We start from the raw sequence: 59172 nt of genomic DNA, 5'->3' as shown, positions 1-59172 counted from the left end.
CAGACACAGGGAGAACACACCACACTCCTCACAGACAGTCACCCGGAGGAAACCCACGCAGACACAGAGAGAACACACCACACTCCTCACAGACAGTCACCCGGAGGAAACCCACGCAGACACAGGGAGAACACACCACACTCCTCACAGACAGTCACCCGGAGGAAACCCACGCAGACACAGAGAGAACACATCACACTCCTCACAGACAGTCACCCGGAGGAAACCCACGCAGACACAGGGAGAACACACCTCACACCCGAACAGGAACCTGGAGCTGTGACAGAGAAACTACCTGCTGCTCCACAGCACCGCCCTAATGTAATTATTATTATTATTTTCTGAATGTATATCTTTGGTGTTTGATTGGTGACCTGTGTTCAGTTCCCACTCGTTCCTGTGTGGTGTAAGACATGTGCAGCCACAGATATCAGTACTGACCTCGGCAGCAAGTTCACTCTCTGTCGTCCATTTGGTCATAAACAGACTGCTTTATTAATAAATATTGGTTACATTACTTCTGGGTTTTTATTTATAATATTAGATTAAAGGCTGAATATTTATTTGTAATTATGAGGTTGATTTATCCGACTGCTGTTAACTTTTTACTGTGCCGTCTGCAGCAGAGAACGCCTCCCGAAGTAAAGGTACTATGTTTATGTTCCTATTTGGTGTTTAAAAAAAAACCCACCAATTGAACAGTTTGAATTTTGAAAATTGAACACCACAGCTTTCTTCTTGTTTTTACCAGACGCTGTGCCATGAGCAGTGATCTCCTTTATTGCTCAGTGTAGCTCGTCGCGTAAAGCAGGATTCAAATCGATCCCTCACAGACCTCTTATATAACAATATATTTTTCTTTAAACACTGAAACGATACACTCTTTTACACCGAGAGATTTAAAGGATTCTTCACGCCACGCTCCAAAAACACATGTTGGTAGGTGGACTGAAGACTCAAAAGTGTCCGTAGGTGTGAGTGTGTGAGTGAATGTGTGAGTGTGTGTCACCCTTCACTTTTTGCCAGTAACTAACTAAATAAAGCAGAATAGTTCACTGTTTAAAGAACAGAGAGAGAGAGAGAGAGAGAGAGAGAGAGACAGACAGACAGACAGAAAGAGTGTGTGAGTGTGTGAGTGAATGTGTGAGTGTGTGTCACCCTTCACTTTTTGCCAGTAACTAACTAAATAAAGCAGAATAGTTCACTGTTTAAAGAACAGAGAGAGAGAGAGAGAGAGAGAGAGAGACAGACAGACAGACAGACAGAAAGAGAAAACAAGAGAACAGAGGGGGAGAGATAGAAGAGAGAGAGAGAAAGAGAGACACTCATCTCAGAGTCTGTTGTCTTTTATTACGCAGCTCAACTGCCCTCTAACGGCCAAAACTAAAACCTCGACTGCAGCTGCAAACCTTTATGTTTTTACCAGATCTCTCTTTCTCTTTCTGTTCTATCTCTCTCTCTTTGTTCTCTCGCTTTCTCTGCTTTTATCTCTCTCTCTCTCTCTCTCTCTCTCTCTCTCTCTCTCTCTCTCATTTTCTATCTCTGTTCTCTCTCCCTCTCTGTTCTCTTGCTTTCTCTCTCTTTCTCTATTCTATCTCTCTCTTCTCTCACTTTCTCTCTCTTTCTTTCTGCTCTCTCTGTTCTCTCTGTTCTATCTCTCTCTCTTTGTTCTCACTCTCTGCTCTCTCTCTCTCTCTCTCTCTCTCTTCTCTCACTTTCTCTCTCTTTCTCTTCTCTCTCTCTTTCTCTCTCAGCTCTCTCCCTCTCTCTGTTCTCTCACTCTCTGTGTTCTCTCGCTTTCTCTCTCTCTTCTCTCACTTTCTCTTTCTCTCTCAGCTCTCTCTCTCTCACTCTGTGTTCTCTCTCTCTCTCTCTCTCTCTCTCTCTCTCTCTCTCTCTCTCTCTCTCTCTCTCTCTCTCTCTCTCTCTTTCATCGCTGAGATGTAGAGGAGAAGTAGGTCCAGCGGAAAGGGAGACTGTGGTGTGATTCGGTCCACTCTGATTTAAGCCGGAGCTCTTTAACGAGCTGCAGATAGAGTCCACAGCCAGATGTTTCTGCTTCCAGATGTTCAACATTAATGAACACCTCAGCAACATCTGCAGCTCGTCCCTTGTTTACAGCGCTTTCAGAATTCACTCTCACTCCAAGAACGCGGGGAATAACGTGAAGTTTTAAAGCAGTGTTCTCCACCGACAGACCCTCCATCTTCAGAGCTGCACAGGGGGGATTCTCTCCAATGGTGGTGAACCACCACCATGGCCACCACCACCCCCGGTTTCCTGCCACGCTCCAAAAACACATGTTGGTAGGTGGACTGAAGACTCAAAAGTGTCCGTAGGTGTGAGTGTGTGAGTGAATGTGTGAGTGTGTGTCACCCTGTGAAGGACTGGTGCCCCCTCCAGGGTGTGTTCCCGCTTTGCTCCCAGTGATTCCGGGTAGGCTCCGGACCCACTGCCGCCCTGAACTGGATAAGGGTCACTGACAAAGAATGAATGAATTTTATATTTAATTGTAATTAAATGCGTAGTTCACCATTGTAATCATAAAACAATTATATAAAATGAATAAATTTGTATAAAAATATGACTTATTTTTGCTGTTACAGTTACATTACTTAAGGTGGAACTGACTCTAAATTCAGGAGAGCGCTAACTGCATGAAAATAAACACAGAGCGAAAGTACTACAAAAGCTGAGTTTCTGTGAGAATTCAAACAGTGAATAAACACTTACACAGACACAGACAATTTACACTTAAGACACCAACAAGTTACAGTCACTTCTTACTCACACACACCGCTCCACCTTAAAAGATACAGTCGCTGCTTACTCATACACACCGCTCCACCTTAAAGGATACAGTTGCTTCTTACTCACACACACCGCTCCACCTTAGAAGATACAGTCGATTCTTACTCACACACATCGCTCCACCTTAAAAGATACAGTCGCTTCTTACTCACACACACCGCTCCACATTAAAAGATACAGTCGCTTCTTACTCACACACACCGCTCCACCTTAAAAGATACAGTCTCTTCTTACTCACACACACCGCTCCACCTTAAAAGATACAGTCGCTGCTTACTCATACACACCGCTCCACCTTAAAGGATACAGTTGCTTCTTACTCACACACACCGCTCCACCTTAGAAGATACAGTCGATTCTTACTCACACACATCGCTCCACCTTAAAAGATACAGTCGCTTCTTACTCACACACACCGCTCCACATTAAAAGATACAGTCGCTTCTTACTCACACACACCGCTCCACCTTAAAAGATACAGTCGATTCTTACTCACACACATCGCTCCACATTAAAAGATACAGTCGCTTCTTACTCACACACACCGCTCCACATTAAAAGATACAGTCGCTTCTTACTCACACACACCGCTCCACCTTAAAGGATACAGTCTCTTCTTACTCACACACACCGCTCCACCTTAAAAGATACAGTCGCTGCTTACTCATACACACCGCTCCACCTTAAAGGATACAGTTGCTTCTTACTCACACACACCGCTCCACATTAAAAGATACAGTCGCTTCTTACTCACACACACCGCTCCACCTTAAAAGATACAGTCGATTCTTACTCACACGCACCGCTCCACATTAAAAGATACAGTCGCTTCTTACTCACACGCACCGCTCCACCTTAAAAGATACAGTCGCTTCTTACTCACACACACCGCTCCACATTAAAAGATACAGTCGCTTCTTACTCACACACACCGCTCCACCTTAAAAGATACAGTCGATTCTTACTCACACGCACCGCTCCACATTAAAAGATACAGTCGCTTCTTACTCACACGCACCGCTCCACCTTAAAAGATACAGTCGCTTCTTACTCACACACACCGCTCCACATTAAAAGATACAGTCGCTTCTTACTCATACACACCGCTCCACCTTAAAAGATACAGTTGCTTCTTACTCACACACACCGCTCCACCTTAAAAGATACAGTCGCTTCTTACTCATACACACCGCTCCACCTTAAAAGATACAGTTGCTTCTTACTCACACACACCGCTCCACCTTAAAAGATACAGTCGCTTCTTACTCACACACACCACTCCACCTTAAAGGATACAGTTGCTTCTTACTCACACACACCGCTCCACCTTAGAAGATACAGTCGATTCTTACTCACACACATCGCTCCACCTTAAAAGATACAGTCGCTTCTTACTCACACACACCGCTCCTCCTTAAAAGATACAGTCGCTTCTTACTCACACACACCGCTCCACCTTAAAAGATAAAGTCGCTTCTTACTCACACACACCGCTCCACCTTAAAAGATACAGCCGCTTCTTACTCACACACACCGCTCCACCTTAAAAGATACAGTCGCTTCTTACTCACACACACCGCTCCATCTTAAAAGATGCTGAGATTCTGAATGTAAACAAACCAGAGAGAACTGCACTCATAGTCATTCCCTTTAAGTCTCTTGTTATTTAATGCATCATAAAATATATTTTAAATTAAAATATATAAAATAATGGTTTCCCTCGAAAAAATCAACACATGTCCCAAATGTTTGGGAAATCCTTTAGAGATGTCCCCGTATAAGTCACAGATGTCTCAATCTTGAATGATAATTCTGACTCGTCACAACGCAGCACATTAACCTGCTGTAATTATTCAAATACACACTCGTTACTGACAGAGGAAATTCAAACGTTCTTGAGAAGTCCTCAGTTTAATGAAGCCCCAGTTCCCTGCGTTTCTCACACTGTTCGGTTCCTTCAGGTTTGTGGTAGTTTCTGATTATTTTACAGAAAGAGAACAACAACTGCCACCCAGTGGCCAATTATAGCCAGTGTCTGTAGTCCAGATCTATGCAAGTCATTTTCACTAATAATAGTGTAATCAAACAATAGATAATTATAAGCATACCACAGGGAGTTTTGATACTGCATTGTGATTGGTTGAAAGACTCCAAACTCCGCCCCCCAGTTCCTCACCTAATACTGCAGGACAATGGCCCTTTGACCAAATCTCTTCTTGTATTGCCCCGCAAAATACACACAACCTAGCAACAGTGTCAGTGATTCAGGACAGCAGGGGGCGCCAACCAGCGTGAAATCGGTTTAGTTTCTGTTTCTGTTTTGTTGAGTAAAGTGTTACAGTGCAGTGGAAGGTTCTCCAGTCTCTGATTCATAAACTTAAGAAAATCACAAAGAAATAAAAACAAGAAAATGCTGCGTCTCTGTGGTGGAGGACTTCTGGCTCCAGTCACCTCCACTGTCCACTGTTTCCCACCGTCTACTGTCCTCACTTTCTGTGAGGTGCTTTTAGAGGAGGACGTCTATTTCCATTCACACAAAACTGTATACCCATCAAGGAAGCCAACAGTAAACTAGCAGCATTCTAGCAACCAAAAATTACATCAGAGCAACAAATTATTAATTTTAAAAAATTAAGTTCTCTGGAGTGATGGGGTTCCTCTGGTGTGTGGAACAGTGGAACAGTGTTCTCTGGAGTGACGGTGTTCCTCTGGTGTGTGGAACAGTGGAACTGTGTTCTCTGGAGTGATGGTGTTCCTCTGGTGTGTGGAACAGTGGAACAGTGTTCTCTGGACTGACGGTGTTCCTCTGGTGTGTGGAACAGTGGAACTGTGTTCTCTGGAGTGAGGGTGTTCCTCTGGTGTGTGGAAGAGTGGAACTGTTTTCTCTGGAGTGATGGTGTTCCTCTGGTGTGTGGAACAGTGGAACTGTGTTCTCTGGTGTGATGGGGTTCCTCTGGTGTGTGGAACAGTGTTCTCTGGAGTGATGGAGTTCCTCTGGTGTGTGGAACAGTGGAACTGTGTTCTCTGGAGTGATGGGGTTCCTCTGGTGTGTGGAACAGTGTTCTCTGGAGTGATGGGGTTCCTCTGGTGTGTAGAACTGTGGAACTGTGTTCCCTGGAGTGATAGGGTTCCTCTGGTGTGTGGAATAGTGGAACTGTGTTCTCTGGAGTGATGGTGTTACTCTGGTGTGTGGAACAGTGTTCTCTGGAGTGATGGTGTTCTTCTGGTGTGTGGAACAGTGGAACTTTGTTCTCTGGAGTGATGGGGTTCCTCTGGTGTGTGGAACAGTGGAACTGTGTTCTCTGGAGTGACGGTGTTCCTCTGGTGTGTGGAACAGTGGAACTGTGTTCTCTGGAGTGATGGGGTTCCTCTGGTGTGTGGAACAGTGGAACTGTGTTCTCTGGAGTGATGGTGTCCCTCTGGTGTGTGGAAGAGTGGAACTGTTTTCTCTGGAGTGATGGTGTTCCTCTGGTGTGTGGAACAGTGGAACTGTGTTCTCTGGAGTGATGGGGTTCCTCTGGTGTGTGGAACAGTGTTCTCTGGAGTGATGGAGTTCCTCTGGTGTGTGGAACAGTGGAACTGTGTTCTCTGGAGTGATGGTGTTCCTCTGGTGTGTGGAACAGTGTTCTCTGGAGTGATGGGGTTCCTCTGGTGTGTAGAACTGTGGAACTGTGTTCTCTGGAGTGATAGGGTTCCTCTGGTGTGTGGAATAGTGGAACTGTGTTCTCTGGAGTGATGGTGTTACTCTGGTGTGTGGAACTGTGTTCTCTGGAGTGATGGTGTTCTTCTGGTGTGTGGAACAGTGGAACTTTGTTCTCTGGAGTGATGGGGTTCCTCTGGTGTGTGGAACAGTGCAACTGTGTTCTCTGGAGTGACGGTGTTCCTCTGGTGTGTGGAACAGTGGAACTGTGTTCTCTGGAGTGATGGGGTTCCTCTGGTGTGTGGAACAGTGGAACTGTGTTCTCTGGAGTGATGGTGTTCCTCTGGTGTGTGGAAGAGTGGAACTGTTTTCTCTGGAGTGATGGTGTTCCTCTGGTGTGTGGAACAGTGGAACTGTGTTCTCTGGAGTGATGGGGTTCCTCTGGTGTGTGGAACAGTGTTCTCTGGAGTGATGGAGTTCCTCTGGTGTGTGGAACAGTGGAATTGTGTTCTCTGGAGTGATGGTGTTCCTCTGGTGTGTGGAACAGTGTTCTCTGGAGTGATGGGGTTCCTCTGGTGTGTAGAACTGTGGAACTGTGTTCTCTGGAGTGATAGGGTTCCTCTGGTGTGTGGAATAGTGGAACTGTGTTCTCTGGAGTGATGGTGTTACTCTGGTGTGTGGAACTGTGTTCTCTGGAGTGATGGTGTTACTCTGGTGTGTGGAACTGTGTTCTCTGGAGTGATGGTGTTCTTCTGGTGTGTGGAACAGTGGAATTTTGTTCTCTGGAGTGATGGGGTTCCTCTGGTGTGTGGAACAGTGGAACTGTGTTCTCTGGTGTGATGGGGTTCCTCTGGTGTGTGGAACAGTGGAACTGTGTTCTCTGGAGTGATGGTGTTCCTCTGGTGTGTGGAACAGTGGAACTGTGTTCTCTGGAGTGATGGGGTTCCTTTGGTGTGTGGAACACTGGAACTGTGTTCTCTGGAGTGATGGGATTCCTCTGGTGTGTGGAACAGTGGAACTGTGTTCTCTGGAGTGATGGGGTTCATCTGGTGCTTGGAACTGTGTTCTCTGGAGTGATGGTGTTCCTCTGGTGTGTGGAACAGTGGAACTGTGTTCTCTGGAGTGATGGGGTTCGTCTGGTGTGTGGAACTGTGGAACTGTGGTCTCTGGAGTGATAGGGTTCCTCTGGTGTGTGGAACAGTGGAACTGTGTTCTCTGGAGTGATGGGGTTCCTCTGGTGTGTGGAACAGTGGAACTGTGTTCTCTGGAGTGATGGGGTTCCTCTGGTGTGTGGAACAGTGGAACTGTGTTCTCTGGAGTGATGGTGTTCCTCTGGTGTGTGGAAGAGTGGAACTGTTTTCTCTGGAGTGATGGTGTTCCTCTGGTGTGTGGAACAGTGGAACTGTGTTCTCTGGTGTGATGGGGTTCCTCTGGTGTGTGGAACAGTGTTCTCTGGAGTGATGGAGTTCCTCTGGTGTGTGGAACAGTGGAACTGTGTTCTCTGGAGTGATGGGGTTCCTCTGGTGTGTGGAACAGTGTTCTCTGGAGTGATGGGGTTCCTCTGGTGTGTAGAACTGTGGAACTGTGTTCCCTGGAGTGATAGGGTTCCTCTGGTGTGTGGAATAGTGGAACTGTGTTCTCTGGAGTGATGGTGTTACTCTGGTGTGTGGAACAGTGTTCTCTGGAGTGATGGTGTTCTTCTGGTGTGTGGAACAGTGGAACTTTGTTCTCTGGAGTGATGGGGTTCCTCTGGTGTGTGGAACAGTGGAACTGTGTTCTCTGGAGTGACGGTGTTCCTCTGGTGTGTGGAACAGTGGAACTGTGTTCTCTGGAGTGATGGGGTTCCTCTGGTGTGTGGAACAGTGGAACTGTGTTCTCTGGAGTGATGGTGTTCCTCTGGTGTGTGGAAGAGTGGAACTGTTTTCTCTGGAGTGATGGTGTTCCTCTGGTGTGTGGAACAGTGGAACTGTGTTCTCTGGAGTGATGGGGTTCCTCTGGTGTGTGGAACAGTGTTCTCTGGAGTGATGGAGTTCCTCTGGTGTGTGGAACAGTGGAACTGTGTTCTCTGGAGTGATGGTGTTCCTCTGGTGTGTGGAACAGTGTTCTCTGGAGTGATGGGGTTCCTCTGGTGTGTAGAACTGTGGAACTGTGTTCTCTGGAGTGATAGGGTTCCTCTGGTGTGTGGAATAGTGGAACTGTGTTCTCTGGAGTGATGGTGTTACTCTGGTGTGTGGAACTGTGTTCTCTGGAGTGATGGTGTTCTTCTGGTGTGTGGAACAGTGGAACTTTGTTCTCTGTAGTGATGGGGTTCCTCTGGTAAGTGGAACAGTGGAACTGTGTTCTCTGGAGTGACGGTGTTCCTCTGGTGTGTGGAACAGTGGAACTGTGTTCTCTGGAGTGATGGGGTTCCTCTGGTGTGTGGAACAATGGAACTGTGTTCTCTGGAGTGATGGTGTTCCTCTGGTGTGTGGAAGAGTGGAACTGTTTTCTCTGGAGTGATGGTGTTCCTCTGGTGTGTGGAACAGTGGAACTGTGTTCTCTGGAGTGATGGGGTTCCTCTGGTGTGTGGAACAGTGTTCTCTGGAGTGATGGAGTTCCTCTGGTGTGTGGAACAGTGGAACTGTGTTCTCTGGAGTGATGGCGTTCCTCTGGTGTGTGGAACAGTGTTCTCTGGAGTGATGGGGTTCCTCTGGTGTGTAGAACTGTGGAACTGTGTTCTCTGGAGTGATAGGGTTCCTCTGGTGTGTGGAATAGTGGAACTGTGTTCTCTGGAGTGATGGTGTTCTTCTGGTGTGTGGAACAGTGGAACTTTGTTCTCTGGAGTGATGGGGTTCCTCTGGTGTGTGGAACAGTGGAACTGTGTTCTCTGGTGTGATGGGGTTCCTCTGGTGTGTGGAACAGTGGAACTGTGTTCTCTGGAGTGATGGTGTTCCTCTGGTGTGTGGAACAGTGGAACTGTGTTCTCTGGAGTGATGGTGTTCCTCTGGTGTGTGGAACAGTGGAACTGTGTTCTCTGGAGTGATGGGGTTCCTTTGGTGTGTGGAACACTGGAACTGTGTTCTCTGGAGTGATGGGGTTCCTCTGGTGTGTGGAACAGTGGAACTGTGTTCTCTGGAGTGATGGGGTTCATCTGGTGCTTGGAACTGTGTTCTCTGGAGTGATGGTGTTCCTCTGGTGTGTGGAACAGTGGAACTGTGTTCTCTGGAGTGATGGGGTTCGTCTGGTGTGTGGAACTGTGGAACTGTGGTCTCTGGAGTGATAGGGTTCCTCTGGTGTGTGGAACAGTGGAACTGTGTTCTCTGGAGTGATGGGGTTCCTCTGGTGTGTGGAACAGTGGAACTGTGTTCTCTGGAGTGATGGTGTTCCTCTGGTGTGTGGAACAGTGTTCTATGGAGTGATGGTGTTCCTCTGGTGTGTGGAACAGTGGAACTGTGTTTTCTGGAGTGATGGGGTTCCTCTGGTGTGCGGAACAATGGAACTGTGTTCTCTGGAGTGATGGTGTTCCTTTGGTGTGTGGAACAGTGGAACTGTGTTCTCTGGAGTGATGGGGTTCCTCTGGTGTGTGGAACAGTGGAACTGTGCTCTCTGGAGTGATGGGGTTCCTCTGGTGTGTGGAACAGTGGAACTGTGTTCTCTGGAGTGATGGGGTTCCTCTGGTGTGTGGAACTGTGTTCTCTGGAGTGATGGGGTTCCTCTGGTGTGTGGAACAGTGGAACTGTGCTCTCTGGAGTGATGGGGTTCCTCTGGTGTGTGGAACAGTGGAACTGTGTTCTCTGGAGTGATGGGGTTCCTCTGGTGTGTGGAACAGTGGAACAGTGTTCTCTGGAGTGACGGTGTTCCTCTGGTGTGTGGAACAGTGGATCTGTGTTCTCTGGAGTGATGGGGTTCCTCTGGTGTGTGGAACAGTGGAACTGTGTTCTCTGGAGTGATGGGGTTCCTCTGGTGTGTGGAACAGTGGAACTGTGTTCTCTGGAGTGAAGGGGATCCTCTGGTGTGTGGAACTGTGGAATTGTGTTCTCTGGAGTGATAGGGTTCCTCTGGTGTGTGGAACAGTGGAACTGTGTTCTCTGGAGTGACGGTGTTTCTCTGGTGTGTGGAACAGTGTTCTCTGGAGCGATGGGGTTCCTCTGGTGTGTGGAACAGTGGAACTGTGTTCTCTGGAGTTATGGTGTTCCTCTGGTGTGTGGAACAGTGTTCTCTGGAGTGATGGGGTTCCTCTGGTGTGTGGAACAGTGGAACTGTGTTCTCTGGAGTGATGGGGTTCCTCTGGTGTGTGGAACAGTGGAACTGTGTTCTCTGGAGTGATGGTGTTCCTCTGGTGTGTGGAACAGTGGAACTGTGTTCTCTGGAGTGATGGGGTTCCTCTGGTGTGTGGAACAGTGGAACTGTGTTCTCTGGAGTGATGGGGTTCCTCTGGTGTGTGGAACAGTGGAACTGTGTTCTCTGGAGCGATGGGGTTCCTCTGGTGTGTGGAACAGTGGAACTGTGTTCTCTGGAGTGATGGTGTTCCTCTGGTGTGTGGAACTGTGTTCTATGGAGTGATGGTTTTCCTCTGGTGTGTGGAACAGTGGAACTGTGTTCTATGGAGTGATGGGGTTCCTCTGGTGTTTAGAACAGTGGAACTGTCTTCTCTGGAGTGATGGGGTTCCTCTGGTGTGTGGAACAGTGGAACTGTGTTCTCTGGAGTGATGGGGTTCCTCTGGTGTGTGGAACAGTGGAACTGTGTTCTCTGGAGCGATGGGGTTCCTCTGGTGTGTGGAACAGTGGAACTGTGTTCTCTGGAGTGATGGTGTTCCTCTGGTGTGTGGAACTGTGTTCTATGGAGTGATGGTTTTCCTCTGGTGTGTGGAACAGTGGAACTGTGTTCTATGGAGTGATGGGGTTCCTCTGGTGTTTAGAACAGTGGAACTGTGTTCTCTGGAGTGACGGAGTTCCTCTGGTGTTTGGAACAGTGGAACTGTGTTCTCTGGAGTGATGGAGTTCCTCTGGTGTGTGGAACAGTGGAACTGTGTTCTCTGGTGTGATGGTGTTCCTCTGGTGTGTGGAACAGTGGAACTGTGTTCTCTGGAGTGACGGGATTCCTCTGGTGTGTGGAAATGTGTTCTCTGGAGTGATGGTGTTCCTCTGGTGTGTGGAACAGTGGAACTGTGTTCTCTGGAGTGATGGGGTTCCTCTGGTGTGTGGAACAGTGGAACTGTGTTCTCTGGAGCGATGGGGTTCCTCTGGTGTGTGGAACAGTGGAACTGTGTTCTCTGGAGTGATGGTGTTCCTCTGGTGTGTGGAATTGTGTTCTCTGGAGTGATGGGGTTCCTCTGGTGCGTGAAACAGTGGAACTGTGTTCTCTGGAGTGATGGGGTTCCTCTGGTGTGTGGAACAGTGGAACTGTGTTCTCTGGAGTGATGGTGTTCCTCTGGTGTGTGGAACTGTGTTCTCTGTAGTGATGGTGTTCCTCTGGTGTGTGGAACAGTGGAACTGTGTTCTCTGGAGTGATGGGGTTCCTCTGGTGTGTGGAACAGTGGAACTGTGTTCTCTGGAGTGATGGTGTTCCTCTGGTGTGTGGAACTGTGTTCTCTGTAGTGATGGTGTTCCTCTGGTGTGTGGAACAGTGGAACTGTGTTCTCTGGAGTGATGGGGTTCCTCTGGTGTGTGGAACAGTGGAACTGTGTTCTCTGGAGTGATGGTGTTCCTCTGGTGTGTGGAACTGTGTTCTCTGTAGTGATGGTGTTCCTCTGGTGTGTGGAACAGTGGAACTGTGTTCTCTGGAGTGATGGGGTTCCTCTGGTGTGTGGAACTGTGGAACTGTGTTCTCTGGAGTGATGGGGTTCCTCTGGTGTGTGGAACAGTGGAACTGTGTTCTCTGGAGTGATGGGGTTCCTCTGGTGTGTGGAACAGTGGAACTGTGTTCTCTGGAGTGATGGTGTTCCTCTGGTGTGTGGAACACTGGAACTGTGTTCTCTGGAGTGATGGTGTTCCTCTGGTGTGTGGAACACTGGAACTGTGTTCTCTGGAGTGATGGGGTTCCTCTGGTGTGTGGAACAGTGGAACTGTGTTCTCTGGAGCGATGGGGTTCCTCTGGTGTGTGGAACAGTGGAACTGTGTTCTCTGGAGCGATGGTGTTCCTCTGGTGTGTGGAACAGTGGAACTGTCTTCTCTGGAGTGATGGTGTTCCTCTGGTGTGTGGAACAGTGGAACTGTGTTCTATGGAGTGATGGTGTTCCTCTGGTGTTTGGAACAGTGGAACTGTGTTCTCTGGAGTAATGGAGTTCCTCTGGTGTGTGGAACAGTGGAACTGTGTTCTCTGGAGTGATGGTGTTCCTCTGGTGTGTGGAACAGTGGAACTGTGTTCTCTGGAGTGACGGGATTCCTCTGGTGTGTGGAACTGTGTTCTCTGGAGTGATGGTGTTCCTCTGGTGTGTGGAACAGTGGAACAGTGTTCTCTGGAGTGATGGGGTTCCTCTGGTGTGTGGAACAGTGGAACTGTGTTCTCTGGAGTGATGGTGTTCCTCTGGTGTGTGGAACAGTGGAACTGTGTTCTCTGGAGTGATGGGGTTCCTCTGGTGTGTGGAACAGTGGAACTGTATTCTCTGGAGTGATGGTGTTCCTCTGGTGTGTGGAACAGTGGAACTGTGTTCTCTGGAGTGATGGTGTTCCTCTGGTGTGTGGAACACTGGAACTGTGTTCTCTGGAGTGATGGGGTTCCTCTGGTGTGTGGAACAGTGGAACTGTATTCTCTGGAGTGATGGTGTTCCTCTGGTGTGTGGAACAGTGGAACTGTGTTCTCTGGAGTGATGGTGTTCCTCTGGTGTGTGGAACTGTGTTCTATGGAGTGATGGTTTTCCTCTGGTGTGTGGAACAGTGGAACTGTGTTCTATGGAGTGATGGGGTTCCTCTGGTGTTTAGAACAGTGGAACTGTGTTCTCTGGAGTGACGGAGTTCCTCTGGTGTTTGGAACAGTGGAACTGTGTTCTCTGGAGTGATGGAGTTCCTCTGGTGTGTGGAACAGTGGAACTGTGTTCTCTGGTGTGATGGTGTTCCTCTGGTGTGTGGAACAGTGGAACTGTGTTCTCTGGAGTGACGGGATTCCTCTGGTGTGTGGAAATGTGTTCTCTGGAGTGATGGTGTTCCTCTGGTGTGTGGAACAGTGGAACTGTGTTCTCTGGAGTGATGGGGTTCCTCTGGTGTGTGGAACAGTGGAACTGTGTTCTCTGGAGCGATGGGGTTCCTCTGGTGTGTGGAACAGTGGAACTGTGTTCTCTGGAGTGATGGTGTTCCTCTGGTGTGTGGAATTGTGTTCTCTGGAGTGATGGGGTTCCTCTGGTGCGTGAAACAGTGGAACTGTGTTCTCTGGAGTGATGGGGTTCCTCTGGTGTGTGGAACAGTGGAACTGTGTTCTCTGGAGTGATGGTGTTCCTCTGGTGTGTGGAACTGTGTTCTCTGTAGTGATGGTGTTCCTCTGGTGTGTGGAACAGTGGAACTGTGTTCTCTGGAGTGATGGGGTTCCTCTGGTGTGTGGAACAGTGGAACTGTGTTCTCTGGAGTGATGGTGTTCCTCTGGTGTGTGGAACTGTGTTCTCTGTAGTGATGGTGTTCCTCTGGTGTGTGGAACAGTGGAACTGTGTTCTCTGGAGTGATGGGGTTCCTCTGGTGTGTGGAACAGTGGAACTGTGTTCTCTGGAGTGATGGTGTTCCTCTGGTGTGTGGAACTGTGTTCTCTGTAGTGATGGTGTTCCTCTGGTGTGTGGAACAGTGGAACTGTGTTCTCTGGAGTGATGGGGTTCCTCTGGTGTGTGGAACTGTGGAACTGTGTTCTCTGGAGTGATGGGGTTCCTCTGGTGTGTGGAACAGTGGAACTGTGTTCTCTGGAGTGATGGGGTTCCTCTGGTGTGTGGAACAGTGGAACTGTGTTCTCTGGAGTGATGGTGTTCCTCTGGTGTGTGGAACACTGGAACTGTGTTCTCTGGAGTGATGGTGTTCCTCTGGTGTGTGGAACACTGGAACTGTGTTCTCTGGAGTGATGGGGTTCCTCTGGTGTGTGGAACAGTGGAACTGTGTTCTCTGGAGCGATGGGGTTCCTCTGGTGTGTGGAACAGTGGAACTGTGTTCTCTGGAGCGATGGTGTTCCTCTGGTGTGTGGAACAGTGGAACTGTCTTCTCTGGAGTGATGGTGTTCCTCTGGTGTGTGGAACAGTGGAACTGTGTTCTATGGAGTGATGGTGTTCCTCTGGTGTTTGGAACAGTGGAACTGTGTTCTCTGGAGTAATGGAGTTCCTCTGGTGTGTGGAACAGTGGAACTGTGTTCTCTGGAGTGATGGTGTTCCTCTGGTGTGTGGAACAGTGGAACTGTGTTCTCTGGAGTGACGGGATTCCTCTGGTGTGTGGAACTGTGTTCTCTGGAGTGATGGTGTTCCTCTGGTGTGTGGAACAGTGGAACAGTGTTCTCTGGAGTGATGGGGTTCCTCTGGTGTGTGGAACAGTGGAACTGTGTTCTCTGGAGTGATGGTGTTCCTCTGGTGTGTGGAACAGTGGAACTGTGTTCTCTGGAGTGATGGGGTTCCTCTGGTGTGTGGAACAGTGGAACTGTATTCTCTGGAGTGATGGTGTTCCTCTGGTGTGTGGAACAGTGGAACTGTGTTCTCTGGAGTGATGGTGTTCCTCTGGTGTGTGGAACACTGGAACTGTGTTCTCTGGAGTGATGGGGTTCCTCTGGTGTGTGGAACAGTGGAACTGTATTCTCTGGAGTGATGGTGTTCCTCTGGTGTGTGGAACAGTGGAACTGTGTTCTCTGGAGTGATGGAGTTCCTCTGGTGTGTGGAACAGTGGAACTGTGTTCTCTGGAGTGATGGGGTTCTTCTGGTGTGTGGAACAGTGGAACTGTGTTCTCTGGAGTGATGGGGTTCTTCTAGTGTGTGGAACAGTGGAACTGTGTTCTCTGGAGTGATGGGGTTCTTCTGGTGTGTGGAATTACCCGACGGTAGGAACTGTTTTTTCGGTTTGTGTTTCTGCACGGACGCTGCGGCGCGTGGTGCCAGGACGATAATGTGAGGATTTTATTCAGAAACTCGAGATAAATGTCTTTAATCCGGAATAAAGTCTGAATTTAAACCTATTAAAGGGTTCTCTGTGCTTACACTGACACAGGAAACCGCCGAAAACAAACCAAAGGAAACATTTCTGCTTTTAAAGCGCAGTAACAGAGTTTAAAATTGAATTAAAACACATTTATCATCAAACACAGGCTTTACTCCGTGCTCCGGACCCGCTTTACCATCTACTCTGTGTTTACTGTGAGTTTACTGCTTGTTTACGTGATTATTTATGTGTTTATTGGGTGTGTACCACGTCTTTTCGCCCGGTTTACAATGTTTTTATTTGTGTATTGTGCTTACTCTATTTTTACTCTTCGTTTACTTTGTGATTATTTGTTTATTTAGTGTTGACCATGTCTTTACTCGTTCTTTACGTTGTTCTTATTTGTTTACACTGTTTACTGCGAGTCTACTGTGTTATGTGTTTATTCACTGTTTACTCTCTGTTTACTTAGTGTTTATTTTGTGTTTACCATGTCTTCACTGTCTGTGTGTGTTTTATAGTTGGATTATTGTGTTAACTCTGTGTTTACTGTTATTTTACAGTGTTTATTCTGTGTTTACTGTTATTTTACAGTGTTTTTACAGTGTTTTTTACTGTGTGTTTACCCGAGAAAGCAGGGACTAAATAAGAACCCGGTTCCAGATACCAGATTTAACTAATTGTCGAGACGAGACGAGACCGTGCAGTGCTGTCCGTTACTCCTGTCACAGACGCTCCTGAGAACCGAGATTATTCCGAGAGGTAATTCCAGACTGTAACTGAGATTTAACCCCTTGTCGTCCACAGAAATTCCTCTGGTGGGTGGAGGAGCCGGAGCGGACGATGCTGTCGGACGTCCCTCGGGACGCTCTGCTGCGTCCTCTGTCCCGGAGCGAAGTGCTGGGGCTGCTGGTGCGGCTCACCGTGTTCGGAGCTGCTACGTATTACAGCATAAAGTGGGTGGTGGAGGCTCTGGACCCGACTCAGAAGCAGAAGTCCCAGGCCAAGAAGAGGGTGAGTGGCGGTGCGGTCAGACACCTACACCTCTGTCTTTAACTCCAGCCCTTCTCCCACGCTTCTACTCGTCTCTCAGAGCTTCCCAGTCATTCGTTACAATTCTCTTAGTTACTTTGTCCTTTGTCTTTATTTTAACTATTAGTTATTTTTATATTTGTTTATCATTTGTTTTTTGGGATTTGTTTGTTTTGCTTTTACTTTTTAACCTTGTTCTTCGACTGTAAGAGCACTTTGAGATGCTCTTTACATGAAAAGTGCCTTATAAATAAATGTTCTTGTTTTTACAGTTCACAGACTGGGCTTTACTCAGAATAAACAGGCTGTAGCGCAGTGGGTTTGTCGTTTGTCGTCAGTGACTCTCTCTCTCTCTCTCTCTCTCTCTCTCTCTCTCTCTCTCTCTCTCTCTCTCTCTCTCTCTCTCACAGGGACCTTCCTTAAACCTGATCGCGTTTATTCACAAAGCCTCTCACCCAACACTCGCTTTGGTTTTAGATTTTATAACGTTGTCTGAGGCGCGATATTCAGTTTTGGATTCAGGGTTTTATTCAAAATGCATTCATCATTCACAAAAACAGTGGAAAACACTGTCTCTTTTTGTTTTTCTCTCTCCCCCTCTCTCCTTCCCCTCTCTTTCTCTCCCCCTCTCTCCTTCCCCTCTCTCTCTCGCGCTCTCTCTCTCTCTCTCCTTCCTCTCTCTCTCCTCCCCCCCTCCTCTCTCTTTCTCTCCCCCCCCCTCTCTCTGTCTCTCTCTCTCCCCCCTCTCCCTCTCTTCCTCTCTCTCTCCCCCTCTCCCCCCCCCCTCTCTCTCCCTCTCTGTCTCTCTCTCAGGCTGAGAGAGTGATGAAGCAGATGGGAGTGGAGGGAGTGAGTCTGAATGAGTATGAGATGAACGTTGCCTCTCACCTCGTTGATCCTCGCAGTATGAAGGTAAACTTTACCCCAGATTTCCTCATTTTTGTGTGGGGAGTCTCCAGAGAACACAGTTCCACTGTTCCACACACCAGAGGAACCCCATCACTCCAGAGAACACAGTTCCACTGTTCCCAGTGTGTGTGTGTGTGTGTAATGGATGTTTATGTGCTGTTGTGTTTAAAGGTGACGTGGAGGGATGTGGCAGGACTTGATGACATCATCACAGAGCTGCAGGACACTGTTATCCTTCCGTTCCAGAAACGACATTTATTCCACGGATCCAAACTCTTCCAGCCGCCCAGAGGTAGCCCACTGACACTGGCCAACCGAGACCGCCCCTGTGGCTCTACATACTTTATTACCCCCCTCTTCCCCTGTTCCTCAGCGCTCAGGACCCCCACAGAGCAGGTGTGATGTGGTGGTGGATCATTCTCAGCGCTGCAGTGACACTGACGTGGTGGTGGTGTGTTAGTGTGTGTCGTGCTGGTGTAGAGTGGATCAGACACAGCAGTGCTGCACAACACACACTAACACACCACCACCACGTCAGTTTCACTGCAGCGCTGAGAATGATCCACCACCACATCACACCTCAGCAGCACCAAGAAACAGAGCAAAATAAACAATTAACAATTATTATAAACATGTTGTAATATAATGTAGCTCCTCCCCTAACTTAGTGGAGAACGACTGTGATTGGTCGTTTATGAAATACTTTAAAGCAAACCTCCCGTCCTCCTTTTCTCCTGTCCCTCTGTCCTCTTGTCCTCAGGTGTCCTGTTGTACGGTCCCCCTGGCTGCGGTAAGACTCTGATCGCCAAGGCGACGGCCAAAGCGTCCGGCTGTCAGTTCATCAACCTGCAGGCGTCCACTCTGACGGACAAGTGGTACGGAGAGTCCCAGAAGCTGACGGCCGCCGTGTTCTCGCTCGCCGTCAAACTTCAACCCTGCATCATCTTCATGGACGAGATAGGTGACGCCCCCCGGGGTTGTGTTGGGGAGAGGGTGATGTCTGTGGGTCTGTAACAACGTGGTTCCACCGTCAGAGCGGCGCTGTCCTCTCTCTAACACCACCCCAGATCTCTCCGCTGCTCGGCCCAGGTCCATGGGTCCACTCCCATCGCATCACACAGGGGTCCCAGATGCGTCTGTCACACCAGAGTCCCCCTGTCTCAATGTCCTCACTGAGACTGCAGAAATATCCAGTGATGAGAGGGAGAGACACACACAGAGAGGGAGAGAGACACACAGAGAGAGAGAGAGAGAGAGACACAGAGAGGGAGAGACTTTTTTGACTTTTTAGGGTCCTTTATTAATAAGAAGTGGGATCAATAGTCGTCCAAAGTCACTTTAGAAACATTAAAAGAACTTGGAAACAACACTCACTATAAAACCTGGGTATAAAAAAAGAGTTCTTCATCACATACAGAACACACCCCTCCCCCACAGCACCACACCTCCTCAAACACCTCCAGATTCTTCATGCACTTATAAAAATTAAAGTCAATAAGAATCCTTGGTCTCACCAGTCGATAAAAACCCTTACGACCTCGCTGTCAGTGTCCTGCTCCACCTTGTTCTTCCGACTGGTGTAAACGGCCAGTGTCGCTTGACCAAGGATAAAGTTCAACAATTGGCCCTTGGCCCGATCCTTCTTTTAGTTTTTAAAACCCAGGATAAAAGTGTGCACAGTAAAAATCACATTAAAAGCCATAAAAGAGTTAACAGGTAAAATCCCATGTAAAACCCTCCACTGGAGGTCAGCAGCTCTTTTTGTTAACGGTGGCTTGTACAACGCTCTCCACTCAGGCTTCACATCATCACAGAGAGATAGAACCTCCCTCCACGGCGTGTCCACCCTCCCATTCAGTCTCTTTTTGTTCAGAGCTTTCACACATGCAGCATACAGCACATATAGCAGCTTCCCTGAGGCACTGTCCAACTTCATGCATTACACTCCAGCAGGGGCCCCTCGCAGTCCTCCAGGTCAGGGGCCAGGATGAGGACAGGGAAAGGGTCGTCCTCCGCAGGCCTATTCACCCCTGCACCGTAGTACTTCACCATCTTGAGTTCCTCCGGGGTCGGCGCTGTCCTCCACTTACAAAGAAGCTGCTTCCGTGAAGCCGCGTGACGTTCGCCATGATTCCGGTCTGTTCTGTGTGCTCCACAGAAGACAACATCAATACGTTTGTGTTTAACCAGCTCATAAAACTTTGCCCTTTTCTCACCCTCACACCCTTCTGTCCTTTAGTGGCACGTAAAAACTTTCTGATCTCATCAACAGTGTACAGTTGAGGCCTGTTCTCCTCCTGGGAGCACACAGACTATCCCGAGTCAGAGAGAGAACCCTCACTGTCCGAGTCTCTGTCCTCCACTGCCGTCACATCTTGTTTAGCCTGTTTTTTCCCCTTCCCCAGGCCCCTCTTCTTCCTCTTATGAGGAATTTTAAAAACAGACTCAACCTTCATAAGATTTACTCCTTCAGCCTCCTGCCCTGCACCCCTCTGTCCCTCTCCTCCACGTAATGGTGCTCAAAATCAGCCCCACCCCAGCCGACGGGGCCCCGGCAGCCACCCCAACAGCAGACCCTGCCGAAGAGGGTTCCACCATGACTGACATGGCCCCGGCAGCCACCCCAACAGCTGGCCCCGCCGAAGAGGTCCGCAGCCACACCCACAGAGGGCTCCGACCGAAGATGGCTCCACCATGAGCACCACAGCCCCGGCAGCCACCCCAACAACAGCAGACCCAGCGGAAGAGGGCTCCACCGCGGCCAACACGGACCCGGCAGCCACCCCAGCAGCGGACCCCCCCCCAGGTGGTGACATTGTGCTGTTCGGGGTCTGTGCAGCCGGCCAACCAGCAGTCGCAGGGGGAACGACCACCGTAGGCACGGCTGCTACAGGCCCCGACCGTTCGGCACCCCCCGTCCCCTCAGTGCCCGTATTACCTCAGTCAGGACAGGCACAAACAAGATGTCCGACCTGTCCACACCCAAAACACCTCATAGTACTGTCAGTCGATGCAAATACTGAGTACACAAAACCGTCAACTTTAAACTTCAAAACCAAGTCCAACATTTCAGCTCCTCCATTCAGCACCATGAAAACCACTCTCCTAAAGGACACCAAGTGTTTAATTAGGGGCGACTTGCAGGTTAAGGGGATGCTTAATGAAGGGAGGGATGTTGGACAGAATAATCCTTTTAGACGGGGTACTTAGGGTCAGCACAGGCGTGAACTGGTCACTAGTCCCTCAAACACAGCCCTCACTTCCACTGCACCTCAACCCAACATCCGGTTCTTCCTGGACTTCCATATGGCTAACTTCGCTGTGCCGGAGAGAAAATTAATCAACACTAAAGCTTTCTTTCTCCTCACTGTGTACATTGGCCCAAAGATAAACAGCTGGAAAGAAAATACTTCACCGAGAGATAGAAACCACTCAGTTAGCAACTGAAATAAAACGCCCAGCCTGGTGCACTGCACAAACATATGAAAGACAGTCTCACTCTCAGAACAAAAAGGTCAGCCCTCATCAGCGCTTGGATCGAGGTGCTCCCGATGTCTGTTCGTAGCTATCGCCCCATGCACTATCCTCCACTGGAGGTCAGTTGTCCATTTCTCAATCGGACGCTTGTACAGGGTCCGGCAGCCACCTTTGGGGGAGAAGTCAGGGCCAAAAAACTCAGACCACCTGGTCGATGGAACATCAGTCAACAACTGGAACTGTGAAACCTTCACACAGATCAGGTAGAGGGTCTTCCTCCCGAGTGTGGTGAGGACATCCAGGGTCGGGGTGGTAAAGGACAACAGAAGCCCCTCATCCTCAGTCCATTCTCCAACAGCAGGGGCCACATCCAGGGTGGGAAACTCATACGGACAGCCATCTCTCCACTGGGCAACAGCGGGCAGATTGGTCAAGAAATTCCGGCAGTCTGCAGGCAAAGATCTCCTTATCTCAGCCACAAGCTGATCCAACAGCCGCCTGGAAGTGAGACCAGTTCTCTCCCTCACGGTCTCCACTGTAGTAGTCGCCAAGTGGCCCAGCTTTGAGAATCTCATTCGACCTGGAAACTACGAAGACTCTCCAGGCCTCCATCACCGATCTGTAAAACGGAGTAAGATTAAGTTCAGCTTCTCTCAAGTCCATGAGGAAAAGATGGAGATGAAAGTTCAGACCACCAGCTTGTTTTAAGAGTGCAGTCCCAATATCCATCCATGCAGGACGCTCTTGGCACATCAGTCTCTGAGCAACCTGCAGACGAAAGGCCATAACCCTGGACCTGATGTCCACCAAATCCTGTCCTCCCTCTTGGACTGGCAGATACAGGGCAGCAGATCTGATCCAGTGTTGACTCGTCCAGAAGAACGTCACCAACAGTCTTTGAATCTCCTGCACCAGTACGGTTGGGGGCTGTAGAACACTGAATCTGTGCCAAAGGGTGGAAGCAACCAAGTTATTGGCAACCTCATGTCCTGCTCATCATTAATAAAAACAGTTACATCATCAGCGTAGGCAGAGAGTGCAACACCCGGACACTGATGTATTTGTGAAACATGAAACCCCACTGTCCTCTCTCTCAGACGGAAAAGCAATGGTTCAATGGCCAAAGTGTACAACTGACCAGACATCGGACACCCCTGCCTAATGCCATGGGAGACCCCAGTCTGTTCAGCCCACCTCCACCACCATACAGGAGGCCCCAGAATACAGCAGCCTCACCCAGCCCGAGAAAACATCCCCAACCCCAAACACTCTAAAGAACATTAAAAAGGCACCAAGAACAATTTATCCATAATAGTTCTGTCTGAGATAGGACTGGTCCTTACACACCACGGCAGAGACACAGCACGCAAACACCCCAAGACTTTCCCAAAAGTGCTGGAAGTCCACCTGGGGATCGTCCAGTGTGGAGCTGCCAAATCGCCGCAATAAGTTCTTGCAAAGTCATCTCCACTTGCATCTCTTGCATCTCCACTGGGCTCTACCTGAGAGGAGTCCAGTTCACTAAGAGTGCTCTGAGACCCAACATCACCTTCATCAGAGAGCCCCTCATACATCTGTGTATCAGTAACCATTGGCTCCTGCCTCTGTACAGCACTGAGCTCCTCAGGACACTTCTGCAGTTCACCATCGCTGATGCTATGTGCCGCTGCTCGGTCTGAGCCCCGGCCCATCTCACCTGAGAGGCCGAAGCCCCGCCCTCCTCCGGCGCTGCGTCCCCAGCAGTACTCGCCCCGGGACTACCGTCAACCTTAGCATCAGTGTTAGCGTTGTCCTCCTCCTGTCGTTTGTGTGGACAGCCGAGCCATTTATGCCGTTCTCCGTTTCTCACGGAGAGAGATATCGAGCGAGTTCACAGGGCGATCTAAAATCATGTAAACATGTCTCCTGAAAGACACGGTGTGGTTTAAAGACGGGTGTTTACAGCCCAAAGAGATTGTAGTAAATAAACGGGTGATTTTACCGTAGTGTGTGAGCTCTCGCCCCAGCACAGCGTTGGGAATAATAATAATAATCATTTGAAACGGTGATCCTTGTTGACGGAGCAAACAGCAGCGAAACTTGCACAAACGAGTCGTTAGTAATCATGCGGGAAGCAGACTGAATATTTTCATGACCAACCACCTCTCTCACAGCAACAAGTACATCCTCCACCATGACATTATCCTCAGTAACACGTCTACAACCATGGACAGGGGTGGGGTCTCTCCGCTCCCAGCACTGACACAGACTCAGACCTGTACAACTACTCACCAAAGATGTGTAGAAAAATAGAAGAAAAAGTGAAACAATCAGCCAGCTCTCACCAGCACAGTCTCACCCCACACCACTCTCACACAACTCCCAGCATGCAACAGAGAGGGAGAGAGAGATATATAGAGAGAGAGTGAAAAGAGAGAGAGAGAGACAGAGAGTGTGTGAGGGCAAGGGAGAGAACACTTCGCAAAGCACAGCTGCTAAAGACTAAAACACAGGTGAAATGGATCAGCGCTGAAGTGTTCTCTGATTGGACGGTGCAGGACGCTGGGCAGTGGACACAGGGACCCCAGGTTTGATACTGGACCGAGCCGGACCGCACTGACCAGTGGGAGAACCTCCCTCAGTCCAGAGAATATACTTCCCAGCTGCTCTTCACATTAAACCTACCTCTCTATCTCTCTCTGTCTCTGTCTCTCTCTTTCTTTGTCTCTTTCTCTCTCTCTCTCTCTGTCTCTGTCTCTCTCTTTCTCTGTCTCTTTCTCTCTCTCTCTGTCTCTGTCTGTCTCTTTCTCTCTCTCTCTCTCTCTCTCTCTCTCTCTCTCTCTCTCTCTGTCTCTCTCTCTGTCTCCCTGTGTCTCAGATTCCTTCCTGAGGAACCGCTCGTGTTTGGATCACGAGGCCACAGCGATGATGAAGGCTCAGTTTATGAGTTTGTGGGACGGCCTTGAGACTGGAGCTTGTACTCAGGTCTCACACACACACACTGTGTACATTTACAGATAAACACAAGCATACAGCTGTTAATAACTCATCTTAAGGAGGTGAGGGAATGACGGAATAAAGTCAGCTTCGAGGAAATGCATGGTGCTTAATGAGTGAAGATACATAATAATAGTTATTATTATTGTGTGTGTGTGTGTGTGTGTGTGGTGTTTCTTACAGGTGATGGTGATGGGAGCTACAAACCGACCTCAGGACGTAGACCCAGCCATTCTCAGGAGGATGCCCACCACCTTCCACGTGGGGTTACCTGTGAGTTACTAACCCAGAGTATAGAGATCGCTCACACCCACAGCTCCTTATGTAGACCTCCAGCCACACCCACAGCTCCTTATATAGACCTCCAGCCACACCCACAGCTCCTTATGTAGACCTTCAGCCACACCCACAGCTTCTTATATAGACCTCCATCCACACACAGCTCCTTATATAGACCTCCAGCCACACCCACAGCTCCTTATATAGACCTCCAGCCACACACAGCTCCTTATATAAACCTCCAGCCACGCCCACAGCTCCTTATATAGACCTCCAGCCACACCCACAGCTCCTTATATAGACCTCCAGCCACACCCACAGCTCCTTATATAGACCTCCAGCCACACCCACAGTTCCTTATATAGACCTCCAGCCACACCCACAGCTCCTTATATAGACCTCCAGCCACACCAGCAGCTCCTTATATAGACCTCCAGCCACACCCACAGCTCCTTATATAGACCTCCAGCCACACCCACAGCTCTTTATATAGACCTCCAGCCACACCCACAGCTCCTTATAATAGACCTCCAGCCACACCCACAGCTCCTTATAATAGACCTCCAGCCACACCCACAGCTCCTTATAATAGACCTCCAGCCACACCCACAGCTCTTTATATAGACCTCCAGCCACGTCCAAAGCTCCTTATATGGACATTTAGCCACGTCCAAAGCTCCTTATATGGACATCTAGCCACACACAGCTCCTTATATAGACCTCCAGCCACACCCACAGCTCCTTATATAGACCTCCAGCCACACCCACAGCTCCTTATAATAGACCCCCAGGCACACCCACAGCTTCTTATAATAGACCTCCAGCCACACCCACAGCTCCTTATAATAGACCTCCAGCCACACCCACAGCTCCTTATAATAGACCCCCAGCCACACCCACAGCTCCTTATATGGACATTTAGCCACGTCCAAAGCTCCTTATATGGACATCTAGCCACACACCCACAGCTCCTTATATAGACCTCCAGCAACACCCACAGCTCCTTATATAGACCTCCAGCAACACCCACAGCTCCTTATATAGACCTCCAGCCACACACACACACAGAGACACGGTTTTAATTGGACTTTGAGTTATAATTTTTCCCTTTTTACATCAAGTGTTGTTCTAATTTTCACAGAACGCAGCTCAGAGGCAGGAGGTGCTTCAGCTCATCCTCACGGGAGAAAACGTAAACATCTACTGGATTTTACACTCAGTTTTTAAAGGTAATGAATTTAAAGAGTGAGTTTATTTACCTGTGTGTGTGTGTGTTGCAGCTCAGTAATGCAGTGAATCTAAAGGAGATCTCAGAGAAGACGGAGGGGTTCTCGGGGAGTGATCTGAGGGAGCTGTGTCGAGACGCTGCTCTGTATCGGGTCCGAGATTACGTCCGAAAACTTCAGATCAAACAAATTGCTCACCAGTTCCAGCTGGACAAGCAGGAGGAAGAGGAGTAAGTTCACACACACATATACACACACACACGTTCTGCGTATTTATGTGGTGTTTAACTGTGATTCACACTCTCCGCTTTTTTGTCGTTGTACATTGTGTCGTATTAAAATCACAATCGTCATTTTATTCAACAGAAAAGAACCTAAAAGTGCAGTGTTACTCTAACACACTTCCGTCTGTAAACCGTCTAAACACACACTCGCCCACACAAAACACACACTCGCCCACATTAAACACACACTCGCTCACACTAAACACACACCCGCTCACACTAAACACACACCCGCCCACACTAAACACACGCTCGCCCACACTAAACACACGCTCGCCCACATTAAACACACACTCGCCCACACTAAACACACACCCGCTCACACTAAACACACACCCGCCCACACTAAACACACACCCGCCCACACTAAACACACACCCGCTCACACTAAACACACACCCGCTCACACTAAACACACACCCGCTCACACTAAACACACGCTCGCTCACACTAAACACACGCTCGCCCACACTAAACACACACCCGCTCACACTAAACACACACCCGCTCACACTAAACACACACCCGCTCACACTAAACACACGCTCGCCCACACTAAACACACACCCGCTCACACTAAACACACACCCGCTCACACTAAACACACACCCGCTCACACTAAACACACGCTCGCCCACACTAAACACACACCCGCTCACACTAAACACACACCCGCTCACACTAAACACACACCCGCTCACACTAAACACACACCCGCTCACACTAAACACACACCCGCTCACACTAAACACACACCCGCTCACACTAAACACACACTCACCCACATTAAAAACACGCCCGCCCACATTAAAAACACGCCCGCCCACATTAAAAACACGCCCGCTCACACTAAACACACGCTCGCCCACGCTAAACACACGCTCGCCCACGCTAAACACACGCTCGCCCACGCTAAACACACGCTCGCCCACGCTAAACACACGCTCGCCCACGCTAAACACACGCTCGCCCACGCTAAACACACGCTCGCCCACGCTAAACACACACTCGCCCACACTAAACTCACACTCGCCCACGCTAAACACACGCTCGCCCACGCTAAACACACGCTCGCCCACACTAAACACACACTCGCCCACGCTAAACACACACTGGACATTTTGAGACTTACCTAATACCTTAAATGTTTGTGTGCGTGTGTGTGCGTGTGTGTGTGTGCGCGTGCGTGCATGTGTGTGTATGTGTGTGCGTGTGTGTGCGCGTGCGTGCGTGTGTGTGTATGTGCAGGCCTGTAGATAGGGTTCGTTTGAGGCCGATCACTCAGCTGGATCTGCTTTTCGGACTTGACAAAATGAAGGAGTCGAAACAAGCCTCAGTTTCATCTAAACACACGCTTGCTCACACTAAACACACACTCGCTCAAACTAAACACACACTCGCCCACACTAAACACACACTCGCCCACGCTAAACACACACTCGCCCACGCTAAACACACACTCGCCCATGCTAAACACACACTGGACATTTTGAGACTTACCTAATACCTTAAATGTGTGTGTGTGCGTGCGTATGCGTGTGTGCGCGTGTGTGCATCTGTGTGTGTGCGCGTGCGTGCGTGCGTGCGTGTGTGTGTGCGTATGTGCAGGCCTGTAGATGGGGTTCGTTTGAGGCCGATCACTCAGCTGGATCTGCTTTTCGGACTCGACAAAATGAAGGAGTCGAAACAAGCCTCATTTTCATCTAAACTCATAGAAGTCTCCCTGGATTAACCCTGTGTTCCTGTGGGTGGTGACACAGATTTCTGTTCATTTAATAGTGAGGCGTCCTCTCCTTATGCGTAAGTACCCTCACCTCGACCCTAATCTACCCCTAAGTCCTTTCACACCGAGTCTGCAACTGACGGGCTGTTTCAGATCCTGAATTAGAACCTGTTCTGTTTTCTGCGTTTTACTGATACACAGCCCAGTCCACACTCACCGGTCTGTCCCTCAGAGCCCTGACCATATGAGACACTTTAATATGGAACATTAATAAAGAGTAATGTAAATGACTGAAAATATGAGTTAGAAAGACAATTATCTTTATAATAAATTGCCACCTACTGTACTGGTTAACTTATTATTATTGTTTGTTTTATTGTGTTATTATAAGTGGTTGTAAATATATGTGTTGTGTACTGAAGAGCACTGCATGTCTACGTTTAATATAATGATGAAACACCTCTGTTCCCCACATTGAGCCTTTAAAGTTACTGTCAGTCATTTTACACTGTTTGGCCCTGTTTGAAAGAGGGAATAGTGTGGTCTCTGACACGTCCAGGCCTCTAGGTGTCAGTATAATGTCTTTTCAGAAGGACAATGTGTGGTGAAAAAGATTGACTGCAGCTTTAAAGTTTGTAACTGAATAATTTTGCCAAAATGTACAGAATTAATCAGTCTTCCATTAAAGGAATTTAATAAAATTTAAATCAAACATGATTATCTCTGGCTTTCCTCAAACAAACATACCAAAGAACTTAAGATAAACATATATTTTAAAACCTTTCATGTGTTCTCCTTGTGTCTGCATGGGTTTCCTCCGGGTGACTGTCTGTGAGGAGTGTGGTGTGTTCTCTCTGTGTCTGCGTGGGTTTCCTCCGGGTGACTGTCTGTGAGGAGTGTGGTGTGTTCTCCCTGTGTCTGCGTGGGTTTCCTCCACGTGACTGTCTGTGAGGAGTGTGGTGTGTTCTCCTTGTGTCTGCATGGGTTTCCTCCGGGTGACTGTCTGTGAGGAGTGTGGTGTGTTCTCCCTTTGTCTGTGTGGGTTTCCTCTGGGTGACTGTCTGTGAGGAGTGTGGTGTGTTCTCCCTGTGTCTGCGTGGGTTTCCTCTGGGTGTCTGTGAGGAGTGTGGTGTGTTCTCTCTGTGTCTGCGTGGGTTTCCTCCGGGTGACTGTCTGTGAGGAATGTGGTGTGTTCTCCCTGTGTCTGTGTGGGTTTCCTCTGGGTGACTGTCTGTGAGGAGTGTGGTGTGTTCTCCCTGTGTCTGCGTGGGTTTCCTCTGGGTGTCTGTGAGGAGTGTGGTGTGTTCTCCTTGTGTCTGTGTGGGTTTCCTCTGGGTGTCTGTGAGGAGTGTGGTGTGTTCTCTCTGTGTCTGCGTGGGTTTCCTCCGGGTGACTGTCTGTGAGGAGTGTGGTGTGTTCTCCCTGTGTCTGCATGGGTTTAATCCGTGTGACTGTCTGTGAGGAGTGTGGTGTGTTCTCCCTGTGTCTGCGTGGGTTTCCTCCGGGTGACTGTCTGTGAGGAGTGTGGTGTGTTCTCCCTGTGTCTGTGTGGGTTTAATCCGTGTGACTGTCTGTGAGGAGTGTGGTGTGTTCTCTCTGTGTCTGCGTGGGTTTCCTCCGGGTGACTGTCTGTGAGGAGTGTGGTGTGTTCTCCCTGTGTCTGCGTGGGTTTAATCCGGGTGACTGTCTGTGAGGAGTGTGGTGTGTTCTCTCTGTGTCTGTGTGGGTTTCCTCCGGGTGACTGTCTGTGAGGAGTGTGGTGTGTTCTCCCTGTGTCTGCGTGGGTTTCCTCCAGGTGACTGTCTGTGAGGAGTGTGGTGTGTTCTCCTTGTGTCTGTGTGGGTTTCCTCCGGGTGACTGTCAGTGAGGAGTGTGGTGTGTTCTCCTTGTGTCTGTGTGGGTTTCCTCCGGGTGTCTGTGAGGAGTGTGATGTGTTCTCTCTGTGTCTGCGTGTGTTTCCTCCGGGTGACTGTCTGTGAGGAGTGTGGTGTGTTCTCCCTGTGTCTGCGTGGGTTTCCTCCGGGTGACTGTCTGTGAGGAGTGTGGTGTGTTCTCCCTGTGTCTGCGTGGGTTTCCTCCGGGTGACTGTCTGTGAGGAGTGTGGTGTGTTCTCTCTGTGTCTGCATGGGTTTCCTCTGGGTGCTCTGGGTTATTCCAACGCTCCAAAAAGACACGTTGGTAGGTGGATTGGAGACTCAAAAGTGTCCGTAGGTGTGTATGTGTGAGTGTGTGTCGCCCTGTGAAGGACTGGCGCCCCCTCCAGGGTGTGTTCCTTCCTTGCTCCCAGTGATTCCAGGTAGACTCCAGACCCACCGCTGCCCTGAACTGGATAAGAGTTACAGACAATGGAGGAATTAATATATTTTTAAAGAAAACTGGTTTTAGAATATTTCTTAAGAGAATAGTTAAGAAAAAAATGAGACAACACTTAATAAGGTTTTTGAAGAATAACTAACTTTAAATGTTATAACACAAAAATACTCATTTAAGTTTCTTGTGAGTTCAATCCCAGATCCTCACAGCAATTTTCCACTGCATTCCACAGTAGAGTCTCTCTGGGGAGAGTGTGTCCCTGCAATGAGAGGAACACACTCCTGATTAACCCCTTCAGCTCAGATGCAGTGTAGGAACAGTAGGTCTCCGTGCAGTGAGTTACAGCTGCAGTAGTGTGTGACTCCCACACGAGGGAGTCACATAATTTGTTGCTGAAGAACATATTTCAGCAGCAGGTTCTGCTATAAAACCTCATTATTGTTTCAGCAGCACTGTGTGAGCTAGGGGGCGCTCCAGGGGCTCAGTTCCTGGGTTTGATCCTCTTCTTGGGTCTCTGCCTGTGGGGAGTGTGGTGCGTGACTGGGTGAGCGTGTGAGTGACTGGGTGAGTGTGTGAGTGAGTGAATGAGCATGTGAGTGACGGGGTGAGCGTGTGAGTGACTGAATGAGCGTGTGAGTGAGTGAATGAGCGTGTGAGTGACTGGGTGAGCGTGTGAGTGAGTGAATGAGCGTGTGAGTGAGTGAATGAGCGTGTGAGTGACTGGGTGAGCGTGTGAGTGACTGGGTGAGCGTGTGAGTGAGTGAATGAGCGTGTGAGTGAGTGAATGAGTGTGTGAGTGACTGGGTGTGCCTGTGAGTGACTGGGTGAGCGTGTTAGTGAGTGAATGAGCATGTGAGTGACTCGGTGAGCGTGTGAGTGACTGGGTGAGGGTGTGAGTGCCTGTGAGTGACTGGGTGAGGGTGTGAGTGACTGGGTGAGGGTGTGAGTGACTAGGTGAGCGTGTGAAAGACTCGGTGAGCGTGAGTGAGTGAATGAGCGTGTGAGTGACTGGGTGAGCGTGTGAGTGAGTGACTGAATGAGCGTGTGAGTGACTGACTGAATGAGCGTGTGAGTGACTGAATGAGCGTGTGAGTGACTGGGTGTGGGTGTGAGTGCCTGTGAGTGACTGGGTGAGCGTGTGAGTGACTGGGTGAGTATGAGTGAGTGACTGGGTGAGTATGAGTGAGTGACTGGGTGAGCGTGTGAGTGACTGGGTGAGCGTGTGAGTGACTGGGTGAGGGTGTGAGTGACTGGGTGAGTGTGTGAATGACTGGGTGAGGGTGTGAGTGACTGGGTGAGTATGCGTGTGTTACTGGGTGAGCGTGTGAGTGACTGGGTGAGCGTGTGAGTGACTGGGTGAGCGTGTGAGTGATTGGGTGAGCATGTGAGTGAGTGAATGAGCGTGTGAGTGACTGGGTGAGCATGTGAGTGTGTGAATGAGCGTGTGAGTGACTGGGTGTGCCTGTGAGTGACTGGGTGAGCGTGTGAGTGACTGGGTGAGCGTGAATGAGCGTGTGAGTGACTGAATGAGCGTGTTAGTGACTGAATGAGCGTGTGAGTGACTGGGTGAGGGTGTGAGTGACTGGGTGAGGGTGTGAGTGACTGGGTGAGGGTGTGAGTGACTGGGTGAGGGTGTGAGTGACTGGGTGTGCCTGTGAGTGACTGGGTGAGCATGTGAGTGACTGAATGAGCATGTGAGTGACTGAATGAGCGTGTGAGTGACTGGATGAGGGTGTGAGTGCCTGTGAGTGACTGGGTGTGCCTGTGAGTGACTGGGTGTACTTGTGAGTGACTGGGTGAGCGTGTGAGTGACTGCATGAGTATGAGTGAGTGACTGGGTGAGTATGAGTGAGTGACTGGGTGAGCGTGTGAGTGACTGGGTGTGCGTGTGAGTGACTGGGTGAGGGTGTGAGTGACTGGGTGAGGGTGTGAGTGACTGAATGAGCATGTGAGTGTGTGTGAGTGAGTGAATGAGCATGTGAGTGAGTGAATGAGCGTGTGAGTGAGTGAGTGAGCGTGTGAGTGAGTGAATGAGCCTGTGAGTGACTGGGTGTGCCTGTGAGTGACTGGGTGTGCCTGTGAGTGACTGGGTGAGCGCGTGAGTGAGTGAATGAGCGCGTGAGTGACTGAATGAGCGCGTGAGTGACTGGGTGAGGGTGTGAGTGGCTGGGTGTGCCTGTGAGTGACTGGGTGAGCGTGTGAGTGAGTGAATGAGCGTGTGAGTGAGTGAATGAGTGTGTGAGTGACTGGGTGAGCGTGTGAGTGACTGGGTGAGGGTGTGAGTGGTTGGGTGTGCCTGTGAGTGACTGGGTGAGCGTGTGAGTGAGTGAATGAGCGTGTGAGTGAGTGAATGAGTGTGTGAGTGACTGGGTGAGCGTGTGAGTGACTGGGTGAGCGTGTGAGTGACTGGGTGAGGGTGTGAGTGCCTGTGAGTGACTGGGTGTGCCTGTGAGTGACTAGGTGAGCGTGTGAGTGACTGGGTGTGCCTGTGAGTAACTGGGTGTGCCTGTGAGTAACTGGGTGTGCCTGTGAGTGACTGGGTGAGCGTGTGAGTGACTGGGTGAGCGTGTGAGTGAGTGAATGAGTGTGTGAGTGACTGGGTGAGCGTGAATGAGCGTGTGAGTGACTGAATGAGCGTGTTAGTGACTGAATGAGCGTGTGAGTGACTGGGTGAGGGTGTGAGTAACTGGGTGTGCCTGTGAGTGACTGGGTGAGCGTGTGAGTGACTGGGTGAGCGTGTGAGTGACTGGGTGAGGGTGTGAGTGACTGGGTGAGGGTGTGAGTGACTGGGTGAGGGTGTGAGTGACTGGGTGTGCCTGTGAGTGACTGGGTGAGCGTGTGAGTGACTGGGTGTGCCTGTGAGTGACTGGGTGTGCCTGTGAGTGACTGGGTGAGCGTGTGAGTGACTGGGTGTGCCTGTGAGTGACTGGGTGTGCCTGTGAGTGACTGAATGAGCGTGTGAGTGACTGGGTGAGGGTGTGAGTGACTGGGTGAGAGTGTGAGTGAGTGAATGAGCGTGTGAGTGAGTGAATGAGCGTGTGAGTGACTGGGTGAGCGTGTGAGTGACTGGGTGAGCGTGTGAGTGACTGGGTGAGTATGAGTGAGTGACTGAATGAGCATGTGAGGGTGTGAGTGACTGGGTGAGGGTGTGAGTGACTGGGTGAGCGTGTGAGTGACTTGGTGAGCGTGTGAGTGACTGGGTGTGCCTGTGAGTGACTGGGTGTGCCTGTGAGTGACTGAATGAGCGTGTGAGTGACTGAATGAGCGTGTGAGTGACTGGGTGAGGGTGTGAGTGACTGGGTGAGAGTGTGAGTGAGTGAATGAGCGTGTGAGTGAGTGAATGAGCGTGTGAGTGACTGGGTGAGGGTGTGAGTGCCTGTGAGTGACTGGGTGTGCCTGTGAGTGACTGGGTGAGTGTGAGTGAGTGACTGGGTGAGCGTGTGAGTGACTGAATGAGCATGTGAGTGACTGGGTGAGTGAGTGAATGAGCGTGTGAGTGACTGGGTGAGGGTGTGAGTGGCTGGGTGTGCCTGTGAGTGACTGGGTGAGTGTGAGTGAGTGACTGGGTGAGCGTGTGAGTGACTGAATGAGCATGTGAGTGACTGGGTGAGTGTGTGAGTGAGTGAATGAGCGTGTGAGTGACTGGGTGAGCGTGTGAGTGAGTGAATGAGCGTGTGAGTGACTGGGTGTGCCTGTGAGTGACTGGGTGAGCGTGTGAGTGACTGAATGAGCGTGTGAGTGACTGAATGAGCGTGTGAGTGACTGGGTGTGCCTGTGAGTGACTGAATGAGCGTGTGAGTGACTGAATGAGCGTGTGAGTGACTGAATGAGCATGTGAGTGACTGGGTGAGGGTGTGAGTGCCTGTGAGTGACTGGGTGAGCGTGTGAGTGACTGGGTGAGCGTGTGAGTGAGTGAATGAGTGTGTGAGTGACTGGGTGAGCGTGAATGAGCGTGTGAGTGACTGAATGAGCGTGTGAGTGACTGGGTGAGGGTGTGAGTGACTGGGTGTGCCTGTGAGTGAGTGAATGAGCGTGTGAGTGACTGGGTGAGGGTGTGAGTGACTGGGTGAGGGTGTGAGTGCCTGTGAGTGACTGGGTGAGCGTGTGAGTGACTGGGTGAGCGTGTGAGTGACTGGGTGAGGGTGTGACACTGTCCACAGGTGTGAGTGTGTGAGTGCCTGTGAGTGACTGGGTGAGCGTGTGAGTGACTGGGTGAGCGTGTGAGTGACTGGGTGAGCGTGTGAGTGACTGGGTGAGCGTGTGATTGACTGGGTGAGGGTGTGATTGACTGGGTGAGCGTGTGAGTGCCTGTGAGGGTGTGAGTGCCTGTGAGTGACTGGGTGTGCTTGTGAGTGACTGAATGAGCGTGTGAGTGACTGGGTGAGGGTGTGAGTGAATGAATGAGCGTGTTAGTGACTGAATGAGCGTGTGAGTGACTGGGTGAGCGTGTGAGTGACTGGGTGAGTGTGTGAGTGACTGGGTGAGCGTGTGAGTGACTGGGTGAGCGTGTGAGTGACTGAATGAGCGTGTGAGTGACTGGGTGAGGGTGTGAGTGTCTGTGAGTGACTGGGTGAGGGTGTGAGTGACTGGGTGAGGGTGTGAGTGACTGGGTGAGTGTGGCCTTGGACCAACCACAGTGCAGATTTTAATGAACTTATAAAAGGTAAATTAATGAATGAGTGAAATGTGCTCTGATTCTGGAGCTGGCGTGTGTTAATGGGTTGAACGCCTCAATAAACTGTGTTTGAATAAATGACGCTCTGTAAAATTCACCTGGAAAACTGGAGAGAGAGACACAGAGAGGTGGGATGAGAGAGAGGGAGAGGGAGGGACGGAGAGAGAGGTGGGGTGAGAGAGGGGGAGAGGGAGGGACGGAGAGAGAGGTGGGGTGAGAGAGGGGGAGAGGGAGGGAGGGAGAGAGAGGTGGGGTGAGAGAGGGGGAGAGGGAGAGAGAGAGAGGGAGGGAGGGAGGGAGAGAGGTGGGGTGAGAGGGGGAGATGAGAGAGAGAGTTGGGGTGAGAGGAAGAGGGGGGAGGGGGAGATAAGAGGGAGAGGGAGGGAGAGAGAGGTGGGGTGAGAGAGGGGCAGATGAGAGGGAGAGGGAGGGATGGAGAGAGGTGGGGTGAGAAAGGGGGAGATGAGAGAGAGAGAGTTGGGGTGAGAGGAAGAGGGGGGAGATGAGAGAGAGGGAGAGGGAGGGAGAGAGAGGTGGGGTGAGAGAGGGGCAGATGAGAGAGGGAGAGGGAGGGATGGAGAGAGGTGGGGTGAGAAAGGGGGAGATGAGAGAGAGAGTTGGGGTGAGAGGAAGAGGGGGGAGATGAGGGAGAGAGAGGTGGGGTGAGAGAGGGGGAGATGAGAGAGGGAGAGGGAGGGATGGAGAGAGGTAGGGTGAGAAAGGGGGAGATGAGAGAGAGAGAGGGAGGGAGGGAGAGAGAGGTGGGGTGAGAGGGGGAGATGAGAGAGAGAGAGATGGGGTGAGAGCAAGAGGGGGGAGGGGGAGATGAGAGAGAGACAGAGAGGTGGAGGGAGAGGGAGGGAGGGAGATGAGAGAGAGGGATGTGGGCGAAGGTTCTTGGATCATTTGTGGTGTTTCTTTAATCCGTTAAATCAAAGTCAAATCTGCGGTTGACTGCAGCCCACGGCTCTGTTCCGGAGGAGGTGTGGAGTGATGGACAGAGCGAGGGAAGAGGAAGGAGTGAACAAAAAGATCCAGATTTAAGATTTAAGATCTGTGACATTAGCAGCGACTCCTCACCCTCCTCTTCATCACACCGTGGCCCTGAGAGAGTGTGTGTGTGTGTGTGTGTGTGAGAGAGAGAGAGAGAGAGAGAGAGAGATAGAGAGAATGGGGTGTGGGGGCAGATCTGTGGTGGATTATTCTGGTCTGAGAGGCTGAGAAACGGAGCCTCAGAGACACATTCCCATTATCTTCTACTTAATGTCTGAAAAATCAATAACAATAAACTGAAGAGACACTGCAGAGAGGATCAACAGGAATCTACAGAAAAACAGGCATTTATTTTATTACTATTTCGCTTTTGGATAAAAGCATCTGCCAAATGCAAATGTAAATGTATTTATTTTATGGTTATTGTTGGTTTACTTGCACTGTGGAGGCTAGGGTTTATGGGATGGTTGCTATGGCATCAAGCTGATTGTTAGTGTGATGCTTGAAGGTTTCTAGGTATTTCTGGTGGTTGCTACGGTATCAAGCTGATTATTGGCCCGTGGCTCAAATGTTTCTAGGTATTCCTGGTGGTTGCTAGGGTTTGCTCTGTGGGTAGAACTGAAGCTCTCTGGACGCTTAGTACCCAGCTCTCTCACTCTCTCTGTCTGTCACTCTGCTCTCTCTCTCTCTCTCTCTCTCTCTCTCTCTCTCTCTCTCTCTCTGTTCTCTCTGTGTTCTCTCTTTGGTCTCTCTCTCTCTATCTGTTCTCTCTCTCTCTCTGTTCTCTCTCTCTCTCTCTCTCTCTCTCTCTCTCTGTTCTCTCTCTCTCTCTTGTGTCTAAAAGTGTGTCTGATTCTGTGCTGTTATGAAAGTCCAGGTGCTGACCCCTGCCGCTGCTTTATGAACAAATCTGAAATAATTATGGCTCTTTACAGCAGCGTTCACAAAGAGTTCCGCTCCCCGGAGAGAATCCAGAGAAAAGAACCTTCAGAATAAAAGCCAGAACTCCACGGAGCTCCGGACTCCTCCATTACAGCGCAGTGAATGGAGAACGCCGTTCCACCGCGCCTTCTCCAGGCCGTTTCGCCCTCAGGCTCAGAGTTCTCTGCTTTTTTCTCATTTTCAGATGTGTTTCCTGAACCAGGCCCCGGGTCTTTGTGGTTCTGGATGTGGTTCTGAAAGAGAGCGTGACTCATGACTCCTCTGTTAATGAAGAAACAGGTTTACTGCTGCTCCCTAAAACCAAACCCGGTTTAGCATTCACCGCTTCTTCACACTGTTTAACCTCACAGTCCACACAGATCTGCACATTCACTCACTCACACACTCAGCCAGTCACTCACTCACCTAGTCACTCACTCATCCAGTCACACACTCACCCAGTCACTCTGTGATCCGGTCACTCACTCACACGGTCACTCACTCACACAGTCACTCACTCACCCAGTCATTCAGTCACCCAGCCACTCACTCACAATCACTCATAAACTGACCCAGTCACTCACTCACACACTGTCACTCACACACTGACCTAGTCACTTACTCACCCAGTCACGCACTTACACAGTCATCCACTCACACTGTCATTCATTCACCCAGTCACACACTTACACATTCACTCACACACTGACCAAGTCACTCACTCACACAGTCACTCACACACTGACCTAGTCACTCACTCACACAGTCACTCACTTACCCATTCACTCACACACTGATCCAGTCACTCACTCACTCACCTAGTCACTCACTCACACAGTCACTAACTCACAATCACTCACTCACCCAGTCACACACACTGTCACTCATTAACCCAGTCAATCATTTACCCAGTCACTCACTCACCCAGTCACTCACTCACACTGTCACTTACTCACACTGTCACTCACACACACAGTCACTCACTCACCCAGTCATTCACACTGTCAGTCACTCACTCATACTGTCACTCACTCACACTGTCACTCGCTCACACAGTCACTCACTCACACTGTAACTCACTCACACTGTCACTCACTCACACAGCCACTCACTCACACAACCACTCACTCACAGTCACTCACTCACACTGTCACTTATTCATACTGTCACTCACTCACCCTGTCACTCATTCATACTGTCACTCATTCATACTGTCACTCATTCTTACTGTCACTCACTCACCCTGTCACTCACTCACCCTGTCACTCACACACACTGTCACTAACTCACACAGTCACTCTCTCACACAGTCATTCACTCACACACTGTCACTGAATCACCCAGTTACTCACTCACCCAGTCACTTACTCAGATCATCACTCACACAGTCATTCACACACATTGTCACTCTCTCACCCAGTCACTCTCTCACCCAGTCACTCTCTCACCCAGTCATTTATTCACACTGTCACTCACACACACTGTCACTCACTCACACTCTCACTCACTCACACTGCACTTACTCACACTGTCACTCACTCGCACTGTCACTCACTCGCACTGTCACTCACTCGCACAGTCACTCGCTCACACTGTCACTCACACAACCAGTCACTCACTCACCCAGTCACTCACTCACCCAGTCACTCACACAGTCATTCCCACACACTGTCACTCACACAGTCATTCCCACACACTGTCACTCACTCACACTGTCACTAACACAATCACTCACTCACTGTCACTCACTCTCACAGTCATTCACTCTCACAGTCATTCCCTCACACTGTCACTCACTCTACCAGTCACTCACTCAAAAAGTAACTCACTCACTCACACTGTCACTCACTCACACAGTCACTCACTCACACAGTCACTGACTCACCCAGTTGCTCACTCACACAGTCATTCACACACATTGTCACTCACTCACACTGTCACTCACTCGCACTGTCACTCACTCACACTCACTCACAATTACAGTCACTCACTCACAAGGTTACTCACTCACCCAGTCACTCACTCACCCAGTCACTCACTCACACTGTCACACACAATTACAGTCACTCACTCACCCAGTCACTCACTCACAAGGTTACTCACTCACCCAGTCACTCACTCACCCAGTCACTCACTCACACTGTCACTCAATCACACTGTCACACACAATTACAGTCACTCACTCACCCAGTCACTCACTCACACAGTTACTCACACACACAGTCACTCACTCACACTGTCCACTCTCTATCCACTCTCTGTTCACTCTGTGAGACACTCCTCCCTCGTTGGTCCACCTTGTCAAAAGTCAGAGACAGTAGCTCATCTGTCGCTGCACAGTATGTGTCGCTCGTCCTCTAGTCCTTCATCAGTGCCACAGGACGCTGTATACTCCACTACCTTCTCCTTATGGCCATTGTCCACTGCTGAATGACACACACCTTCTGGGGGATGTAGGTGAATCTTTCACTTTAGTTTTTTATGTTTAATCTATGGCCATGTCTAAGGTTTAGTGTCATGTCTGAAGCTTGACAAAAAATGCACAAAAATTGCAAAAAATGCATGTTTCTCAGTGTCTGACCTGATCTTGTCACTTTAAGAATAAGAGTCCTGCAGGTGCTGTGGAGGGAGAGAACCTGTTCTACTGAATAATGCAGAGGTTCTAATAAAAGAACAGAGCCTTTCTGAAAGCCGTAGAAGTGTTCTGAAGGACAACACACATCCACCTTCTGATTATTGTATCTGATGCACTGTTTGGAGTGTTTTAAACAGAGAAGAACACACTGGATTAAAGTGTTCTGTGTTGGGGTTCTCTCTCCAGCTCAGGAGAACCTGTAAGTCCCGCAGTCGGACCTTTACTCTGCAGTCCCACGTGTGACCTGTCTGTGCCCCGTCCCAGCCCTCACCCCGGTGGTCTGTCTCTCTCTGTTCCCTCTCTCCAGGTTCCGAGCTCTGAACTCTCTCAGAAAGCAGACAGACACCCGTCTCTTTCAGAACGTCGTCTCTGAGCTCAATCACTGACACTGTGTGAATTACATTCGCATTTGCTGCAACTCTATTTTTGCTGAAATTATAAATATTATTACTCCTCTTTTACTACAGGTGTTACCCTCAACAGTTTTGTCTATTTTGGAAATTTTATTTGACATTTTCTGACAACTTATGTATATATATTTATTTGTATTATATTATATTATAATATATCTTTTGAATTTAATACTTTATTATTTATTTTAAGATGTAATCCCCGAGGGGCTCACAGCAGGTTCCTGTTTTTTCACATGTCATTCCACAGGCTTTAAAAGGAATGTCTGCACTTGTGGGGAAATACAATTCTAAGCTCTGTATCTTTTAAGGTGGAGCGGTGTGTGTGAGTAAGAAGCGACTGTATCTTTTAAGGAGGAGCGGTGTGTGTGAGTAAGAAGCGACTGTATCTTTTAAGGAGGAGCGGTGTGTGTGAGTAAGAAGCGACTGTATCTTTTAAGGTGGAGCGGTGTGTGTGAGTAAGAAGCGACTGTATCCTTTAAGGTGGAGCGGTGTGTGTGAGTAAGAAGCGACTGTATCCTTTAAGGTGGAGCGGTGTGTGTGAGTAAGAAGCGACTGTATCTTTTAAGGTGGAGCGGTGTGTGTGAGTAAGAAGAGACTGTATCTTTTAAGGTGGAGCGGTGTGTGTGAGTAAGAAGCGACTGTATCTTTTAAGATGGAGTGGTGTGTGTGAGTAAGAAGCGACTGTATCTTTTAAGGTGGAGCGGTGTGTGTGAGTAAGAAGTGACTGTATCTTTTAAGGTGGAGCGGTGTGTGCGAGTAAGAAGCGACTGTATCTTTTAAGGTGGAGCAGTGTGTGCGAGTAAGAAGCGACTGTATCTTTTAAGGTGGAGCGGTGTGTGTGAGTAAGAAGCGACTGTATCTTTTAAGGTGGAGCGGTGTGTGTGAGTCACACAGTCCAGAGAACACAGTTCCACTGTTTCACACACCAGAGGAACACCATCACTCCAGAGAACACTGTTCCACACACCAGAGGAACCCCATCACTCCAGAGAACACAGTTCCACTGTTCCACACACCAGAGGAACCCCATCACTCCCGAGAACACAGTTCCACTGTTCCACACACCAGAGGAACCCCATCACTCCAGAGAACACAGTTCCACTGTTTCACACACCAGAGGAACACCATCACTCCAGAGAACACAGTTCCACTGTTCCACACACCAGAGGAACTCCATCACTCCAGAGAACACAGTTCCACTGTTCCACACACCAGAGGAACCCCATCACTCCAGAGAACACAGTTCCACTGTTCCACACACCAGAGGAACCCCATCTCTCCAGAGAACACAGTTCCAGTGTTCCACACACCAGAGGAACCCCATCACTCCAGAGAACATAGTTCCACTGTTCCACACACCAGAGGAACCCCAGCTGCGTTAATTAAGTCCGTTAGCCATAACAAAGTCATTATGCTCTCATTTGCATATTTAAATAATTTTTGTGTGGAGAGTCCCTGCTGAGAGCGTAATTTAGCCAATGCTGATCCAGCTAGCTCATTAGTGCTAATTGATATGCGTCTAAGTGCTAACGCGATGCTCTTTGTGAGCGGCACGTCCCCGTGTTCTCGTGCAGAGAGTGTTTTTATATTTCTGTTTGTTTATTTATTTATTTAGATTTTATATTTAATACGTGAGCTGCGATGCTAAAGCGTCCTAGTGCTTTATCTCCCCGCTCCAGACGCTCATGCTGCATGTTTCTGTAGGTGTTTATTTCTTTATTTATGTGTTTATTTTGGCTGAAAGCCTGTTGGATATCCTTTTTTTCTTTTTGAATTTTTCTCTGTCTGAAAAGTGTCACACTGAGGAAGGAGGAGATTTAGCTCCAGGAAAAAACAGTGGTAAACACGGCTCTGTGTGACACTGACACTCCGCTCGGTCGGCTGTAGGCATTTACACAGTCATCTGGACAGAAGTGGGTTCGTTCTGGATCACAGTCAGATTCAGTCCTGTTTTCTCCTCTAGGAAATGCATCATAAACAACTCGAGGGAAAGGTCTATGAAGGAACTTTGAAGTTGGTTTGAAAAATGCTGCTAACATCGCTGCAGCATTAGCTAACATTCCGCTGGATAGCTGTCATTTTAAAGTTGTGAAACATTAAATCTAACACTATCTGATACATATCGCCACATTAAAAAGACTGCTAATGTTTCAATTAAAAGCACAACACATTAAAATAAAAACAAGCATTTCATTTGGAGTTCCACCTTAAAAATACGATCACTTCAAATAAACCTTAAAAAGACGGCCAACAGCCACAAATCTTTAAAAAAAATATATAATGTGGACATCCACCTTAAATAAATGTCAAATAAACAGACACCCATTATATTTAGATGAAGCCGTTTTCACATTCCACCTAGAAAATGCCGCCATTCATTTCCTGTGAGAGACCAGGTCCCGTTTGAATGAGCGCTGTACGTAATCCCAACCCACGATCGCAATAGTATCGCTTTGTACGAGAAAGGGCCCTTTCTTGAGTGATTCGGTGGCAGAACTGTGCAGACTGAGCAAGAATAGTGTGTGTTACAGCAGTGTAAACACACACAGGTTTTTTTAAATAAGGTGTTCCCACCCGCTCAAAAAATACGATGAATGCTGTGGAGATAGGGACCCTCCCTGGTGCCGAACAAACGCTCGTGGCTCAAAAACACCACCGTGAAATGATTTCATATTCATATGCATTAGTCATTTCATAAACCATGCCCTCAGTTTATATCTCCTCAGAGGCTGAGAGCTCGATGTGTGCATTTACATAGTACCACAGTTATTCCCCTGTACGGAGGCCCCAGGTGAGAGGGCAGGTTCCACCCCCGCTGTAAAGTTATAGTGTGTAAAAATACAGCGTTGGTGTTTGTTACTGTCCAGGTTCCTCCCTCCTTCAGCTTCTCTTTCTCACTGACAAAAATAAACATGTGCCTCATGTGACTGAGGCTTATACACCATTTCCCCTAGTCTCTCTGTGTGTGTGTGTGTGTGTGTGTGTTCACTCCTGTGCCTAATGTTCTCTCATGTCTTATTCCTGTTTCTATGTTCCTCAGAGTCTGTTTATTTCCAGTTTTTATTAGTTCCTTTCTTATTAAATAATTTGTCTTCACCCTGCGTCCCACCCACGGCTCCGTTCCGTACAGAAACACGTCTTCATTAAAGGTCAACACTCACTGGAGGAACACAGTCGGGTGAAAAAGTTAGGACACCCTTTCAAACCTTTGTTTTTTGAACATATTTAAACATGGATGGATCTTAGAAATAAACAAAACTGAAGAAATTACTAATAAACACATGTTGTAAAATGTATTGAAGGAAAATGTCCATTTCTCGTGAGGAATACGTCAGGACCCTTATGTCCCAGTTGCTGGTATCTCTTGCTTTGGCTGAAATAACCTCAGATAGATGTTTCCTGTAGCATCTGCCAGTCTCTGACATCCACAGGGGGGGGGTTTCCCTGCTCCTTCCAGCACAATTCTTTCAGCTGAGTGATGTTTGAGGGGTTTATTAAATGCACAGATCACCCCACAGCATCTGAGTAGGATTAAGTTCCGGGCTCTGATTGGGCCGTTCCAGAACTCTCCATTTCTTACTTTGGAACCATTCCTTGTGAATGTACTGGGATGTTTTGGGTCGTGCTGATGTTGCAGGGTCCACATCCACTTCAGCTTCAGTTTTTGGAAAAATAACCTCACATTTTCCTCAAGCACCTTCTGATACAGTAAAGTATTTAGAGTAGATTCTCTGATGGAGGGCTGGCCACACCCCGCTGCAGCAGAGCAGCCCTTAACCATGACATTTCCACCTCCCAATTTATATATAATTCTATTTATATTCATTCTTTCTTTCATTCATTCATTGTCTGTAACCCTTATCCAGTTCAGGGCGGCGGTGGGTCCAGAGCCTACCTGGAATCACTGGGCGCAAGGCTGGAACACACCCTGGAGGGGGGACACACCACCGCCTTGAACTGGATAAGGGTTACAAACAATGAATTAGTGTAAGTTCTGTAACGCAATGCGAATTGTCGTTGTGTACGAAAGGTACTCTGTAAATAAACGGGTCAAACGGCTCTGTAAATAAACGGGTAAATATTGGGTCAGCGCTAATGTCACCCCACTGCTTTTGTCTGCGTTAGCAGTTGGTGTACTCCTCCAAGCGTGTGGAGCTGAGTCCCTGAGATTACTGTATTAATATAAAATAAAGATAACAACAGTAAATAAGAACTGATCATGCTCTTCTGGTTCTGGGCGAGACTCGGAGCATAAACGTGTTTGAAGAGAAGGTTCCAGTACATTTAACATCTCATATATATTTTTGATGTGACCAGGCTTTTCTCCAGGCGTTACCATGGCAACGGACTCTGTTTCCTTTTATGATCCTACATGATTCTTTACAGGACGCTCCACAAAGTGATATATTTAATACAGCTCCTTTAAACAGAAGAAACTCTGACCTCAGGAGACATCACACACTTTGGAAATGCAGAACATAAACAATGCGAGCAGTAAATGCTGTGTGTGTATATGTGTGTGTGTGTGTGTGTGTGTGTGGAGGAGGAGGAGGATGGAGACAGAGGAGGAAGGACACTCCTGATGAAAAACACTCCAAAGAAAATAATAAAATAAAATAAATAGCAGTACGCTGCAGAAAAACACAAAGCCCTGCGTGGGCTTAGAGCAGGAAATCAGCAGAGAAACACTTCAGGATTAACCCCGCTGAGCAGCACTGACCCTGAATACACCCAGAAATAAAGTAAAATCAAATAAATTTAGGCCAGTCCTCTCCATTACGACCTTACCTAGAGAAACCTGCTCTAAAGCTCTGTGTATGGACTGTAACCATGACGATGGAGCTCTACACACTATCACCAACTCGAAGAAATGAGCAGAGTGGAACAATCTGAATTCAACACACTCTGAGAATACTAACCTCTGTTCATCAGACTCAACACGCTCAGAGGAGAACACTAACCTCTGTTCATCAGACTCAACACGCTTGGACGAGAACACTAACCTCTGTTCATCAGACTCAACACGCTCGGACGAGAACACTAACCTCTGTTCATCAGACTCAACACGCTCAGAGGAGAACACTAACCTCTGTTCATCAGACTCAACACGCTCAGAGGAGAACACTAACCTCTGTTCCTCAGACTCAACACGCTCAGAGGAGAACACTAACCTCTGTTCATCAGACTCAACACGCTCAGAGGAGAACACTAACCTCTGTTCATCAGACTCAACACGCTCAGAGGAGAACACTAACCTCTGTTCATCAGACTCATCACGCTCCGAGAACGCTAACCTCTGTTTATCAGACTCAACACGCTCAGAGGAGGACACTAACCTCTGTTCATCAGACTCAGCACGCTCAGAGGAGAACACTAACCTCTGTTCATCAGACTCAACACGCTCGGAGGAGAACACTAACCTCTGTTCCTCAGACTCAACACGCTCAGAGGAGAACACTAACCTCTGTTCATCAGACTCAGCACGCTCAGAGGAGAACACTAACCTCTGTTCATCAGACTCAACACGCTCAGAGGAGAACACTAACCTCTGTTCATCAGACTCATCACGCTCCGAGAACGCTAACCTCTGTTTATCAGACTCAACACGCTCAGAGGAGGACACTAACCTCTGTTCATCAGACTCAGCACGCTCAGAGGAGAACACTAACCTCTGTTCATCAGACTCAACACGCTCGGAGGAGAACACTAACCTCTGTTCCTCAGACTCAACACGCTCAGAGGAGAACACTAACCTCTGTTCATCAGACTCAACACGCTCAGAGGAGAACACTAACCTCTGTTCATCAGACTCAACACGCTCAGAGGAGAACACTAACCTCTGTTCATCAGACTCAGCACGCTCAGAGGAGGACACTAACCTCTGTTCATCAGACTCAACACGCTCGGAGGAGAACACTGACCTCTGTTCATCAGACTCAACACGCTCGGAGGAGAACACTGACCTCTGTTCATCAGACTCAACACGCTCGGAGGAGAACACTAACCTCTGTTCATCAGACTCAACACGCTCGGAGGAGAACACTAACCTCTGTTCATCAGACTCAACACGCTCGGAGGAGAACACTAACCTAGTGTGAAGTGAAGTGGTTACAGAAGATGAATGTGATTATGAATATGTAGAGTGTGAGTGTGTATTTAATATATATGTACATAGTGTGTGTTGTAAAGTGTATAGTACAAGTGCAACAATTGTGTGTGTGTGTGTGTGTGTGTGTGCTTGTGTTCTCTGGAGGCTGGTGACTCTTCACTTAGTGTTAGGGGAGTCCACTTTGAAATGTATGCCAACCTGCCCCTTAGAGCAGTGTGTGTGTGTGGGGGGGGGGGGGGGTTGTGTGTGTGTGTACCTGGAAACTACACACTGTGTACATTATTTAAAGTGAACAGAGAGTGCCTTTTTTCAGGGTTTATACCTGTGCTGCGTGGACACAAGTCTGCGGACCACATCCGAAAGCTTTCAGAAACAGTGGAGATAACATACGAAATGAACACATAGTGCAGACAGAAGGCTCCGTCCATGTCCATATTTAATGTAGCGCAAAAATGAGCTTTAAGGTCCCATCCACACAGACCTCAGAGTTTTAAAAACTTTTTTCCTCCCGTTCACGTTAAAAAAAGTCCTTGTAACTCACTGTTAAAAGCTCTCCAAGTTGGAGGTCTGTGGAGACGCTGTGGTCTCTGTTCTGTGTGGACGAGGAAAACTGATCTTTTCTGAAACACTGACATCACACACTCCTCACCCTCTACAGTGAACTACATCAGTCACAAACTACACTGTACACACACAGCTCCTCACTCCCTCTACAGTGAACTACATCAGTCACAAACTACACTGTACACACACAGCTCCTCACTCCCTCTACAGTGAACTACATCAGTCAAAAACTATACTGTACACACACAGCTCCTCACTCCCTCTACAGTGAACTACATCAGTCAAAAACTATACTGTACACACACAGCTCCTCTCTCCCTCTACAGTGAACTACATCAGTCACAAACTACACTGTACACACACAGCTCCTCGCTCCCTCTACAGTGAACTACATCAGTCATAAACTACACTGTACACACAAAGCTCCTCGCTCCCTATACAGTGAACTACATCAGTCATAAACTACACTGTACACACACAGCTCCTCTCTCCCTCTACAGTGAACTACATCAGTCATAAACTACACTGTACACACACAGCTCCTCTCTCCCTCTACAGTGAACTACATCAGTCATAAACTACACTGTACACACACAGCTCCTCGCTCCCTCTACAGTGAACTACATCAGTCATAAACTACACTGTACACACACAGCTCCTCACTCCCTCTACAGTGAACTACATCAGTCACAAACTACACTGTACACACACAGCTCCTCACTCCCTCTACAGTGAACTACATCAGTCAAAAACTATACTGTACACACACAGCTCCTCACTCCCTCTACAGTGAACTACATCAGTCAAAAACTATACTGTACACACACAGCTCCTCTCTCCCTCTACAGTGAACTACATCAGTCACAAACTACACTGTACACACACAGCTCCTCGCTCCCTCTACAGTGAACTACATCAGTCATAAACTACACTGTACACACAAAGCTCCTCGCTCCCTATACAGTGAACTACATCAGTCATAAACTACACTGTACACACACAGCTCCTCTCTCCCTCTACAGTGAACTACATCAGTCATAAACTACACTGTACACACACAGCTCCTCTCTCCCTCTACAGTGAACTACATCAGTCATAAACTACACTGTACACACACAGCTCCTCGCTCCCTCTACAGTGAACTACATCAGTCATAAACTACACTGTACACACACAGCTCCTCGCTCCCTCTACAGTGAACTACATCAGTCACAAACTACACTGTACACACACAGCTCCTCTCTCCCTCTACAGTGAACTACATCAGTCACAAACTACACTGTACACACACAGCTCCTCGCTCTCTCTACAGTGAACTACATCAGTCATAAACTACACTGTACACACACAGCTCCTCGCTCCCTCTACAGTGAGCTACATCAGTCACAAACTACACTGTACACACACAGCTCCTCGCTCCCTCTACAGTGAGCTACATCAGTCACAAACTACACTGTACACACACAGACAGCACTAGAGTTCAGATTCACACAGATGAATAAATAGAGATGATGTGCCCTGTGTTTGTAATGGCTCCCTATTCACTGTTCCCTCTCTTACTCACAACACAGTACACTGGTTTTGGGAGCTGGTAGCGAACAGTTTAGAACACAACTTCATGCAGGTATTTACCAAACACCGCAGTGCATTATGGGTATGCACTACCCTCTAGTGTCAGCTAGTGTACATGGGTCGTACACTACATTTTGTTCTGCATTATGGGATTGTTTGAGTGAACTGAAAATAGTCCACTATGTTCTCAGAACCACAGAGTATTGCACTACATAGTGACTAGGGAACACTACAAGGAGAGTATGACTGTGTTTCTTTCATGTCTCTCTTTAAGAGGTGCTATGGCCCCCTGCTGGACTGGCGTGATTTTCGTATCCATCTGCATTGGGGAAACATCTGAGGGAGTAAAATCTGCTCCTCCTCCTCTGTTCCGTTTAACACAGTTCCACTGTTCCACACACCAGAGGAACCCCATCGCTCCAGATAACACAGTTCCACTGTTCCACACACCAGAGGAACCCCATCGCTCCAGATAACACAGTCCCACTGTTCGACACACCAGAGGAACCCCATCGCTCCAGATAACACAGTTCCACTGTTCCACACACCAGAGGAACTCCTTCACTCCAGAGAAGACAGTTCAACTGTTCCACACACCAGAGGAACCCCATCGCTCCAGATAACACAGTTCCACTGTTCCACACACCAGAGGAACTCCATCGCTCCAGATAACACAGTTCAACTGTTCCACACACCAGAGGAACCCCATCGCTCCAGAGAACACAGTTCCACTGTTCCACACACCAGAGGAACCCCATCGCTCCAGAGAACACAGTTCCACTGTTCCACACACCAGAGGAACCCCATCGCTCCAGATAACACAGTTCCACTGTTCCACACACCAGAGGAACACCATCACTCCAGATAACACAGTTCCACTGTTCCACACAGCAGAGGAACCCCATCGCTCCAGATAACACAGTTCCATTGTTCCACACATCAGAGGAACCCCATCGCTCTAGAGAACACAGTTCCACTGTTCCACACCCCAGAGGAACCCCATCGCTCTAGAGAACACAGTTCCACTGTTCCACACACCAGAGGAACCCCATCACTCCAGAGAACACAGTTCCACTGTTCCACACACCAGAGGAACCCCATCGCTCCAGAAAACACAGTTCCACTGTTCCACACACCAGAGGAACCCCATCACTCCAGAGAACACAGTTCCACTGTTCCACACACCAGAGGAACTCCATCACTCCAGAGAACACAGTTCCACTGTTCCACACACCAGAGGAACCCCATCGCTCTAGAGAACACAGTTCCACTGTTCCACACACCAGAGGAACCCCATCGCTCCAGAAAACACAGTTCCACTGTTCCACACACCAGAGGAACCCCATCACTCCAGAGAACACTGTTCCACTGTTCCACACACCAGAGGAACCCCATCACTCAAGAGAACACAGTTCCACTGTTCCACACACCAGAGGAACCCCATCAATCCAGAGAACACAGTTCCACTGTTCCACACACCAGAGGAACTCCATCACTCCAGAGAACACAGTTCCACTGTTCCACACACCAGAGGAACCCCATCGCTCTAGAGAACACAGTTCCACTGTTCCACACCCCAGAGGAACCCCATCGCTCTAGAGAACACAGTTCCACTGTTCCACACACCAGAGGAACCCCATCACTCCAGAGAACACAGTTCCACTGTTCCACACACCAGAGGAACCCCATCACTCCAGAGAACACAGTTCCACTGTTCCACACACCAGAGGAACTCCATCACTCCAGAGAACACAGTTCCACTGTTCCACACACCAGAGGAACCCCATCACTCCAGAGAACACAGTTCCACTGTTCCACACACCGGAGGAACCCCATCACTCCAGAGAACACAGTTCCACTGTTCCACACACCAGAGGAACCCCATCACTCCAGAGAACACAGTTCCACTGTTCCACACACCAGAGGAACCCCATCACTCCAGAGAACACAGTTCCACTGTTCCACGCACCAGAGGAACCCCATCACTCCAGAGAACACAGTTCCACTGTTCCACACACCAGAGGAACCCCATCACTCCAGTGAACACAGTTCCACTGTTCCACACACCAGAGGAACCCCATCGCTCCAGTCCTGGTGTTTTTTTTTTTTTGGGGGGGGGGGGGTTATGTAACTGCTTTTCTTTCCTGAATTTTTCTTTTTTTCTTCCAGAACTTGACCTGTGTCTAAGTGCCCACCCTCCCTCCATTCCTCCATCTCTCCATCTTCCCTTCTTCCCTCATCTTCTGAATAAAATATCTACCAGCTGCAGAAGAATAAAAAGACTTTTTAGGTCACTCTCCTCGTTTCTCGTCTCTGAGAAAAATCCACTGAATTCTCTCTTTACACCTTCTCTCTCTCTCTCACACACTCTCTCTGTCTCGCTTTCTCTCACTCTCTCTCTCCCTTTCTCTCTCCCTCTCTTGCTCTCTCTCTCTCCCTCCATCTCTCACTCTCTCCATCTCTCTCTCTCACTCTCTCTCTCTCTCTCTCTCTCTTTTGTTTTTTACACCTTCCCTCTCTTCCGCAAAACTAATATCTTGTTATTCTTTATTTATCCAGGTGTGGTTCCTGTTCGTATGTTTTCAGGTGCCCAGAAGTCATAACATTATTATATTATTAAAGAAAAATGTCTTCCACAGTGATGTAACATGCAGCCCCTTCACCCCCACCACAGGGGGGAGTATCCCAGGTGGGTGCTAATGATTTGCTAGGTGGATGTTATGGTATCCCAGGTGCTTGTTAAAATTGTTCATTTTCAAGTGGCTGTTAAAGGCAGTGTCTACGATTGGGGGGAAATGCTGTTCTCTCTGGTTTGTTTAGGTTCAGAAGCTCCACGTCTTTTAACAGTGTGTGTGAGTAATAAGTGACTGTATCTTTTAAGGTGGAGCGGTGTGTGTGAGTAATAAGTGACTGTATCTTTTAAGGTGGAGCGGTGTGTGTGAGTAAGAAGCGACTGTATCTTTTAAGGTGGAGCGGTGTGTGTGAGTAAGAAGCGACTGTATCTTTTAAGGTGGAGCGGTGTGTGTGAGTAAGAAGCGACTGTATCTTTTAAGGTGGAGCGGTGCGTGTGAGTAAGAAGCGACTGTATCTTTTAAGGTGGAGCGGTGTGTGTGAGTAAGAAGTGACTGTATCTTTTAAGGTGGATCGGTGTGTGTGAGTAAGAAGTGACTGTATCTTGTTGGTTTCTGAAGTGTAAATTGTCTGTAAGTGTTTATTCACTGTTTGAATTCCCACAGAAACTCATGTCTAACTCGAGCTGTTTAGTTTTGTAGCACTTTCAGTCTGTGTTTACTTTTAGGCAGTTAGTGCTCTCCTGAATTTAGAGTCAGTTCCACCTTAAGTAATGTAACAGCAAAAATAAGTCAGTGTTACCCCCCTATGGAGCAGGAATAGAGCAACATCCTGATCTCGGTTGGTGCTTTTCAGCGTTTGGAGTCTCTCCGTTGTCTAAAAACCTCCAGATGGCGTTTCTCTGCCGTGAGCAGAGAGAGAGAAAGCCTAGCACCGGACCCAGACCCTTTGTTTTTTTACCCATTTACAGACACTGGGGCTTCGTAAACACATTAGAGCGGTTTCCAGAGCAAACCGACTGCAGAGCAGCACATGGAGAGGAGACACACTCAGAGCTTTATACACAGGGTTTTTAGATTAAAATCATGAACAGCACCTTTAATGAGTTGATAATTTGTCTGTTGCTATGATGACCCAGGTCGATGCTAAGACAATTTATAATTTAAGGTGGAAGGGAGGTCATTATTATTATTTCAGACATTTTGTTTGTCTTTTGTTTGCACAAATAATGTGTACAGAACCACAACAAAAATAACTGAGATCAAACACATATTTTATAAACGATATTTTATACAAAAATAATAGAGAGGTAGAGAAAGCACAGGGCTCTTGGCTGATTAGATAAAACACAGTTGCGAGTGAAAGCAGGAGATTATTTACAGCAGGACAGACAAGTTTAAACACAATGAATTAAATATAACTGACCGTCTGCTCGCATCCGGCCTGCGCTAACACTGAGCTCCACCCAAATACACACACACACTCTAGCTCCTCATTCAGGACCTTCACACTGACCACAAACCCTCAGCATTAAATGAGCAGTCCACCCGTTCCTCACACAGATACCCCTCTGCATTAAAGGACCAGTCCATCCTGGAGATCAGCGGTGGAGATGTAAACAAAGCAGACATCGAGACTCTAGACCCAAAGGCCATTGTCCTGACCTTTAACTCTAAGCTCCTGCATTGGCCCACATTCACGTCAGGTTCATTTTAAATTTTTTTAGTTCAGTAACAGAGCTCAGTATTTTTAGTTCAGTAAAAGTTTTATTGAATGATGAAAGGTTCACATCAGAACGTGTCTCAGTTTGACGAGTCGCATCTGATTTCATGTGAATATTTAATCATTCCAAGGAGAAGCTTTGCCTTTGCCGGACTCAGCAATGTACGGTGTTGTTACTATGAAGACCAACCTTTGCATTGTTACTATGATGACCAACCTGTGCATTGTTTCTATTACAAGTTACAAGATCTCAATATATGTTTCAGACTTTATGACTCTCGACTGGACATGTATTTTACAACTTAAGACTCGCGATTTAAATCGAACTTCTGATCTTAAGGCTCACAAATCAAATAGAACTTCTGATCTTAAAAATCACTAATAAAATCGAACTTTGGATATTAAGACTCGCGATTCAAATCAAACTTCTGATCTTGAGGCTCACAAATCAAATAGATCTTCAGATTTTAAGACTCACGAATCAAATCTAACTTCGGATCTTGAGACTCACAAATCAAATCAAACTTCAGATCTTAAGACTCACAAATCAAATAGAACTTCTGATCTTAAAAATCACTAATAAAATCGAACTTTGGATATTAAGACTCGCAAATAAAATCGAACTTTGGATCTTAAAGCTCACAAATCAAATCAAAATTCAGATGTTAAGAATCACGAATCAAATCAAACTTCCGATCTTGAGACTCATAAATAAAATAAAACTCCAGATCTGAAGACATGCAAATCAAATAGAACTTCAGATCTTAAAAATCACTAATAAAATTGAACTTTGGATCTTAAGACTCATAAATCATATCGAACTTTGGATCTTAAGACTTGCGATTCAAATCGAACTTCGGATCTTAAGACTCGCAAATCAAATCTAACTTCGGATCTTGAGACTCACAAATCAAATCAAACTTCCGATCTTGAGACTCATAAATAAAATAAAACTTCAGATCTTAAGACTTGCAAATCAAATAGAACTTCAGATCTTAAAAATCACTAATAAAATTGAACTTTGGATCTTAAGACTCATAAATCATATCGATCTTCGGATCTTAAGATTCACGAATCAAATCAAATTTCGTATCTTAAGATTCGCAATTCAAGTCAAACTTTGGATCTTAGGTCTCACAAATCACATCGAACTTTGAATCTTAAGACTCACGATTCAAATCGAACTTTGGATCTTAAGACTTGCGATTCAAATCGAACTTTGGATCTTAACACTTGTGATTCAAATCGAACTTCGGATCTTAAGACACTGGACTCAACTCAGATCTTGAGAAGTGTGTGTGATGGAGCTGAGAGCTGTGTGATGACAGAGCGTTAGTGCAGCCGGACTGAACCATCTCACTACACACAGGTTTCCACACGAAACACTTCAAAAAGCAAAAGAGAGCAAGAGAAGGAAGCAGTAGTGGATCTGACCATTACTGCCCACACACCAATGACCAGGTCAGAGAGAGAGGAAGAGAAAGAAAAGAGAGAAGATAAAAGAGAGATATTCCACTATTTCTCTGTAGTCACTTATTATGAATTAAATCTAAATCTAAATCTTACAGGGTGTAATTATGATGTTTTGCTGCAGGGGGCGACAGCTCTGGGCCCCAACAACCTCCCACCCTTTCCACAAGCAAGTTTTAATTGTTGCCCACCCACATAATACAATGCCCCCTACAAATTAAACCTTTGAGTAGTAAACAACAAATAAACAACAAGTAAACAGGAGCCTGCAGTGTCAGGAGAAGTGATCTGAGCATTCCCTCAAAATCTGAAACTCAGATTTAGGTCAAAGGTATGTAGAAAGCTCTTAAAGGCAACATCTATGATTGTGGGGAAACACGGTTCTCTCTGGTTTGTTTAAGTCCATAAGCTCTACGTCGTTTAAGGTGGAGCAGTGTGTGTGAGTAAGAAGCGACTGTATCTTTTAATGTGGAGCAGTGTGTGTGAGTAAGAAGCGACTGTATCTTTTAAGGTGGAGCAGTCTGTGCGAGTAAGAAGCGACTGTATCTTTTAAGGTGGAGCAGTCTGTGCGAGTAAGAAGCGACTGTATCTTTTAATGTGGAGCAGTCTGTGTGAGTAAGAAGCGACTGTATCTTTTAAGGTGGAGCGGTGTGTGCGAGTAAGAAGCGACTGTATCTTTTAAGGTGGAGCGGTGTGTGCGAGTAAGAAGCGACTGTATCTTTTAAGGTGGAGTGGTGTGTGTGAGTAAGAAGCGACTGTATCTTTTAAGGTGGAGCGGTGTGTGCGAGTAAGAAGCGACTGTATCTTTTAAGGTGGAACGATGTGTGTGAGTAAGAAGCGACTGTATCTTTTAAGGTGGAGAGGTGTGTGTGAGTAAGAAGCGACTGTATCTTTTAAGGTGGAGTGGTGTGTGTGAGTAAGAAGCGACTGTATCTTTTAAGGTGGAGCGGTGTGTGCGAGTAAGAAGCGACTGTATCTTTTAAGGTGGAGCGATGTGTGTGAGTAAGAAGCGACTGTATCTTTTAAGGTGGAGCGGTGTGTGTGAGTAAGAAGCGACTGTATCTTTTAAGGTGGAGCGGTGTGTGCGAGTAAGAAGCGACTGTATCTTTTAAGGTGGAGCGGTGTGTGTGAGTAAGAAGTGACTGTATCTTTTAAGGTGGAGCGGTGTGTGTGAGTAAGAAGCGACTGTATCTTTTAATGTGGAGCGATGTGTGTGAGTAAGAAGCGACTGTATCTTTTAAGGTGGAGCAGTGTGTGTGAGGAAGAAGCGACTATCTTTTAAGGTGGAGCGGTGTGTGTGAGGAAGAAGCGACTATCTTTTAAGGTGGAGCGGTGTGTGTGAGTAAGAAGCGACTATCTTTTAAGGTGGAGCGGTGTGTGTGAGTAAGAAGCGACTGTATCTTTTAAGGTGGAGCGGTGTGTGCGAGTAAGAAGCGACTGTATCTTTTAAGGTGGAGCGGTGTGTGTGAGTAAGAAGCGACTGTATCTTTTAAGGTGGAGCGGTGTGTGTGAGTAAGAAGCGACTGTATCTTTTAAGGTGGAGCGGTGTGTGTGAGTAAGAAGCGACTGTATCTTTTAAGGTGGAGCACTGTGTGTGAGTAAGAAGTGACTGTATCTTTTAAGGTGGAGCGGTGTGTGTGAGTAAGAAGCAACAGTATCTTTAAAGGTGGAGCGGTGTGTGTGAGTAAGAAGCGACTGTATCTTTTAAGGTGGGGCGGTGTGTGCGAGTAAGAAGCGACTGTATCTTTTAATGTGGAGCGGTGTGTGCGAGTAAGAAGCGACTGTATGTTTTAAGGTGGAGCGATGTGTGTGAGTAAGAAGCGACTGTATCTTTTAAGGTGGAGTGGTGTGTGTGAGTAAGAAGCGACTGTATCTTTTAAGGTGGAGCGGTGTGTGCGAGTAAGAAGCGACTGTATCTTTTAAGGTGGAGCGGTGTGTGTGAGTAAGAAGTGACTGTATCTTTTGAGGTGGAGCGGTGTGTGTGAGTAAGAAGCGACTGTATCTTTTAATGTGGAGCGATGTGGGTGAGTAAGAAGCGACTGTATCTTTTAAGGTGGAGCGGTGTGTGTGAGGAAGAAGCGACTATCTTTTAAGGTGGAGCGGTGTGTGTGAGTAAGAAGCGACTATCTTTTAAGGTGGAGCAGTGTGTGTGAGTAAGAAGTGACTGTATCTTTTAAGGTGGAGCGGTGTGTGTGAGTAAGAAGCAACAGTATCTTTAAATGTGGAGCGGTGTGTGTGAGTAAGAAGCGACTGTATCTTTTAAGGTGGGGCGGTGTGTGCGAGTAAGAAGCGACTGTATCTTTTAAGGTGGAGCGGTGTGTGCGAGTAAGAAGCGACTATCTTTTAAGGTGGAGCGGTGTGTGTGAGTAAGAAGCGACTGTATCTTTTAATGTGGAGCAGTCTGTGTGAGTAAGAAGCGACTGTATCTTTTAAGGTGGAGCGGTGTGTGCGAGTAAGAAGCGACTGTATCTTTTAAGGTGGAGCGATGTGTGCGAGTAAGAAGCGACTGTATCTTTTAAGGTGGAGTGGTGTGTGTGAGTAAGAAGCGACTGTATCTTTTAAGGTGGAGCGGTGTGTGCGAGTAAGAAGCGACTGTATCTTTTAAGGTGGAGCGGTGTGTGTGAGTAAGAAGTGACTGTATCTTTTAAGGTGGAGCGGTGTGTGTGAGTAAGAAGCGACTGTATCTTTTAAGGTGGAGCGGTGTGTGCGAGTAAGAAGCGACTGTATCTTTTAAGGTGGAGCGGTGTGTACGAGTAAGAAGCGACTGTATCTTTTAAGGTGGAGCGGTGTGTGCGAGTAAGAAGCGACTATCTTTTAAGGTGGAGCGGTGTGTGTGAGTAAGAAGCGACTATCTTTTAAGGTGGAGCGGTGTGTGTGAGTAAGAAGCGACTGTATCTTTTAAGGTGGAGCGGTGTGTGCGAGTAAGAAGCGACTGTATCTTTTAAGGTGGAGCGGTGTGTGTGAGTAAGAAGCGACTGTATCTTTTAAGGTGGAGCGGTGTGTGCGAGTAAGAAGCGACTGTATCTTTTAAGGTGGAGCGGTGTGTGTGAGTAAGAAGTGACTATCTTTTAAGGTGGAGCGGTGTGTGTGAGTAAGAAGCGACTGTATCTTTTAATGTGGAGCGATGTGTGTGAGTAAGAAGCGACTGTATCTTTTAAGGTGGAGCGGTGTGTGTGAGTAAGAAGCGACTGTATCTTTTAAGGTGGAGCGCTGTGTGTGAGTAAGAAGCGACTATCTTTTAAGGTGGAGCGGTGTGTGTGAGTAAGAAGCGACTGTATCTTTTAAGGTGGAGCGGTGTGTGCGAGTAAGAAGCGACTGTATCTTTTAAGGTGGAGCGGTGTGTGTGAGTAAGAAGTGACTGTATCTTTTGAGGTGGAGCGGTGTGTGTGAGTAAGAAGCGACTGTATCTTTTAAGGTGGAGCGGTGTGTGCGAGTAAGAAGCGACTGTATCTTTTAAGGTGGAGCGGTGTGTGTGAGTAAGAAGCGACTGTATCTTTTAAGGTGGAGCAGTGTGTGCGAGTAAGAAGTGACTGTATCTTTTAAGGTGGAGCGGTGTGTGTGAGTAAGAAGCAACAGTATCTTTAAATGTGGAGCGGTGTGTGTGAGTAAGAAGCGACTGTATCTTTTAAGGTGGGGCAGTGTGTGCGAGTAAGAAGCGACTGTATCTTTTAAGGTGGAGCGGTGTGTGCGAGTAAGAAGCGACTATCTTTTAAGGTGGAGCGGTGTGTGTGAGTAAGAAGCGACTGTATCTTTTAAGGTGGAGCGGTGTGTGTGAGTAAGAAGCGACTGTATCTTTTAATGTGGAGCGGTGTGTGTGAGTAAGAAGTGACTGTATCTTTTAAGGTGGATCGGTGTGTGTGAGTAAGAAGCGACTGTATCTTTTAAGGTGGAGCGGTGTGTGTGAGACTCTCCGTTGTCTAAAACCTCCAGATGGCGTTTCTCTGCCGTGAGCAGAGAGAGAGAAAGCCTAGCACCGGCCCCAGACATTTAGTTTTTTTACCCATTTACAGACACTGGGGCTTCGTAAACACATTAGAGCGGTTTCCAGAGCAAACCGACTGCAGAGCAGCACATGGAGAGGACACACACTCAGAGCTTTATACACAGGGTTTTTAGATTAAAATTGTGAATGTTACCTTTAAGAGCCAGAGACCCTGAGGTGAGTGCCACAGACAGGTCACCGCTCACAGACCCCTGGAGTTTCAACATCTTTCTTTTACATGTTTCCCTCGTTTGGGATAAAACTACAGTAAAGGAAATTGGTTCTGGGAAGGGTTTATGAATTCCTGCAGTTGCTCAGTTCCTGAGGAGAGACTTTATTGTGTCCTCCATCAGCACTTCACAAAAACTCACTCCTCTGGGAGTTATAAAGCAGTCAGAGATGACAGAAACGTGAACGTCCCCTGACGGTGGTTTAAACAGGTGTACGTTAACTCTGCAGAACACAGCGTGCTGAAATCCTCTTAAATCCACACCTCATCTGTGAAGTCTGTGTTTTAAGATTGTTGGAAGAATGTTATCAACTGAAAGAGATTTTTTAACTGGTTTTATGTGAAATCATCAATGATCAGGAAGTGTGTCCTCACCCTGTCTCGGGTTTGGAGCAGGACAACACCAAGACACTCACACAGCAACACCGGCCATTTAGGAACACAGTGTCCTTTGTTTTCCGTGTGTGTGTGTGCGTGTGTGTGTGTGTGTGTGTGTGTCAATATGAGAAAGAGAGAGAGAGAAAGAGAGAGAGAAAACAAAGTACACATATCACTCAGGAGACACAGAGCACACAGCGTAACTGCCAAATAGTGATCTGGACACTAGTGATCCCTGCAACTGTGTCTCTCACAAACAGGAGAGAATCACACACACACACACACACACACACACCAGTGGCGATTGCTCTACGACTGCAAGGGAAGCTCAGGTTCCCCTAAAGTGTAAAAAAATAAGTGATCAAATATATACTGTTGTGTGTACATGTCATTGAATAAGTATGCACTACAACGCGCTCAACTTTTGCTCAGAATCAGCTTCTTATCACTGGTAAAGACATGGCTTTCCTCTCAATCATTCCCGCAGCTTCACCGTGCTTTAAACAGTGTCCACAGAGTTCAATAGCGAAGCAGCGAAGTGCAGTGAAACGAGACGGGTCATTGGATAAATGCTGGGCTTTGTCCTGCCCATCGGACGCTCAGCGTCTCTGGGGGTCTATGGGGCAGTGGGCTGGCCTCGGCTGGCCCGGACGCTCAGCTTCTGCATGATGATTGGATGATCTGTCTGAGGCTGAATCCCTTTTTGATTGACAGCGAAATGAGCGAATCAGCGATCCTTTGGTGTAAAGATCCGTGGGAGCACAGGCGGACACACTTCACATGGGCCAAGGCCGTTTAAGCAGCCTAGCTCTGCAGGCCATTGAGAGGACACTAGTCAAGTCCCTGGAAAAGAAGCCTTGTTGGTACGACAGGGTCACAGATCATTTTCTTGAAAAGGAACGGAGGGTAGAATTTACGTATAAATAAACCGACACATTTTATGATGTAGGCCGAAATTGAGCTTCCCCTCCTTGAAAGACCAGCATCCACCACTGACACACACACACACTCACACTGTACCTGAGCTCTTTTTAAAGAAACAGTGCACATATTTAGCTTTTAAAGGGATAAGACACTGAAATGTATTAATGGCGTTAATTCAGTGCCGTTGTAAACACATTGACTTTACTGTAATTATAACATTCCTTCAACAGTCTCAGAAGGGGCATCAGGAGCAGGTGTGGGGGAATGTGGCCTGT

The 59172-nt window shown here is 48.0% G+C and overlaps 1 protein-coding gene across 1 annotated transcript; it reads left to right on the top strand.

Moving 5' to 3' along the window:
• The first annotated feature begins 15403 nt into the window (after positions 1-15403).
• On the top strand, positions 15404-28111 carry LOC136678787 (outer mitochondrial transmembrane helix translocase-like). Its single transcript, XM_066656922.1, has 11 exons — positions 15404-15489; positions 15687-15735; positions 16328-16534; positions 17366-17464; positions 17633-17753; positions 18222-18422; positions 23796-23902; positions 24098-24187; positions 25335-25385; positions 25474-25649; positions 27312-28111. Coding segments are annotated over exons 1-11 (1227 nt in total). The 5' UTR covers positions 15404-15487; the 3' UTR covers positions 27436-28111.
• Positions 28112-59172: the final 31061 nt, after the last annotated feature.

The sequence above is a fragment of the Hoplias malabaricus genome, chromosome Y (assembly GCF_029633855.1).
Source record: "Hoplias malabaricus isolate fHopMal1 chromosome Y, fHopMal1.hap1, whole genome shotgun sequence".
NCBI classification, from domain to species: Eukaryota; Metazoa; Chordata; class Actinopteri; order Characiformes; family Erythrinidae; genus Hoplias; species Hoplias malabaricus.
This window is presented reverse-complemented; position numbering and strand designations above follow the sequence as displayed.

Excerpts from the sequence above, each read along its gene's own strand:
- LOC136678787 (XM_066656922.1), top strand. Across the intron at positions 18,423-23,795 it reads CATCTTCATGGACGAGATAG|ATTCCTTCCTGAGGAACCGC; the intron begins GTGACGCCCCCC and ends CCTGTGTCTCAG. Across the intron at positions 24,188-25,334 it reads CCTTCCACGTGGGGTTACCT|AACGCAGCTCAGAGGCAGGA; the intron begins GTGAGTTACTAA and ends TAATTTTCACAG.